Below are 70,295 nucleotides of genomic sequence, written 5' to 3' on the forward strand. Positions count from 1 at the left end.
AAGCATATAACAAGAATCAAATTTAATTAAGGATACAATAGATTGCTTGTTCTTGTTAGTCTTGTAATATTGCTCTATATGCCCAACTTGCTTGCATCTATTGCAAAACCAACCACTGCCCTTCATAAAGCTAACTTTGGGAGTGACAAAGGCTGCCTTGCCTTTCTTGGGGGTATAGCCTAATCCCTCTTTGTTGAGAGAAAATCTTTGGCTACCCAAGCACTTTAGCAAGCGGGCATCTCCACCATAGGCATTGCCTAAGGCACGAGTGAGCTCATTCACCTCCTTCTTGAGGGTCTCATTTTCTACCATTAGTGAGGCATCACAAGTGAGACCATCACTCAAAGGTGAAGTTGAAGTTGAAGTGCTACAAGAAGGGTTAGTGGGAGCAACTACAATGGCTTATAAAAAGATTTATCAATAATATCACATGTTAGTCCCACATCACAAGACACAATCACTTGCTCCCTCTTGGCTTCCTCCTTCTTGACTTGCTCAATGAGAGAGGAGTGAGCTTTTTCAAGCTTAGAGTGAGCTTTGCCAAGCTTCTCATGGGCTTCTATTAGCCTCTCATGAGTGGCATTGAGCTCATCAAAGGATTGCTCAAGAAATTTAACTTTCTTGCGTAATTCTTTGCACTCCTTTCTCTTCATCTCAATGCAAGTGTGCACTTGCTCACACATGTCCAAGAGCTCCTCCTTGGTGTACTCCTCCTCCTCCTCATCATCACTCCTACAAGCATCACTTTCACATTCATCATCATCACTCACATCATATTTTACCGTGGTAGGCTTTGTCATGAGGCATGTCGATGGAGTGTCGAAGATGGAGGGCTTGTTGTTGATGGCGATGCTTGCTAGTGCTTTCTTAATAGATTTCTTGCCATCATTACTAGAGTCATCACTATCCGAAGAGCCATCACTATCCCAAGTGACCACATATCCTCCACCCTTCTTCTTCTTTTGGAAGGTCATCCTCTTCTTCTTCTTGTGCTTCTTCTTTTCATCCTCATCATTGTCACTATTGTAGGGATAATCCGCTACAATGTGATCGGGGCTCTTGCAATTGTAGCATCTTCTCACATATTCTTTGCTTTTGGTGTGATATCTTCTCTTTCTTGCATCATACCCCTTCTTCTTCATGAATTTGCCCATCTTGCGCACAAAGAGAACCATGGCTCATCATCAATATCACTAAGATCATCATCATCACTTGATTCTTTCTTGGACTTGCCCTTGTTCTTGGATGATGAGCTAGCCTTGAATGCTACACTCTTCTTCTTCTTATCTTCATCTTCCTTCTTGTCATCCTTGTCAACCCCTTCCCTTTCTACATGGTATGTTTCTTGTGTCATGATCTCACCTAGTACTTGGTTAGGGGTAGTCTCCTTCAATCCTCCTCTTATGATAAGCAATCTCAACATCTTAAATCTTGGAGGTAAGCACATCAAGAACCGATAAGAGACATCATCATTCTTGATCTTCTCTCCCAATGCCTTCAAATCATTGACAATTACTTACAATACATGGAACATCTTCGGAATGCTCTCATCTTCCTTCATCTTGAAGCTTGTCAACTTGTCCTTGAGAATATACAACTTAGCACTCTTCACCTCTGGTGTGCCCTCATATGTTCCCTCCAATCTCTTCAACACCCCATTAGCTCTCTCACAATCCTTGATTTGCTCAAATACCTTAGAATCAATGGCATTGTATATGGTGTTGAGAGCCGTTGTATTGCATTGCTTGTTGGTCTTGTCTTGGTTGGTGAGATTTTTGGGATCAATGATAGCATAGTCATTTTTGGTCACATCCCATACTTGATCATTGATTGAACCAAGATACATCCTGATGAGGACATGACACCCATGCATATGACCATGTTTGGCGCATGGTATGGAGTTGAGTTGGACACCCTTGCTGGCCTCCTACCCCTCCATACCATGCGCTAAACATGGTCATATGCATGGGTGTCATGTCCTCATCACATCCTCATCTTTCTTTTCCAATAATCATAGCTTGTGCCATCAAAGAACGGTGGTTTACCCCTCCCCCCACATGGTTGAACACAACTTGAGCCATAATTTGACACCGAGGTTATTAAGGCTTCAATCAAACGGTGACCACAGCTCTGATACCACTAGAAAGGTCCTAATATGGTTAGAGGGGGGTGAATAGCCTATTTAAAAATCTACAAACCAACTAGAGCAATTTGATTAGTATAACAAATAGTGAAATGCAAACTTGCTCTAGCTCTACAAGGGTTACAAGCCACCTATCCAACAATTCTAGTTGCTATGATCACTAAACACAAAATTTGCTATGTCACTACTCACTAAGAGCTCTCACACTTGCTACACTAAAGAGCTCCACTAGATGAACTTAAACTACAAATCAAGCTCTCAATTCTAGCTATACTAAAGAGCTTGCTACAACTAGTTTACAAGAATATAAATGAGTGAGTAGGGCGATTATACCACCATACAGAGGAGTGAACCAATCACAAGATGAATACTAAATCAATCACTAGGAGAATACCAAAGGGCAAGAGACAACCAATTTTTCTCCTGAGGTTCACGTGCTTGCCGGCACGCTAGTCCCCGTTGTGTCGACCAACACTTAGTGGTTCGATGGCTAAGAGGTGTTGCATGAACCTCATCCACACAATTGGATACCACAAGAATCTACCCACAAGTGAGGTAACTCAATGACACGAGCAATCCACTAGAGTTACCTTTTGGCGCTCCGCCGAAGAAGGCACAAGACCCCTCACAATCACCACGATCGGAGCCAGAGACAATCATCAACCTCTACTCGATGATCCTCGCTGCTTCAAGCCATCTAGGTGGCAGCAACCACCAAGAGAAATAAGTGAATCCTGCAGCAAAACACGAATACCAAGTGCCTCTAGATGCAATCACTAAAGCAGTGCACTTAGATTCTCTCCTAATCTCACAAAGATGATGAATCAATGATGGAGATGAGTGGAAGGGCTTTGGCTAAGCTCACAAGGTTGCTATGTCAATGCAAATGGCCAAGAGAGTGAGCTTGAGCTGGCCATGGGGCTTAAATAGATATCCCCCATGAATAGAGTCGTTGGCTCTCTGTTCTCTGAAAAGTTGGGGTGACCGGACGCGCTGGTCAGATCGATCGGACATTGGACCCCAGCGTTCGGTAGCATGATGCATGCCACATGGCCCCTGCTTCAAATGCTGATCACCTGATCTCAATGGCCATCAGTACATTTATGTTGTGACCGAACGCGCTGCTTTGAAGTGACCAGACGTAGGATCCTAGCGTCTAGTCATTTCCAGTAAGGTTCCATTCATGACCGGATACGTCCGGTCATGCCCGACCGGACTCACCCAGCGTCCGGTCACTCACCGTCTCCTCTATGCACCGCCATGTTAGTGTACGTCAGCACTGACTGGACGCAGGCCCTGAGCATCTGGTCACTCTTTGCGCCAGCGTCCGGTCACAAGACCGAGACTACGTGCTCACTACTGCTACTGACCAAACATAGGACACCAGCGTTCGGTCACTACGTGACCAGCATCTGGTGCACTCTGTGAAACCCTGTCTTTTCTATACAGGGCATCGGTGGCACCATCGGACTATCCGCACTCAATGGGCGAACACTCCACCGGTGAAGTTTTAAACCCTTGCTCCCAAGTGCTAAACACAATGTGTATCTCCTTTGTGCATGTGTGTTAGCATATTTTCACAAAGATTTTCAAGGGTGTTAGCACTCCACTAGATCCTAAATGCATATGCAATGAGTTAAAGCATCTAGTGGCACTTTGATAACCGCATTTCGATACGAGTTTCACCCCTCTTAATAGTACGTCTATCGAACCTAAATGTGACACACTCGCCAAGTGTCTTGATCACCGAAACGAAAAGGCTCCTACCACTTATACCTTTGCTTTGAGCCTTTTGTTTTTCTTTCTCCTTTTCCAAGTTCAAGCACTTGATCATCACCATAGAATCACCATCATTATGTCATGATCTTCATTTGCTTCACCACTTGGAATAGTGCTACCTATCTCATAATCACTTTGATAAACTAGGTTAGCACTTAGGGTTTCATCAATTAATCAAAACCAAACTAGAGCTTTCACTCGTGGGCCTCGGACGTCTATTCAAAACGGTTGGCCTTTTTTTAGAAGCCAATAAAGGGGGAGACCTCGTTCGTCGAGGCATGAGATAAAGTGGCTGAGCGCGGTGAGGCACCCTATAACTCGTTGTACCCCCTTTATGTTCTAAATCGGGCCCATCCTCATGACAGTCGAGATCTTCTCTGGGTTGGCTTCAATGCCATGCTCGGAGACGATAAAACCTAGTAGCATACCCCTTAGGACCCCGAAAACACACTTCTCAGGGTTGAGCTTAATGTCGTTTGCTTAGAGTTTCGTGAAGGTCTGCTCTAGGTTGGCTATGATCTGGTCAGCCTATTTGGACTTGACCATGATGTCATCCATGTAGGCCTCAATGGTTCACCCTATGAGATCCCCAAAACACTTGAGCTTGCAGCGTTGGTACGTAACCCCCACATTCTTTAGGCCAAACAACATTGTGACGTAGCAGTATGATCCAAATGGGGTGATGAAAGATGTCACAAGTTGGTTAGACTCTTTCATCATGATTTGGTGGTACCCGAAGTATGCATCAAGGAAGCAAAGGGTTTCCCACCCTAAGGTCAAGTCGACTACTTGATCTATGCATGGCAAAGGAAATGGATCCTTTGGACACGCTTTGTTGAGACCCATATAGTCAACACACATTCTCCATTTCTCACTCTTTTTTCATACAAGAATAGGATTGGCTAACCACTCAGGGTGGTATACTTTCTTGATGAACCCGGCCACCAAAAGCTTTGCAATCTCCTCGCCGATGGCCCTATGTTTCTCCTTGTCAAAGCGACGTAGGCGCTGTTTTACTAGCTTGGAGCCTGACCTGATCTTCAAGGTGTGCTCAGTGACTTCTCTTGGAATGCCTGGCATGTCCAAGGGTCTCCACGCAAAGATGTCTCTATTGGCACGGAGGAAGTCGGCGAGCGCGCTTTCCTATTCAGAGGAAAGCGTGGTGCCAATGCGCACCACTTTGCCCTTGGAGCCGCTGGGGTCTATGAGGACCTCCTTGGCACCCTCTATAGGCTTGAAGGACCCGAACGACTGCTTGGGGTTGGGCGCTTCTTCGATGATCTCCTCCCTGATGGCCGCAAGCTCTTTGGAGGCGATAATTGCCATGACGTGTTCACAGCACTCGACCTTGCACTTGTAGGCGTGCTAGAAAGAGGTGTTGATGGTGATGACCCCGCATGGACCCGTCATCTTCAACTTTAGATAGGTGCAGTTGGGGATGGCCATGAACTTCACGTAGCATGGATGTCCTAGGATGGCGTGGTAGGTCCCATGGAAACCGACCATCTCAAAGGTAAGGGTCTCCATTCTATAATTGGTCGGATTTCCGAAGGTGACGGGCAGATCGATCTATCCAAGTCGTACGGCCTGCTTTCTAGGTACGATGCCATGGAAAGGCATCCTGGTCGGTTGGATGCACGATCAGTCGATTCCCATGGCGTCGAGTGTTTCAGCATATATGATGTTGAGGCCGCTGCCTCCATCCATTAGCACCTTGGTGAGCCACTTTGTGCCGATGATCGGGTCGACCACGAGCGGATATCTTCCCGGTTGTGGGACGCTTTCTGGGTGGTCAGTTCAATCAATGGTTATGGTAGACTCCGATCATTGGAGGAAGGAAGGCGCGGCCGGCTTGTCCGTATAGACCTCACGGCGCGCAAGCTTCTGGTAGCGCTTGGAGTCATAGGCCACCGACCCTTCAAAGATCATGAGGCAGCCATCTAGCACTGAAAATCCACCATCCTTCCCCTCAATGTTGTCTGCGGCCGACTTGGGCTCCTTCCTATGCTCCCCCTTATTGGAGCCTCTGGACAAGAATTGCTTCATAAGGACGTAGTCCTTGTATAGGTGCTTGATGGGGAAAGCATGGTTCGGGCATGGCCCTTCGAGTAGCTTCTCGAAGTGGTCTGAGGTACCCTCGGTGGGCTTTCACCCCCTTTACGGTCGGTAGTGGCCATGAGCGAGCCCTCGCACCGTTGCTTGTTCTTCTTCTTGTTGGGGCGGTTGGAGGCGCCATCGTTGATGTCCTCGTCCCACTTTGTCTTGCCCATGGGTCGGTAAAAAATCACCCCAACCACCTCCTTGCCCGAGGCATGGCTGGCAGTGATGTCGAGGAGCTCATTGGTGGTTCATGGGCCCTTACATCCTAGCTTGTGAACCAGGGACTCGTAGGTGGTCACAGATAGGAAAGCTCCTATGATGTCGGTGTCGGCGATGTTGGGCAGCTCGTTGCACTGTGGGGAGAAGCGTCGGATGTACCCACAAAGAGTTTTTGAAATCCCATGGGTTCCCAAGACATGCATATGTGCCCTAGAAGTTTCCCACGAAGATCTCTTTTAGGTCCGCCCAACTTTGGATTCGGTTGGGCGGAAGGTGTTCCAACCACGTTCACACCAAATCGGCCAGGAACAATGGAAGGTTGCGGATAACAAAATCATCACTATCCGCTCCACTGGCTTGGCAAGCAAGCTGATAATCCTCGAGCCATAGTCTAGGGTTTGTTTCCCTAGAGTATTTCGAGATGATGGTCGGCGGTCAGTACAGTGGTGGGAAGACGACGTTGAGGATGTGTCGGCCAAAGGCCTAAGGTCCCAGCAAGTTGGGGCTTAGGCTTTAGTCCTCATAGCTGTCGTAGCATCTACCACGACAAGGGTGGTAGCCACGGCTAGCCTCTTCCCTCTTATTGCCATGGGCAAGCTTGCGGGCATCCAGGGTGTCACGCATGTCACGGTGGAGATCGAGACGCTCATGCACCAGGGCCATGGCGCGTGGCCTACCGCCTTGCTACGCTTGGTGGACTGACACGTCCTTGTTAGGTCGCTCTGAGGGCATGCGCTAGCTGGCGTCGAGCTCACTGATGGGACAGCAAGCTCTCGGCCTGCTGTGCCACTGCACGCTCGAGTAGCGTGCGAATCTCACGATGTGCCCGATGATCCTCGGGTGTCACGGGCTCTAGAAGCCCCCGGAGTAAGGCCATTGCGGTAGTGACATTCTGGCTTGCCTAGGTGAAGTGTGGGAGTGCTTTGTCATCCTCGATGATCCTTCGGTTCACATCGTAGGCCACGGCATGCGCACGCCGACCATTTCCATGGTGCTCGATCTCTCGCTCAAGCTCTGCACGTTCTTGCTTGAGCTGGAGTCATGCTTCTTTGAGCTCTTAGTGCCGCACCCTCAGCTACTCTACCCGCAGGCGAGGTGGGGCCCCTATGTCCCCCTTGACCTCATTATCGAGGTCATCTATTAGGGTAGCCCTCCCTCATGGATGCTTTCAACGTATCCCTCGGGGGTACCTGCCATGAAATATTCTCACGAGGGGTGATGGCTCCCCCTGCTGGAGTCAAAGTTAGAGGGCAACTCTGATTCTCTTGCGAGGAGGTCGTGGAAAGATTCCATGACATATTCGATCATCTTCATAAACTCGTCGTTCGTAGGGGATGAGGGCATTTGTTGCACCATAAGGTGGCCAACGGTCTCTACGGCGTTGCGTAAACCGAACGGGAGTGCTGTTAGGGTGCTCCGGATGAGGTATTTCAGGGAGAGTGGCTCTCCTCTGGTAATCTACGTCATGACATTAGCAAACGAGAATGTGAGGCGGCGCAGGTCATCCCGGGATGGTCGAGGTCCTAGGAAGGCGCTGAGCTAGTGCTCTAGCCTTCCGTAATCGAAGCCGAAGAGTTGGTCGCTCATGGGGGTGTGGGCCTCTAGTGCGTGTAGCTGTAGCTCCTCAAGCGCCTCAGCGATCGCGTCGAGGCCGACAGAGTGGAGAGTTTGGACGGCAGCGAGAACTTGCATCAATTCTCCCTCCGTCGAAATGATGAAGTCTAGGTTCCTGAAATGCACGTGCACCCCATGACCTAGTTGACACCGTGACTAGCCATCCAAGGCATGATGTGGACATAGAGACATGCAAAAACCTCCTACCTAACGCCCCAACTATCAGTATTTTTGGACCACTGACGAGTAAATTTGTATTTGTGCGTCTAGCTCGGATGGTGTGCTCGGATGACATAAGGGTTTATAATGATTTGGGCAGAACGTCCCTATGTCCAGTTCACTGTTGCTCGTGTTAACGACACTTGGTTTGCAGTAGGGGTTACAAACAGGCGATAGAGAGAAAGGATCCCAAGTCTCTGGTGGAAGGAGTGAACAGGTGCTGAGAGCTCGATTGTCGCTTAGCTGTGTGCTCGTGTCGTGCTCTTGTGTTCTGATTCATTCGTCATTCGGTCCTCTAGTAGGGGCGCCCTACTTTCCCTTTTATAAGTGAAGAAAAAGTGTGGGTTACAGTGTAGGAAAAGGATAACAATGACAGAGAGAAGAAGGCTTCCAGGATCACCGGGTTCTTCTTCTCCTTTATACGGGTCCTACCGATTCTATAGATGTCAATAGGGACAGCTCTATGTCGTGGCCCTATTCGTCACTAGAGCCATGCGCATGCGTCATCTGTCGGTCATGGTGTTCCATTCTGCCCCGGCAGACGTCGTGGTGAACTGACGCGCCTATCAGCGTTCGTACGAGTGTTAGGCAGAACAGCACTGGACGCCTGACACTGTTTTTTATGTGAATCCTTAGGTATGTCCTGTCATAGCCACAAATTACATCGAGGCATGCCAGCCTCTTCCTTGGTGTTAGAGTTTTAACCCAGGCCCATACGGCTGGACCTAGAGTGGTTGGCGACGGTATGGGTCCCCATCAGACAAGATGGAAACCGCAGCCTTGGGATCGGGCGAGACGGAGCCCACGGCCTTGAGGTCAGGTAAGACAAAGCCCGTGGCCTTGGGGTCGGGTGAGACAAAACCCACATGTCGACGAAATATGGTTGGCAGTCTACCTAGAGGTATGCCCAAGGTAGTAGATTGTCGGCAGACAGATGCGCAAGCCTCAAACAAGATGGTGACGCAAGACAGACACGAGATTTTATCTAGGTTCGGCCGCCAAGAAGGTGTAATACCTACGTCCTGCGTCTGATTGTATTGTTGTATGTTAATGAGAGATGTTTTTAGAGGGGTCCCCTACCCGCCTTATATAGTCTGAGGACAGGGTTACAGATCTGGAAACTAATCCTAGCCAGTTACAATTGTCATATGTGGCTGGATAAGGATTCCTATTCTAACCAACCAGGATCTTGCTTGATCACCAAATCTGCCTTGACTCCTTGCGTAGGACTCTGATCAGGTTGGCCAGGCCGCGCGTCATCTTTTGGTGGACCGGACCCACTGATCCGGGCCGGCCCAAGCCTAGCCGTAAGGGTATAGGGGTTAATACCCCCATAGCTAGTCCTCGAGCACCATGTATTATGCTGCGACACGCCATTTTTACCTTCTTCGACAAGTAAGGCTTGAGTCCTTGACATCTCTGACCACCATTGTCGCCAGAGAAGTAGGTTGTCCGAAGAATGTATGGTGCTCTTAAGAAAAAAGAAAAAGATTTCCATCCTGTGAAGTGTGCCCACTTGTATTTCTAAAAAGAAATGTAAGTGAATCTTGAAGCGTAGCATCCTTGATCATCAGAGGTGTAGTGGTCGAAAAGCAAACACATTCACCGCAAGGTGAAGTGTGCCCACTTAGTCCCCGAGCCTGGCAGTAGGTGACGTAGGCACGTGGTGCCAGGGTCTAAAAAAAGAATTTCTATTGAAGTTAAGAATCCAATCGTCGTGCAGGCGATACGAGAGAGCCTTGTAGCAAGGTCTAAATAAATGTCTCTCAACTATATGTGAGTACAAATCACATGTAGCCAAGGAAAGCGATCTCCGAGCAGTGGTCGGGACAGTCCCCGAGCACATTAGTAGCCGGAGCAGTCCCCGAGCACGGCAGTGGTCGGAGCAGTCCCCGAACACGGCAGTGGTCTAGGCAGTCCCCGAGTACGGCAGTGGTCTAGGCAGTCCTCGATCACGGTAGTGGTCTGGTCCATCCTTGAGCACAAGACATGTAGCGAAAAAATGAACGCCGCTTGTATTATTATTTGGTGTATTTATTTATCTCCTTACTCTGTCAAGTCCAATCTGACACGTCTGGTCAAAAAAATAGACAGGTATAACACGTCACTCTGTCTTCTTGCTCTTTTTGGCAAACAGTCGCTTGGCACCTGTATGGAGATGCGTCAGTGTGGGCCCTCTCACATTATCAACGAAGAGGCGCGTACACTGGTAACGAAGGGGCGCGTTTATTGGCGTAGATCTCGAGGTTGTGAAAACAACCGCCTACGGCGCGTGCGCACGTCTCCCAAGAATCTCAGGCGAACGAAACGACGGAGCTCTTGGTTATTTATAATATAGAACTAGTAAGTTACTTTTTACCGATCCCCATTGTCATTCACCGCCGCAACCTTCTTCTTCCTCTTGCCGAACCCTATTCCTCCGAAAATCATCACCAATCCCCCTCCATCGCATCCACCCCTTTAGCAAGGGCAGATTAATGGCGAAGAGAGACTCCTAGAAGAAAGGCGGAGTCATGGTGAAGGAGTGGTGGAAGTCAAGGAGCAATGAGCAGACCATCGAAGATCTCGTCACCATGGGAGTGCTCCACAACAAGGCACTTGTGGGATGGCGTGCGTCGGAAGGAGAAAGCTTCCCCGATCCACAACCAGGTGAGATTGTGGTTTTCGAGGATTTCTTCAAGCGGGGTTTTGGGGTTCCAGTGCACCCTTTCCTTCAGGGACTCTGCTTGTATTACGAGATTGGGATTTGCAATCTACATCCCAACTCGATTCTTCTTGTCTCCATCTTCATCCATCTTTGCGAAGCCTATGGTGGCTTCTAGCCCCATTTCGACCTCTTTCGCCATCTGTTTTATCTGCGGAAGAAAGGGAGCGGCGGCTCGAAGATAGCCAGAGGTGTCTACTTCAATCTGCATGATGGTATGAAGGCCCAGTACTTGCACTACCCCTAGAACACCTCACTAGACGAATGGTACAAGAAGTGGTTCTACATCCGCGAAGAGCCAAATACGATCACCCTGTGCGACGTGGGGTTGATTCTAGAGAAGAAGAACAGCTGGTCGGAGAAGCCCGAGCGCTTGGAGCAGATCGCAGAACTGCTCGGGATGATCTCATGGGGAAAGCTAGACAGTCCAAGCGTGGTCGGGAACTACATCAGCCGAAGGATCCAGCCCTGCCAGAAGAGGGTACATCCTAGATACGAATACCAGGGGAGCACAGATTCAACAAGGACCAGGAAAGAGGCGCTTGACAAGATTGAAGTCAAGGCCAGGATTGGGGAGCTATTCAACTTAGCTGATCCCAATTATGCCAGGTTAAGCGACATCGAGCATGCCTTCAAGCTGGCCCAACCTCCCCCAAAGGTAAATGATACTTCCTTGTACCTGTAGAGTTATGTTGTAACAAAATTTGACTGTGTTGTCGCCTTTATGTTTCCCAGAGTAATGGTCGTGACCGGGCAGCAGTGTTCGTGTCTCCACCCCCTGGTGTGGATTGGCCGCAAGTTGCCGGCCCAACCGCCCAGACCAGTGTCAGGACCGAAGACGTCGACTGGGTGGTACTCGGGGTTGGAGAGGAGGCAATGGCCAGGGCTGCTGGCAAGCCGCCGACAGCCAACAAACGTCGCCAGGCCATCTTCCCCCTTTCAGACGATGAAACAGAGGATGTGGACATCTTCCGACTCGTCCCTCGAAAGAGGAGGAGACAAATGGAGTTGACAGAGCATGGTGACTCCTCTGTGCCAGCAGGGATCGCATCACCGACCACTGCAACACAGAGGACAAGCAGAGGAAGGGTCGAGCACCAAACCCCAGCGCCAATACTGGTCATGGAAAAAGACCCGGTGGAACCCGCCGAGCACGTGGAGCAGGCGCGGTCGAAAAGATGCTCTTTTGCCATGTCATTCCGTGCTTCCAAGCTATAAGTATCTGTAACCTTGATGTAAGCTTATAATTTGTATTGAATACTATTGTCTTATGAACTTTTCTCTGGTATATTAGGTCGGCGTCCACCGAAAATCCCAACCAGCTAGCCGGGTGTGGCATGGCTTCACCAGTACTGGCGGAAAGAACTGCTCAGCAGCCGGCTGTGGAGGAACCTGTAGAAGAAATTCCGCCAGAACCTTAGCAGACGAGCGGCCAGACGATAGTCCCCGAGCAGCTGGTCGAGAAGAGAGCCGAGCCAAGTACAAGTGCTTCGAGCACTAACCCTGCTGAGGTGGATACCTTGGCGCCAAGGGAACCAAACCAAGCCGAGGAGCAGCAGCCGGAGGTGGCACAGAGCATGCTTGCCGATGCTACGGCCCGTGGGAAAGCCATAGTGGTCGCAGAGACTATAGACTCCAGACCAGCACCGCCCCCTGAACAAGAGGCCGAAGAGGACGAAGTAGAAGAGGTCCTGGGCCATCCCCAAGACAAGCGACAACATGTATATGTGTCGCGCTAGCAGAACAACGAGTGGGTTATGCATGAGGAAATCCTAGAGGTCGAAGAGACCCTAAAAGTTGAACGAGCGGCAAAATGTCTGGTGACAGAAGTCCAGGTATGTTTGGCTTGACCACTTGACCCTGCTATGTAGTCGAACTATCTGACTTAGCTTGTTTATATGTAGGACTTGATGAAGACCGCAAAGTACCGAAAGAGGTGCTTCGACTAGATTGAGGGAATCACGGCCAACAATAGAGAACTGGCGGCCAAGGTGGAACGCTTGCACCGCCAACTTGAAGCCGCCGACCAGGAGAGGATGGAGCAAGAGGCACAGAACCAGAACCTGGTCGGCCAGCTCAGTAACAAAGAGCAGAAAAAAACAAGTAAGTTTTCATTTTATCATAGCAAGTGCATGACACGTGTTGTTGCATTGTTGGTAGTAACAGCTGTAGTCTAGGCTTAGAAGCCGAAGTAACCCGCCTCTAAGAGGAGAATAGCTGTGTGACCGCCGAGTGTGGTCGCCTGAAGGAGGACGACGAGAAACTGGCGCGCAACCAGTCTCAACTCTAGGACCGCACAACCAAGATGAAGGAGGAACTGAGAAGTAAGTATTCCAGACCACCTTTCTCATTCTGTTGCCCGCCTTATCTTGTTGTGCCGTTACATTTTGATGTCTTGTACAGTTTACAGTTTTAAAAGTCAATACCAAGAAACATCTAGAAGCTATGATGAAAGAGCGTGACGGCTGGAAGGCACGATGCCTAGAGACCACCGAGGATCGGGACACATGGAAGAACCGGTGCCAGGAAGTGGCAACTGGCATTTTGCCCGTCCTCGACCTTATCAACCCGGCGCTCACAGAGGAAGAGCCAAGGACGCCCCAGCTCGGACTGGTCGAGAGATGCAGAAAAGCATGGGGATGGTTCCAAGAGTTCGTGAAGGAGGCGGGTGAGTACACGGGTGCACATGTGCTAAGCATGGTGCGTGCCCACTACCCCTTGATCGATCTCAAGCGCTTGGAGGCTGGATACCCGAAGGAGGTAGACCCAGACAAGGCTGAGGAACTTCAGATGGCCCAGCTGGACCTGTCGTCAAAGATAATTGACGACATTAACCTATGTGGAGGCGGGACAACACCTGTACAGGGTACGCCATCGACAAGTCAGCTGGGAACACCATCAGTTGCAAGCCAACCGACGAAGCCTGCGGTCTCGACCAGCTAGGCATCGACGGGGCCATCCCCTTCAGCTCGACCAGCACAAGAGTCCTCGAGACTCGAGTAGGATATCGGAAGCAGCGAGCAGTAGGTGACGCGCGCCCCGACCAGCCAATGTAATAGGCTTAGAGCTGTAGAAGGAGGACATAGTTGTGTTATTATAAACTTGGGCCTCTTCAGGCAAGCTTGTAATAACGTAATTGTATATCATCATAAGCTTGTTTGCTTTGTATAAAATGTATTTAAGCTTGAAACTCAAGCTGGTGTAACTAAGCGAGAATATGTTAACGTTCTGTTTAGTTGTACCATTTTGCTCGACACATCATCCCGAAAAGTTTGTGCGGCCCTAGTTTGCCATGTGGTCGGAGTGTGAGGTGCGTGACTTGTGCACACGTAGATGTGGATAAGTCAAACCAAGGGGGACCTGCCGATCACCTGTAACGTAGAGAGTGGATCCCATGCACGTGTTGGGAGGAACCGGAGACAGGGCCTGCTCTGAAAACCGTAGAAGAAGTGGTGGTCGGCTTTTACTAGCTAAGTTAGAATAACCATAAAATTCGAAGTGACACATTAGAGTGGTCAGAGAAATCATAATAGCTTTATTGAAGTAAATCGAAAGTACAAGAGGAGTACATATCTCAGTAGTTAAGCATAGAAACGTCTAAGCTTGTCGATGTGCCACGAGTTTGGTATGTACGTACCGTCCAGGTGAGCTAACCTGTAAGACGTTGGTCGTGTGACTTCCTTGATCATGAAGGACCCCTCCCATGGGGTTGCGAGTTTATGGACACCAGCCTGGTTCGTCTTCCACTTTAGGACCAGGTCCCCGACCACAAAGAACCGCTCTTTAACGTTCTTGTTGTAGTACCTGCGCAAACAGCAAGGTATTTGGCCGTACGTACACAAGAATCGAGCCGCTTTTCTTCTACGCTATTCACTTCTAGCTCCCGTACTTCATTGACCTTGCCTTCATTGAAATTCTCTACCCGTGCTGATCTGAAAGCTATATCTGCTGGGAGGACTGTCTCAGCGCCGTAAACCATAAAGTATGGTGAGACGCTGGTATTACGACTAGGCTGAGTTCTGAGGCCCTAGACCACTGCTGGTAACTCTGAGCCATCTTCTGGGAGCTTTGTCATTTTCTCTATACACCCTCTTCTTCAATGCATCCAAGATCATGTCATTTGCCCGCTCGACTTGTCCATTAGCTCTAGGGTGCGCCACCGAGACGTATTTTACTACTATGCCCCTTTCATCGCAGAAGTCCCAAAAAGCGTTCCCGATGAACTGAGTACCCAGATCAGTGATGATGCTGTTGGGTATGCCGAAACGGTGGATGACTTGGTCAAGGAATGTGATAGCCTTTTCTGAGGATGCCTGTACCAAAGGCATGTATTCTATCCACTTAGAAAATTTGTCGATCAGCACAAAGACGCATGTAAATTTCCCTAGAGCCGGTTTGAAGGGCCCGATCATATCTAGTCCCCAGCATGCGAAGGGCCAAGAGGCTGGTATTGTCTGGATCTTATCTGCTGGTATGTGGATTCTCTTGGTGAAGAACTGACAACCCTCACAGTGGTGGACTAGCTTCTCTGCATCGGCTACTGCTGACGGCCAATAGAACCCTGCTCGGAAAGCCTTACCGACTAGCGTTCTTGAGGCCGCGTGGTTGCCGCAGGAGCCAGAGTGGATTTGGTCCAGGAGATGTTCGCCATCCTCCTAGGTTATACACTTCATCAAGATTTCCTCCTTTGCATTCTTGCGCCATAGCTTGCCATCGACGAGCAGGTACTGCTTACTGCGACGCATCAGACACTCATTTTCTGTCCGATCAGTGTAACCGCTGCCATCTGTTAGGTACTTGATGAAAGGTATTCTCCAGTCAGGCTCATGAGTGGTCAGAGGCGGCTTAGCGGTGCTTGACGCCGGAACCGTAGCCACCAATTGCTGGTCTGGAGGCTTGTCTGCCATGGAATCTTCCTCTTCGATGGAAGGCATGAGCAGGTCTTGGACGAATACGCCATGTGGGATTTTGGCTCGGGATGATCCTAACTTTGACAGTGCATCCGCTGCTTGATTCTTGTCCCAGACCACGTGTATGTACTCGATGCCATAGAACCTGCCTTCCAGCTTTCTGATCGATTTGCAGTATGCATCCATCTTTTCGCTGGTCGTGTCCCAGTCCTTGTTGAGTTGGTTGATGACCAGAGCAGAGTCTCCATAGACATAGAGACATTTAATGCCAAGCTCAACCGCAATGCGCAAACCATGTAGGCATGCTTCGTACTTGGCGGCATTATTAGATGCTGGGAAATAAATCCTTAGGACGTACCGGAGCTGCTCCTTGGATGGTGACACAAAAAGGACTCCTGCTCCCGCACCGTCAATGTTGAGAGAGCCGTCGAAGTACATCGTCCAATACTCATCGGATCCCGGAGAGGCAGGCGTGCTTAAGTCTGTCCACTCGACGATGAAATTGACGAGTGCCTGAGACTTGATTGTAGTACGGCTTGCAAATTCTAAGGAGAAGGGGCATAGCTCCATTGCCCATTTAACAATGCGCCCATTCGCATCCTTGTTGCTAATGATGTCTCGCAGAGGGTGCTCAGTCATGACCACCACACGGTATCCATCGAAGTAATGTTTCAACTTTCGGGATGTTATTAGTATGCTGTAGATCAACTTCTGAATCTGTGGGTACCTGGTCTTGGACTCATTAAGTACCTCACTAATGAAATAGATTGGCCGCTGTACCTTATAGACGTGGCCAGGCTCGTCTCGCTCGACCACCATGGCCGTGGAGACCACTCGATTAGTAGCCACAATGTAAAGCAAGAGTGTTTCGTCTTCTCTGGGAGCAGTGAGGACCAGAGGTGATGTAAGGTATTGTTTTAGCTATGTGAAGGCAACGTCTGCTTCCTCCGACCACTCAAACTTTTCGGATGCTTTGAGTAGTTTAAAGAACGGTAATCCTTTTTCACCTAATCTTGATATGAAACGGCTGAGGGCGGCCATGCATCCGGTAAGCTTCTGAACATCCTTCACCTTTTTGGGCGGCTTCATGTCCAAGACAGCTTTGACTTTCTCAGGGTTAGGGCGTATGCCATCGTGACTGATGACGTTGCCGAGTAGTATGCCAGAAGGAACACCAAAGATGCATTTTTTTGGGTTTAATTTCCACTGGAATGTGTTAAGGGCTGTAAAGGTGCGTTCCAGGTTGCCAACAAGGGTATGTGCTTCCTTGGTTTTGACAACTATATCATCAACGTAAGCCTCGACGAGGTCGTCTTTTATCTCGTCTTTGAGGCAGGCCTGTATAGCGCGTTGGTAGGTAGCCCCGGCGTTCTTTAGCCCAAACGACATGGTCATGTAGCAGTAGGCGCCGAAAGGCATGATAAAAGATATCTTGATCTGGTCATCCTTTTTGAGAGCGATCTGGTGATAACCAGAGTAGCAATCAAGGAAGGAAAGCAGCTCACAACCGACAGTTGAATCTACGACCTCGTCTATGCGAGGTAAGCCGAAGGGGTCCTTAGGGCAGTGTTTGTTGAGATCAGTGTAATCAACGCACATTCTCCATTCATTATTCTTTTTGCGTACAAGAACCGGGTTGGCTAACCACTCTGGATGATACACTTCTTTGATAAATCCGGCTACCAAAAGCCATGTAACTTCTACCCTAATCGCCTCCTTTTTGTCGTGAGCGAACCGTCGTAGCTTCTGCTTGATAGGTTTGGCCTTGTCGTTGACATTCAAGGAGTGCTCGATCAAGTTCCGAGGTACACCGGGCATGTCGGCAGGTTTCCATGCGAACACATCCACGTTGCTCCTCAAGAACCTGACAAGCGCGTCTTCCTATTTGGGATCCATGTTGGCCCCGATAAGGGCCGTTTTGCTGGGATCACCGTCGACCAGCTGGATCACCTTGTGCTCCTTGGACTTGATGTTCTTGCATAGAGCCTCGAGCTCTGGGATCTCCAGGTGGTCGGCTGAGGTCTTCTTGGCATCGAGCAGGGTCTCGGCCATGCGAATAGAGAGGTCGTGAGCCTCTTCTATTTTGAAACTGTCGTCTTCGTAGGTATAAGCTGCGTACATGTTGCCTCGGAGGGTTAGAACTCCTTTCTTGGTAGGCATCTTGAGCACTAGATACCTGTAATGAGGTATGGCCATGAACTTGGTGAGCGATGGTCGACCAAGAATAGCATGGTAGGTGCCGTCGAAGTCAGCGACCACGAAGTTGACGTAGTCGGTGCGAAAGTGGTCCGGGGTCCCAAACTGCACAAGTAGCATGATCTGCCCAAGAGGTGTAGAGCTCTGTCCAGGGAGAACACCCTAGAACTGTGCCTTGTACGGCTTGAGGTCTGCCTAAGCTATCTTCAGGGTAGGCAGACTGTTCTTAAACAGTATATCGATGGAGCTACCGCTGTCGATCAGTACTCTGTCGAACTGAACCTTGTTGATAGAAGGATCGAGGACCAAGGGAAAATGCCCTGGCTCAGGTATTGTGGCCCATTGGTCCTTTCTACTAAAGGAGATTTCACGGTGAGACCACGGAGGGAGCCGCGGATCAGTGAGGAGGTTGTCGGTGTTGGCCATGTTCAAGCAAGCACGGGCGAGCAGCTTGCGTTCTCGTTTGGTCTCGATGGACACTTTGCCTCCGATGACGGTGTGCACATGATCGGTTGGCTTGACGTACTTGTGACGAGGGTCTACATCGTCGTCATCGTTATCCTCGTTGCGCTGTTCCCCTACGTCGTTAGGCTTGTCGGACGTATCCAAAGCCTATTGACGCGTGTAGATAGACTTGAGAATGCGGCAATTCTCCATGGTATGGTTTGACTTAGGATGGAGCTGGCAGGGCCCTTTCAATGCTTTGGCGTAGTCGTCTTCGTAGTTACGACGTCCGCCACCCTTTTTAACGGTGTTGACCTCGCCGTCATCTTCCTGAGCACGCTTGCTCCTGTAATCGTCACGGCGATTACGTCGCTGATTACGTTGGTCGTGGTGGTCGCGGGAGTCATTGTGCTGGTTGCGGCGGTCAAAATTGTCGTTCCGACCATGGTTGCCACGATAGTCGTCGCGGTGTGGGGGGTGGTCGGAGCGTGGAACCCTTGCTGCTTCTTCAATAATTATCTTTTTAGCGTCGTTGGCGTCGGCATATTTCTTAGCGGTGGTCAGGAGCGCTGTGACCGATTTAGGTCTCTTGCGGAGGAGCTTGTCCCTTAGGGCGTCATGGAAGCGGAGGCCAGTGATGAAAGCCTCGATTGCCTCGTTGTTGGAGATTGATGGGACCTTGATGCGCATCTCCAAGAAACGCCGGACGTACTCGCGCAGTGGCTCATCTTTTCAATCTCGAATCCGTTGCAGATCGTATTTGTTGCCTCGTTGTTCACAAGTAGCAATGAAGTTGTCGATGAAGGCTTGCTTGAGCTCCTGCCAAGAGTCAAAGTAATTCGCCGGTAAGCTGACCAGCCATTGGTGACCTGCATGGCCAACAGCGACTGAGAAATAGTTAGACATGACGTGCTCGTCAGCCATGGCTAATCTGCATGCAGTTTCATAGAGCATGACCCATAATTCGGGGTTTTCCTTACCGTCGTACTTCTGAAGTTTCTCGAGCTTGAAATTTTTGGGCCATATGACTTGGCGAAGGTGCGGAGTAAACTGCTTCAGACCCGGCGGGCCATGGGCAGTGTCATATTCCATACAGCAATAACTTTTGTGGGATGCTCGATCGTTGGCTCTCTGGTTGATGCGATCGCACAAATTGCGTTCCCCGAGGTAGCGGCGGTGATCGTTATTGCCGTCACGGCGATCCCGGTTGCCATCCTGATTAACCATGCGACCGCGGCGATTATCACGGTTATCTCGGTGGTTGTCATCCTAAACATCGCGGCGGTTGTCCTCCCGACGGCGGTTGTCGTCCCAACCACCATCATGACCGCCGTTTCCACCTTGACGGTTGTCTGATGGGTCGTTGTTGCGCGAGCCATGTTGGTTGAGTGGCTGTGAGCGACTTGAGTGTTGGCGGCTGTGGCTTGACTCGACTAAAACAGACGGAGCCCGGGCTTGATTCACCATCTCTGTGGTCTGAGCCATAGCAGCCATCAGATAAGCTTGTATATCATCGCGAACTGCCTGGATTTCTAGGGTGTTGGGTAGCCGTTGCATTGTCGCCATGGCGATGGCTACGTTGGCGCTTGGGGTCCTGAAGACCTGTTTGTCCCCCACCCTATCGAAAGCATTGTTGAGGTCGCGTGGTTGGACCCTTATACGTCGTGCCTCCTCTTCTGCTGCAGCTTTGATTTGCCGGTGATTAAACCGATCAATATTGCGTGCCTCGCGTGCAATCCTTTCTTGTTCTATTTCGCCAACTGCTGGTGGTTCGTCATTGCTAACAACGTTGATCAAACCCCCTCGCCTTGGTGGGAAAGACAGGAATTGCAGGAAACCCGGGGCGTGGTCTGGGATATCCAGATCGTATTCGACGCCTTCATCGTCGTGATGCTGGAGCTCGGTGTGCACGGAGGCATTAGATGCGATGCCAGACGAGGAGCTGGAGTCACCCTCTTGGACCGTATGGACGGATCCTTCTTGATAATCCTTGATCCGGATCATGTTGACGAAGTTGCTTGGCCTCGGACAAGGTTGATGTACAAAACCCAGATCCGAGCAGCGTCGTATGTTATACGCGTAGTTGGAGGCAGCGTTGCGCAGGCCGTAGGGCTAGGCCTGGTAGTTCTCCATCGAGGCTTCGTACTCGGAGAGCCGGAGACCCGTCGCGGAGCGCCCTTTAGGAGTAGATATGACCACGAGATCTATACCAAGTTGTGCAGGACGACTGGCCCGAGCTGGTTGGGTAGATCTGTTGTGGGGTGCGGTTACCTGCTCATTAGGTTGACTTTGAATCGTACTTACCAGAGCTAGGGTTTCAGCGAGTTTGGTGCCGACCCGATCGATGTAGTCAAGCAGGTCGATGTTGTCGATCTGCTTCCCTTTGTAGCGAGGAAGCGGATGACGGGTTGTCGGCATGGCTGAAGGTGATGCGGGCGTGGTCGGAGCCAGATGTACCATGGTCGGAGCCAAATCCATCGTGGTCGGAGCCGTATCCATCGTGGTCGGAGCCGTAGCCGATGCAGGTGAGGCAGTGGTCGGCGCAGACTGAATCCACGCCTCCTCCGTGGTCATGGCGATGAAGTCGTCAGAGCCGGTGGTCTAGGTGATCTGGCCAACGGTGAACGTGAGGCCGTTCGGCGTAGTCATAGAGCCGGAGATGATGACCATCCTGTTTGTTTGGAGAGCAGTACGCACACCCCCTACCTGGCGCGCCATTGTCGACGAAATATGGTCGATAGTCTACCTAGGGGTATGCCCAAGGTAGTAGATTATCGGTAGACAGATGCGCAAGCCTCAAACAAGATAGTGACGCAAGACAGACACGAGGTTTTATCCAGGTTCGGCCACCAAGAAGGCGTAATACCTACGTCCTGCGTCTGATTGTATTGCTGTATGTCAATGAGAGATGTTTTTTAGAGGGGTCCCCTGCCCGCCTTATATAGTCCGGGGGGCAGGGTTACAGATCTGGAAACTAATCCTAGCCAGTTACAATTGCCATATGTGGCCGGATAAGGATTTCTATTCTAACCGACCAGGATCTTGCTTGATCGCCAAATCTGCCTTGACTCCTTGCGCAGGACTCCGATCAGGTTGGCCGGGCTGCGCGTCGTCTTTTGGTGGACCGGACCCACTGATCCGGGCCGGCCCAAGCCTAGCCGTAAGGGTATAGGGGTTAATACCCCCACACCGCGGCCTTAAGGTTGGGCGAGACGGAGCCCGCGGCCTTGAGGTCTAGCAAGACGGAGCCCGCGGCCTTGGGATCGGACGAGACGGAGCCCGCAGCCAAGGGGTCGGGCGAAACGGAGCCCGCGGTCTTGAGGTCGGACGAGACGGAGCCCACAGCCAAGGGGTCGGGCGAGACGGAGCCCGCGGTCTTGAGGTCGGACGATACGGAGCCCACACCCAAAACGTCGGGCGAGACCTTTTAATACGTCATATTCCATCCGGGAAAGTCAGCATAGGCGCTGGTCTCCTTGCTTTGGAAATCCCTAGTATCAATACCTGACACCGGTGGACCCTGTTCGCGCTACCAACAATTAGGTGGTTTCTCTCTCAGCGAGGAACTACCGGTTGGCATATATACTGTACTAGACAAACGGGAAAATGACTCATACGGCACGGGGTTGTTATTCAAATCACAGATAATTGCATCATCAAATAGAAAATTACATTTGACAGTGGCTCATTAATATTTTATAAACCGTGGATGGGTATTAGATCACGTAACACAGTTTTCTTCAGCAATAAGAAAAGGTTATGCTGACACAAGCCTATTGATTGTTACAAATCAAAATATACTTAATAATTTATATAGAGATAAAAAGTTAACACCGAGAAAGCCGCGGCTGAGATTAAAAGATGTACATTTGCACCCGGAAACTCGATCCAAATTATGAGTTCTCTACTAATTAATGAGCGCATACAGATCTCTGTCACCTGGTAACAAGGAGAGACCGTATGTGCAGGAGAAATCAGATTATGTCAATATATTAGCAAACATCTTCGTGATATTGCAACACATACTTTCTTCATGCCAAAATAAGTACACTTTCTAGAATGATTGGGAAAACCAAAGCTATAAAATTTTAGGGTGTGTCTACCCGACGGTCGAGTGTTTTGGGAGGCAAAAAAACTCGATCAAATTTTTTCACTATTCATCTTCTTGCTCGCCCCCGCTGTCGCCCGCTGCGGCCACCTTCTTCCCCTTTCTCCTCTCGCCGCAACAAGCTCTGGCCATGGCGTTCCTACCTTGACCTGGTCTGGCCGCCTCCATCGCCGCTAGGGCCCTAACCGCCCGGTCACCGCCCCCACAAACTGGCCGACCTACCTCGCCTCCCCCCCCCCCCCCCCCCCGGCTGACCCCTTCTATACCCGCCGGAGAAGATGAATAAGAGATGGTGCACTTCGCCTTCACCGGTATCATCGCCTTCGTTGACGGCCCAAATCCGACATCAGCACAATCGAGTGCGGAAACAGCCAGAAACACTCGAGTGAGAAACATATTTATCGAAATTTTATATATACCCTATTAAAAGTAGTACCAAGCACTTTAAAAGTAGAGAAAGTAGTAAAAGTTAACAACATCTAGCTGGTCCACAAGCTAAAATATTCTTATCTGGGACAAATTTTGAATCCAAAAAGTATAATTATTTCGGGACGTAGAGAGTAGCTTATTGGCTTAGAATTTTTTTCAACGAATTGTATCAATTTTAATACGTATTCAAATTAGACTTCATACAGAACGGGTTTTGTTCTAACTCACATAATAATATAGATGATGTTTAAGTCACATACGAATATTGTGGGAAGTAAAAGAAAAAATTCTGTCCACTTATATTATGTAAACTGTAAATCCTGGTGTTATTTAATGTATCGTGCAATCTTGTTTGGTTGGTCAGGTTTAGATTGATTTTAAATGATTCAATAGTATTCTGTGAGGAAGAATAAGGTGATCAAGGTGAAACTAAGCCGAACGGGCTATTTCAATAGCTCCACTAGGGTTATTATCTCCGAAAGTGGATTGGGTAGTTTAACCGACCAACGAGGAAGCCATACCCAAGAAAAGAACTTCCAAGCAGGCTCTGCGGCGCGCTCAGAAAAGAACTTCCAAGCTCAGAGCGGCGGCTGCGGCGCACTCCATGGTGGTTTACGTGGTTCATACGAGAAGGGAGCGGCGAGGTTGGAGAGGCGGCGACGCATCAGCCATGACGAGCAGGAATCTCGTGCGCCTCGCCAGCTGCTCCGCCGCGGCCACCGCCCCAGCCATCCCATCTTCTTCCTCCTCCGGCGGCGCCCTTTCACTGTCGCGCGCCGGAGGCCGCTCGCTGCGCGCCTCCTCGCCGCCTCCTCCGGCTTCCATCTCCTCCGCCGCGGTCTGGGAGTTCCGCACGCTGCGCAGCGACGGCGAGGACTGGGAGGAGGTCGTCGTCGCCGCGGGGGATGCCGACGCGCCTGACGCCCTCCAGGAGGCAACGGAGGAGCATGGTGTTGTGTTCGGGGTCGCGCCCACCGACGACGAGGTCCGCGCCGCCGTCGCCAGCATCAAGCAGTAAGATTCTATCTACTTTTGGTAAAAGTAAAGTTATAGCTGTTGATTTCTTAGGTTGGTGATGATCTGGTTGTATAATTACATGTTGCTTACTTAAATCTGGTGTCTGTAATTAGATTGTGAAGTTTCCCATGATTTGCAGTTTTTGCACGGACCGGCAATCCGGTATTATTTACTGCGAATTGTCATCTGCAAGTTAGCGTGCCTCAAATCACTCTATGTTTGATTCGTGTATCCTTCAAATTGCTTAGAGTGTACGCCTTGCTATCAGATGCAGTTGCATCTCCAATTTATTTATTTTTTTTTTTCTGCTAAGTGAGCAAATTTTCTTGCTTTTTTTTACTATGTTGATTGATACTTGGTCCGTCATTGCCTATGCCTAGTTAGAGCTTCTTATCCTGTTAGTGAAGTTGTCACCCTTCAGTATTGTTTAGATTCAGTCTGGCGTGGCGTTATTGATCCATCCATCTAAGCAAATTGACTCTTTCATGCAGGGTGTTTGAGAAGGCTCCTGCCGTGGACTCTGAAGCGGCTGATCTACAAGCCCTCGCATTGCCCATCTCAGGGCACCCTTCGTCTGGGATATTCGTTAATCATTTTGCTCTGGGTTCTGATGCATCTGAGGTCGGACTAGATGAATGGACTGAACCTGCTAGGCTCGTTCTTAACTCAAGTGCTCTTTTGACAAAGGAACATCGAAGTGTACTGGATGCATTCCACCTATTGCACGAAGACGCTTCTGTTCAGGTAATGTGGCTTGACTTGAGTGGTGCTATTTATATATGCATAGAGATATGAATTTTGTGCCATAAAACCTTGACACACCATCAGTGTCCGTTCATATATATTGTCTACAAAAATAACCTAGTTTTCCTGCTTTACCATGACTTCCTTTTGCTTACATGCAGAAAATGGTTATGGCCTTGTCAACTGACAAGGCTGTATGGGATGCTGTGATGAACAACGATGTGGTACAAGAATTCAGGAGATCCTTCCAGGATGGTAGGTGACTTTTTTAGATTCTGCTTTTGGCATCTTTGGAATGGCATGGGTGAGCAATGTTTTTATGTTATTAGGCAGCAGCCCTTGAATAATCCTTTTGACCTTTTGTTATGTGAAAACATATAAACAATAAAACCCACTTAGTTCTGTTGGCCTCTTGTTTTATTAGTTGGACGAATCTGCATCTGATGCTACTTATCCTGTCTTTCAGCCAAGGAAACTGATCTCAAGGGAAGCTCTACTGCCCCTCCTGGATTTATGATGTGGGTCCTGGAAAACACCCAGGCAAAAATCAGGGAATTCCTTGAGAAAATACTTGGGCTCGTGAATATGCTCTTTCAAGCCGGGGGCAAGAACTACGATTTCTCTGATGATATAGTGAAGATGTCATTCATGCTCTCGGTGTTCGTCTTCATCGTGGTAACTATAGCTCGTATACGCTGAGCACAGCAATTCGTCGACTTCACAGTTTGGTGGCTTCTTAGTTGTGTGCAGGATTACTTCTAGAATTAGTCCTTTTCAATATGGTTATCTGTGATGTTATGTCTTAGGTTTCGGGTCCAGAAGTTGCCTTATCAGTACTCTTGGTGGAAACTTTATATGTTTACTGTGTGGGATTGCCTTGAACGTTATTACATAATATGATCTGCCGTGTGCTTCATGAACATTAGTATGGTCTAAAAGCTTGGCGAGGCAAAATTCTACATGTTATCAGTGCTTGATGTAGAGCACTTTCCATCCATGTTCCATGGTACATTTGAACAGACTTGACACGGTATCATGTGTTTGTTTGAGCGACCTTTTTTTTTTTTTGAGAACGTGCGGAGCATATATTTCACTAAATAGAAAAAAGGAGTTCAATACAAAGTTGAGGTGATCATGGTACAAAACATGTCAAAAGAGTGGGAAAGCCAAGGGATCATAGAAGTCGTCGATGCCAGAAGAGTCCAAGTACGAGGTTCTTGAAAGCAGCTCGAGCCAAAGTAGACGTCTCCTCCGTGATGGCTTGTGAGAGGACAACCGACTGAAGAGCGAGCGAGGAACAACAAAAGCCCCTGTTTGTTGCGTTCCTTTCATTTTCAGAGGTTTCAAGCGATCAAGACAACTTGGGTCTACTTCAGGGCTCAGTGAGTTTGATTGGAGTTTGTGGTGTCATTCATCTGCCCAGAACCCATGGAATCCCATTGGGAAGGTGAGGTGCTTGGGCACCTCGAGTTTTGCCACAACTGCGTCCCTTTCCCCGATCTTCCTTGCGTCCAGCACCACCAGATGGCACCTGTGATCAGACACTGCATACTGCGAACAAAGCAACATCAGGGTCAGCTGACATGTTTCTCTTTCCCCATGTCGGTTCTTGAATGGATGTGCCTCCTACCTCGACAAGCAGAACATAGCCGTCATCCTCGCTACTGCCGGTCGGGACGAAGACCGGCTCACCAACGAACTTGCGCCCCGCGGCAGACCACGACCGCGCCGATCCATCAGCGACGTCTACCTTGACGACGCTGTCGAAGGGGAAGTACGGCAAGAATCTGCGTGAACCGGAGGCACCACCGGCGTAGATGAACCGGTTCCTCCGGTTGGCGAAGCCTGGGTTGATCGCCGGGAAGTCCGCCGGCCTGGTCCACTGGTCGGACAATCTCCGGACGGAGCATCCTCGGCACGCTCCTCTCTTGTCGAGGTCGATCGACACCTGCATTTGATATTTGGATTGGTCGTGGCGTACGACAACTCTGTCACTATTTTTGAAAGGTCAATTTTTTTTAAAGGTCACGACTCTGTCACTATTAAATAGGAGTATTCCACATCTGGTACAGTACCCCAAGTTAATTAAAGCGATTGCTCACCTGAACAAGACGAGGTAACCATTCCCTGCCCCTGGCTATGTTCATGAAGGACGGGTCCAGCTTCTTGTTCTGCCAATTGTAACCTGCGTCGGTAGCAGGTCAAAGAATTTCGAAGATGTACATGGTGAACAACATTGTTCAATCAACAGGATTTTGAAGATGTATGTATCCGGAATTTACCAAACATTCTGTGGAAGTTGAACCACTGGTAGGAGCAGCCGGACATGTGGAGCTGTATGTTGATGCCGCCCCGCGCGTTCCGCTCCTCGAAGGCGTTGCCGACGTGCATCGACCACATCTGCGACGGCGCCTCGATGGGCACGCTCCAGTCGCGGCCGCTGGCGTCGGCCTCGGCCTCCGGGGAGCGCGGCAGCAGGTAGACGGGTGTGGACTGCCGGCTCGGGTCCACGGCGAGGGCGGCGATCATTGGGTGAGTGCCCGTGAGCGCCAGCAGCGAACCTGCCCAAACACCGCACGCCACTCACGTGAGATACGCTGCAAATGACTCTGGCCTCAGGAGTTAAAGAAAAAAGGAGAGAAGTACTCTAATCCCCTTCCGTACCGGGAATGTCCAGCCTGATTCTGTTGCCGAGGAGGACGTAGTGGCTGTCTGTGAAGGTCCAGTCGTGGATCATCAGGTGGTCCGGCACCACGAACTCCTGCGTCTGCACCAGCTCGAAATTGGCGTCGAACTCTGCGGTGCAGTGCCGTCGTCAACGTCAGTGATCGAGCAGGTGGGGTGAACTTTGTTTGAATCTGTGATCGATTCGATTTGAGCAGGCTAAGGGGTGCATGTGCAGTGCAGGGCGGACCGTAGAAAGTGAAGTTGGAGCGCGGGAGGAGCATGTCCTCGGCGTTGCAGGCCACCATCAGCAGCCGGTTCCTCTTGGTGTCGATCTTGTAGTGCGCGAGCAGCCGCTTGGCCGGCATGCTGAAGACACCTGCGAGAGCCACACGAGTGCACAAACGTCAGGTCGGTCGGGTCGGAGTGGAGTGGACAACCGCAGGCTCTGGTGCGTGCTCCGACCGCATGCAGATGCAGAGGTGGCAGTGACGGTACAGACCACTGAGGACCGGTCGCAGCAGGCGCGCGGCCACGTCGATCCCTGCCTCCTGCAGCCACGGCCGCCGACGACGACGACGCGCAGCCTCGCTGCTGTCGTTGTCTCGTGCCGCTTCGTCGGTGGTGGTGCCACCGATGCGGCCGAGGATGTCGAACGGGCCGATGGTCTCCAGCGTCCGCGGGTCCAGCTCGTACGGCTCGCCGCCTTCCCAGAGGCAGAGCACGCGGCCGCCCCAGCGCAGCACGCTGGTGTTGGCCACGTTCTTCATCACCTTCACGTTGCCCACCCGGGTCCCGCCCTGCAGCACCGAGAAGGGGCCCCGGTGCGTGAACCGCCACGACGACGCGCCCGCGTCGTCGTGCTCCTCCCGCTTCGCCGCCGTCTCCACGTACCGCGCGGAGTAGTGCGCCGTCGCCGCGCCGCCGCCGTCGGCGCTGAAGCGGAACGAGCGGAGGTAGCCGTGGCCATCGAGCGGGTGCACGGTGGACCCGTGGTCGTCGGCGAACATCCCCGGACCTGCGAGGTAGTAGGTGCCCGCCGGGAAGTCCGGCGGGATCGCGCCCTCGGTGACGCGGAGCGCGACGGGGTCGCGGGACTCGGCGCGCTGCGACCGGAACAGGAGGTTGTAGTCCCAGAACGCCGCGGACGGCGAGTCCGGCGCTGTCGCCGCGGCGCCCGGGTTGCTGGTGACGGTGGTGGCGGCCGCCGCGCGGACGACGACGCTGCTGCGCCCGTGGCCGCGAGAGCAGCGGTGAGGCGGCGGTGCGCGGTGGCCAGGGTGGTGGTGCACGACGGCGTGCATGGCGGCAATGGTGTGTTGAGACATGTTTTGTTTGTGTTGTGCTTGTGCCGGTCTCGGTCGCGGGCACGTTGCTAGGCGTGGAGGAGTCGGAAATATAGATGCCCGGCCTTGTGCATTCTGCATCGGTGCTATCAGTGGTGTGGCCGTGGCTCAGTGCTGGTGGTTTGGCGCCTGGCCAAATTTGGCAGCACACAGTGACGAATCTTAAGGAAAGTCATCTATCTTCTCAGTTAGTTTTTGGAGCTTGGACTTGCTAAACAACGAGACCCATCATCATGCAGTTTTTTGCAATATAATAATCCCATGTTCTATTTAGAACGGGTTGGATTTCGTGATGGGGACTTTTAATCAAATTTAATCCAACTAGATGAGGTACATCCGGACGCGCTAAAATCTTGAGAGACATGATAAGTAACGTATCTATTATCTACACCTAATTAAAGATATTTATCTTTGTGCCCTATCTTTATTTATTTTCTAACAAAATATGCATACAAATACTCTTTAATCCCTCTCCGGCTGTGATAATTTAACAATCAGCCGTTGAAAGATTAGGCCTATGCCTCGTGGCATTAAGAGTCTAAATTTTTATTTGAAATTTTTAAACATATTAGTTGTTATAAACCCTTTATCCTCATGTTAAATTAAAGCTCTTTTGCTTATTGCACATTTGTTTCGAAACTCTCCTTTCAAATTTTATTAAAAAAAAAGAATAAGTCGTAGATTGCACTCTACATTGCTATAGTGGCATAAACAGTCGTATAAACTTGCACCATGGCATGTAAGAATCGTAATTTGAGTTAAAATGAGATCTAGAAGGGGCCAACAAGGTCTTCAACAGCAGGTGTTCATCACTTCAATCTTCACGTTGTCTAAGTTCAAGCCAACCTTGCATCCATTTGAACTTAACCTTGTATACTAGCAACAGATGTGAGTCCAAATTGTCATATTATAATTCAAACACCAAAAATCACTTAATAGCCTTCAGTGATACCTCTGCCCCCTCCTCGTCTCTTCCTCGCGCCCGTACTCCTCCGTCCGACTCCATCGTCCTCCGCGCCTTCCAGACCATATGACCAATCCCCCTCGAAGATCTAGGCACAATCATTCGTTTGTATCCCGTAGCAAGTGGAGAGGTGCACACTTGATTCATCGCATCTGAGTGCCATGGTCGCGACGGATGCTTGGCCGCCACTTCCTCTTCACCCTCTTCCTCTCGCGTGGTCTGCTAGGCGGGAGCATCGCCCGCCGCAGCCCGTCGGCGAGGTGGAGGGCCCGCTCGGGGTACCGGGTACGCTTCTTTGAGTACATGGAGCGACTGCACAACTATGATCGCTCAACGTTCCACCACCAGGCGCCGACACTGACTCCGACGATGGATTCGACCTCGGCCGCATGCGCCACATCAAGAACCAAATTCCTTCCCCACCAACGTGTTTCATATTTTGAGATGATTGCAATTACAACCAAGATTAAGGTCCCTGGGAGTGAGAACCACTAATAAGCTCAAATATCTAAAACAAAAAATTTACAATATCAACTTTTAGGTGTCTTGTTTGCGTCAAGGCCTCAAGGGGCAAGTGGAACTCAGACCGTGAAACATCAAAAATACTTTTTCTATGTATTATAAAAAAAATTATATGTAAAATATGAGTTAAAGTTGTAATTTGAAGACCATGTTGATGTTCAAAGCATCACTTGTCTGTGACAATGAGTATGATCTGTAGGATTTAAACCTACAACAACATTGGGTTTTGGAGATCCACCCATTCTACGGAACTAAACTAAGAGTGCTTTCTTATAAGATGAGATGAAGAAGTAAAAAGAAAACCATGATTTTTGTACTGCATACATATAGGGCCTGTTTGGCAGGGATTCACCACTGAAAAAAGTGAATCTGGATCTGGGATTCAACGTGGATCAGCTCCACCGTGGATCTTAGATCCAGCCTAGATCTACCAGGGAACTGTTTGGCTAAGGTAACAGCTCCAGATCCACGCAAGGGCATTTTCATTAGAATGACCAGAATTGCCCTTGGACTCTGGTGTTCTCTGGTCGGCCGAGGACAATGGCGAGGGCGCGCGCGGTGCCAGCAAGCGTAGCCGACGAGGGCACCCGGTCGGTGAGGGCGCGATTGGGGCTCCAGTTCGGCGTGAGCCCCTATGGGGATGGGGCACGGCTCCAGTGGTGCTGGCACCGGGTGCGGCCACGCGAAGAAGAAAGGAAAGAAAGGAAACACAACAAAGCGTTATTTGTGTAACCAGTGGCATTGGTGGGTAATTTTTCCCAACTCCACCAAACTTGAGTTGGTGGAGCACCCCCTGAGGAGCTCCACCAATTTGGTGAATCTGGCCTCTAGATCCACCATTTTGGTGGATCCAGATTTGGTGGATCTAGAGTGTTTGGGAAATTTTTGGTGGAGTTGAGCTGAAAATGGTGAATCTGGAGCTGGTGAATCTCTGCTAAACAGGCCCATAATTCCATTTGAATCGATCCATGATGGGAGTGTTTAATCAAATTTAATGGTACACCTTCAGTTGCGTAGATGAAGAAGTGGTGGTGTGAATGGCATCTCCGGGGTGCTTTTAAGCTTTTTGGAGGGTTTTGGCCAGGGAATCGGTGGCATTTTGGGTGTGGAATCCCAGGGTGGTTTGTTTGTTGTGGCATAATAATCGTGATGCTTGTGCGACTATGCGTTTTAAATAAGGGGCAAAAGTGAGGTAGCTTCCTTTCTCAATTAAAAAAGGGCTAGTCGCTGGATTAGCTAGTTGTGTCTAAAAATATCTCGAATGAGGCCGCAACAAATCTCCCTAGGAAGCGCCCGTCCCTCAGTGTCAACGACCGCGTCAGTGTTCGAGAGCCCACCGATGTGTCCACAGCCGTTGCGCATTTTCAAGACCAAATTTTGTCATTACATTAGAGGTACTCCTGCACAAGAGGCTGGCTCTAACAGGCACGTTTGATTCGGAACGAAAACCGTGATTTGCAGTTTACACGCCACACACATTCTGATTACAACCACATGGGATTGGTAAGCGAGCTTCACTCAGCTCGTTTTTCAGCCAATGGCTCGGATAAATGAACACGGCACAGGACGAAATTTAAGGTTATCATATCACTGTAACCACAGGCATTTTGTTTGAGTCTAAGTGCTCAAGCACAGCAGACAAACAAACAGCACTAAAATATGCAAGGAATACCAATCCTCACACACGGAAATGTTAGTAAAATGGACAGCATGATTGGGAATAGATTCAGCATGCACCGGAGAATGGGCGGAGTTCCCCGCTTTTCTCGAATGTGCTATGAGCCTATGAGCAGGGAGAAAGTTTCCACGAGGTGTTGCAGTAATCAAAAACCAAACGGAAGGCACTTCGTCCGTCCATTGGATGCAGGTGGAGACGTGGAGTTCACTGTGGCATGGTTGTGGTCTTGTGGAAAGCGAAGGGAAGAAATGTTGCCTGCAACGGGACGTCGGGCTCCACCATCGAAGTTTTGCCTCCAATCCTCGCGAGTAACTTGACGATGAAGTGGTGCCATATCAAGTCTGTTGTCCTATCCATTACAGTACACTGCAGTACTGCACACCTACTGCTGCTGAACCTGGACGGATGAACCAAGTCTTCAAAGACAAAATATATGGATGGAATCAAGTGTTGTAGAGAAATGAACTTCTGATGTTTTCGGAGATGAATTTGTCGTTAGAACCATTGCTTTATGTCTATAAAAAAGGCAAGTAGCAAGTGCGCCACTGAACACAGCAGCTGAACAATGAACCAAGACCTCGTGAAATATCAAGCATTATGCAATGAATACGATAGCCAATGTGCCATTTTGCTCATCAGCAAGAACACTTTTCTGAACTGTCACTCTCCATGACCTAAGTTAAGCAGGCTTTGCACACTAGAGCTACTTTCACATTTGAAGTCCCGGTTACCGATTCAATTGGTACAAGAAGTGGAAGAATCCAATGCTTAACATCAACAAAAGCTGACAAATTTAATGCTTAACATTTTTTAACGGATGCTGAACATTTCAAGACCATTTGAAAGTTAAGAAAAAAAATCTATATTCAAGTCAAACCAAAAGGATCATGGAGTAATATTACAGAACAGGAAAATTAGGTTTTAGTAAAATATGTATGATGGAACAGCAAAAGCTGAGGCAGAATTGGGTTTAACAAAGATATGCTAAAGAATTATCAGCCGCAGGCGGACAAGCCTACAGTGCTTGCAGTGCCATGCTATACAGTTAGATATACAAGCAAAAATGCCGGTCAGGTAGATTTTACATCTAGATTTCATGGTGTATAATATATGAATTTTTTTAATGAGCTCCATATTAAGATGGTACGCAGGATTTTTTTTCTCTCTTCAGTCCTACTCTTTTAAAACAAATTTTGTTCTTCTACTTAAAGACTCCCTCCGTTCCAAATTAATATAGTTTGTTTTAGCTTTGTCCTAAGTCAAAATTTTCTAACTTTAACCATATTTTGAGAAAAAAATGCATTAACATCTACAAATTAAAATAAATGCACTATCAAGATATTTCATGGATAAGTTAATGAAACTAATTTGATAATGTATGCAGTTTGTAACAATGAAAAAAAATAGAATATTGAAATGCTAGTGATTAGTTTATTTAATCATTAGGAGACCTTTTGGATAAGATCTCTTCTCTACAAAAAAAGGGACAACCTGCAGGTTTGCTAGAAGAATTCTTGTGCTGTGAGTGAGAGCATACTTTTGCATGCATGAAACTTTTTATCCCACAAATCATGGACAGTAATCAAAGTAGTATGGCACATAACTCAGCCCCATGACAAATAACGTTGCAAGACCCTGCCTCAAGGACAACTAATGTAGTGAGCAGAAAAGGCAACAGTGAAACATTTCATTTAGCAACTTCAGTCCAGTTCTGTTTATGCATATAGAACAGTTTTATTAAACATCTAGCATTACATACATAACAGGTTCATGATCAAGCATTTATAAAATGCTATAGAACATTATTGCTTCAAACACAGCATTATACTACAAAGAAATTCAGAGCTTCAAGAAAAGGTCATATTTTGCAAAACTAATCAGTTAACTAAACCTACTGGCATCACTCTCTTTCTGGTTTAGATGCATTTTCTCTCATTCAAGAGAAACGCTAAGTAGTACAAGCATCACATCTATTCACAGGATGAATAGATACAGCTGCATATGTAGTCTGCAGTTTTTTAGCCTGGCAGGCCAATCTCATGTGAAGTTTTAAAACAGATGATTCTGAACTGCAGCCAATAAATACTGCTTAGCTTAAACAGATTGTGACCTGAATTTATAAAATTTACCAAGCAAACTACACAATGTCAACATTTTCCCCAACAAGTCGCCAACAAAGTTACAAATAATAATACGTTGGCACACAAACACCCCAACCAAACTTAGGTATTCTTGTTGCAATCGTGAGTCAAGCCCACATCGCAATAAAGTACATGACAGTACGAGAAGAGAGGCACAGCAATATACACAACATCAACACCTAGAGTCATCGTGCAAAAGTTGGAGTAGTTTCATCAAATTAAGGGGGGCTTCTGGCCATCAACAGAAAATTTTCATACTGGCAAAAAAAAAAAACTTAAATTTATCCTTTTAAAAAGAAAGATACAGCAGTACCAAACAGCTAGATGATGATAGATCCCAGCAAAGTAGTATGGAGGCAGCGACCCACATCATGCTTAATCAGCAATTCAGCATCAAGAATTAGAGGTTCTTTTCACAACCAGAAAGATAAATTTTCAGACTTGAGTGGGCTAACATGAAGTATTCCCTCTGACCCCAAATACATTTTCACTAAAGTTGACTTCAATTAACAAAATCACTAGTTGCAGAAAACATATTAGTGATGCTACTGCTAACTCCTTAATTAAATGACCTCACTTGGTTTTCAATATATTTGAGATGGTGAATAAACCATTTTCCATGAAATATCCCTGATGTTGGTGGCACTTGGCAGTTAGGTACTACTGAAATAACGTCATTCAAGTTCATATGTCACAAGCAAAAAATCATGAACAGTAATCAAAGTTGGATGGCACATAACTTGGACACATTCTCAATAACGTGGAAAACCTTGCCTGAAGGAGAACTGATGTTTATGATCAAGCATTTATTATGAAATATAGCCCAATCCAACATTATTGCTTCAAACACAACTTTTAGTCTTTTATACTACAAAGATATTCAGAGGACTCAAAGCGAAAGCCTTATTTTACAAAATTAATTAGTTAACTAAACTTACTGATATCTCCCTCTTTCTGGTATAGATGCGTCTTCTCTACTCATTGAAGAGAAACACTAAACAGTACAAGCATCACATCTATGCACAGGATGAAAATAGCAAAATATGTAGTTTACAGGTTTACAAATTTTGCAGGCCAATCTCATGTGAAGTTATTCTTTTTTAAAAACAAATGATTCTGAACTGCATACAAATTGATCAAATTTACCAAACAAACTACAGAATTTCAACATCTTCCTCAACAAGTTGCCAACAAAGTTACATATAATAAATGGGCGCACAAACATGAAACATCTCAACCAAACTTAGGTAATCTTATTGCAATCTTGAGTCAAGCCTACATAGCCATAAAATACATGACAATATGAGAAAAGAGGCACAGGAAAATACCATGAAGGCACGAAGCAGCTCAGCCAGTGATCATGGTGCCCGTGCCCTCGTCTGTAAGAATCTCAAGCAGAAGGGAGTGTGGGACACGCCCATCAATGATACTTGCGGTATGTACACCTTGTGCAAGGGCGCGAACACAGCACTCAACCTTGGGTATCATTCCACCAGCTACCTTCCCGTCGGCCACCATCTGCCGCACCCCAGCAATGTCAATCTCCTTCACCAGGCTCCCAGGGTCATTACGGTCCGCCAGAATCCCAGACACATCCGTGAGCAGCAGCAGCTTCTCGGCGCCCACGGCAGCGGCAATCTCGCCAGCCGCTGTATCGGCATTGATGTTGTAGGCCTGCCCAGTCTCGTCGGCGGCCACGGTGGCGATAACCGGGATATGGCCCGCGGCGATGATGGGATGGAGGACGGTGGCGTCCACGCGCGAGACCTCGCCGACGAATCCCAGCGCCGCTGCGTTTGGGGACGGGCGCGCGGTGATGAGGCGCGCGTCCTTGCCGCAGAGGCCAACGGCGGTTCCTCCCGCGATGTTGATGAGGGAGACGAGGTTCTTGTTGACCTTCCCGACGAGCACCATCTCGACGACCTCCATGGTGAGCGCGTCCGTGACGCGGAGGCCGTCGCGGAACTGCGGCTCGACGCCGACGCGCAGCAGCCAGGAGTTAATCTCCGGACCCCCGCCATGGACGAGCACAGGGCGGAGGCCGACGCAGGAGAGGAGCACGAGGTCGCGGATCACGGAGGCCTGCAGCTCCGGGGACTTCATCGCCGCACCGCCGTACTTGACCACCACCGTCTTGCCCTTGAATCGCTGGATGAAAGGGAGCGCCTCCGAGAGCACGTCCACTCGGCTCAGCGCCGCGGTGGCAGCGGCCGCCGCCGCCGAAGGAGCTGGCGCAGCCGTGGATGTGGCAGAAATGCGGAGCCGCCTGCGACGGCAAGTAGGGGCCGCAAGGGGCCTGGCATGGTTGGAGCTGAGAGTGGAGCTCGAGGGCGGCGGGGATGGGACTGGGAGGAGCGAGTTGGAGAGGTGGGGTTTCGTGAGCATGGCTGCGTTGGCTGGGGCTGGACTCGGCGTTGGCGTTCGACGAAATGTCTAGGCCGAAAGGCTTTTCCTACTCGTTCATTTTACATTTCTCTAGTCGTGAGGGAGTATCTGCGGACAGTTTGGTTTTAAAACTTTATACATAATAATTTGTAGAAAAGTTTTCTTTTATTTTAGTTTTCTATTGAACCAAAACGTGTCACTTTAATCTTACTTTCCTAGGACCAGAGTCTGTTTGAATTCAAGCGTTAATTGCTACCTAGCTAAAAATTACTAGTCCACATGAACTCTAAATGGAAGAGCTAACATGTGAGTTAAGTTTTCATACAGGTCTTCAACTAATTTTAGCTCATCTAGTAACTATCTAACCATAGCTAATTTGGACTAATTTTTAGCCATCTATTAACTAGCCATGTGTATCAAACATGCCTTTAGTCGAGTCACAATAAAAAGAATACTTGAGACGAAAACTATTGAGTGTTTTTCCTTAAAGGAGATTAGCTTTTTCTAAAAGATTATCTCAAAGAAAACAACTCCGATATAAGTATTGTGGTTTGGGGATACCAACTAGCGAAGATAGGAAGGAATGAGTTGTCCCTCAGATCAACTTTGGCTTATCCTAAGTTAAACATTGATTAAATTTATAAAAAATATATTAATATATATGTGTTCAAATAAATACACAGGGACATACATCATGAAGAACTTAATGAACCTAATTTAAAGTTGTATAAATATTGGTGTGTTTTTCCATGAACTTGGTCGGAGTTAGAGAGATTTTGACTTAAAGACAACAAAATTGGACTATGATTTGAACGGATGAAGTAATTTCTCAACTTTTTAGGAGTGTGTTGGTTTAATTTTTGAGAGCATCTATACAAATCATTAGCTGTAAGCCTGTAACCTTATAGATAGGTTGTGCCGAGAAATTCAAGACGTCATCCTTAATCATTGTTTGTCATTGGAGAAGTGAACATTGCTCGGTTGCAAAACTCTATTACAACAATTCATATAAATCCAGAGAAGCTCCCACTCTCCCAGTACACATACTGACCGCAGCATCCTATAGATATCAATCTAACATAATGCCGCTCATAATTAGGAAAAAATATTATTTAATTACAAGGCTGTCACCTGCATAATAAAATTAAGGGGAATTTTGTCGTGGGACATCAGACAAACGTGGTATTTGCTGGTAGACACCGCCAACTCAGAAATATGCTCAGTACCATTATAAAATCGCGTTTCTTTGCCACCAAACACCGCAGCAATTAAAATATTAATTTTCACAGTTTGGGAGTGAGAAAGGGCAGTGAAAAGACCATATTGCCCCGTGGTCATCTTCCTCCTCCAGACTCCACCCGATGAGAGGTCCGTCCATGTCCTTCGATCACCGACGCTGCATCTGACGGCTGTGCGTGCCTTCGCCGCCCTAGCAGCGTAGTCCGAGGCGGACCTCGCGCAGCTCGATTCGGCACAGCACGGCAGCGTGCTTGCCCGTTTGTGCTCGGGGAGGGCGCACGAGCGCTCGCGCTTGGCTCGGCCATGGCCGGGACCTCGCGATCGCCAGAGCTGGCGGCAGTGGCGAGAACGGCGGCGGAGCTGGCTCCTCCCGCGTGGCATCGGCTGGACTCCTGCGCGAGGCCAGGGCCGGAGGACAGGCACAGCGGGCGCGGGCGGCCCTGCTGCCTCGCCGGAGCTGGGCGGGCACGGCCTCTCCGGAGCTGGGCGGCGAGCTGGCTGGGCGCCGGAGCCTGCAGCTGCGCGGCCATGGCGGCCTCTCCCGCGGCACGCGCGGCCGGGGCTAGAGCTGGCAGGCGCGGCCGCGCGGCCTGCTTGTGGTGGCCAGCTGAAGCGCCGCCGCGGGCAGGTAGCCGCAGAGTCCAAGGCCACGCCCCCGACAGAGGCCAATGGGAGCACGCAGCAGTACTCCATGTTCTTCTTCCTCCCGGACACGCGTGACGGCCTCTCGACCATGGTGGACATGGTCACCTCGTCGTCAGCGTACCTGTACGGCATATTGGCCGAGATGAAGGAGAGGCCTGTCAGCATCAAGCTGCCCAAGTTCGCAATCACCTTCAGCTGGGGTGACCTCAAGGGTGACCTCAGTCGGCTGGGCCTCTTGCTGCCGTTCTCGCTGGAGGTTGCCGACCTGAGTGGCATGTGCAAGGAGGACGATGGAGACCAAGTAGTCACCGGCGCTGCACGGGGGCCGACGTTCCTGTCCAAGGTTGCGCACACGGCGGTGGTCAAGATGGACGAGGTGGGAACCAAAGCTGCCTGCGTTCGAATAGCCGGTGAAAACTAGAGGTTGAAGACTAGGGCAGTTTAGACATTTCTTCTGCCTTCTCTCTCCTCGAAACTGAAAAATGAATAAAATAATCAACGTGGCGTCTCTCGGCCAAGAATCACAAATTTGTAATGTCCACTGGCAAATTTCGACGTTGGCGGTGTTCCCTGGCCAATTTCCTGTTTCTTTAGTGTTCCACAGCAAAATTCCCCTAAAATTAAAAAGTGGCCACACCAAAATACAGCTAGGGAATTGCATATATGATATACCACGTGGTTGCTTGGAAACATGAACTTACATTGATCTTTCCTACCTAGTGAGAGAGAGAGAGAGAGAGTCCAGGAGGAAAAGTTGGCAGTGCCTTTGCTCGAATTTTTTGTTTTTTAGTCTTTTTTTTGAATTTTTTCATAAATATACTTCTTGAGGTATGCTTTTAAAATGTGAACCCTTAGCTCAGCGTCATCGTTGGTGGCGCCGAGCTTACACGTCTCGACGCCTAGGTCTTGGGCTCGGCGTAGACGTGGCGGTGACTTGGCAGACACCTTGGCGCCGTAGATCTAGACGCCAAGGTGGTGTTTTAACCCGACGTCCAACCTTCCTGCCCGAGCCTTCTTCCTCTTCTTTCTCGTCCCTCTCGGGTTTTTTCTCACCCAACTTCGCCCTACCTCACGAATTGGCATATTGTACTTTAGAAATTTTGATTTGATCATAGATCTTCGAGAGCAAGGTATCCTCGCTTCCTCCTAGTTTTTTTCAAATCGACCCGGTATATATTAGTCGAATTTTTCAACTTAAGAATCATCATTACTTAGGGTTTTATGCAATTTTAATATTTATATTATACAACCGTAGGATGCCAAGACGTGGAAAAGCTACCAAACTAAGGTAACCTCAGCGCACGTTGTTATGATATGGGTTAATTGCTTTTGGTTCTTAGAACAAAAATGTCTAAATTGTAGTTATGGCCGGATGACCGTAAATGCCTTTGTTGGGTTCATAAACCCGGGGTCCCTAATGGACCTATTTCCCAGCAAAAGCTCAGCCCAGCAAACGATGTTGCGAACGACGCTCAACTCCTGGGTCGGCCCAGATACCTAACGACGACCCAAAAGAGTGATCTGGTCTCCGACCGGAAGGCCTGGCCAAGGAGGGACGATGTTCGCTTCTGACTCTGACCCGCCTCTCCGACCGAAAGGCCTGACCAAGGATGGGGCGACGCTCGCTTCCGACTCCAACCCGCCTCTCTGACCAGGAGGCCTAGCCAAGGAGGGGCGACGCTCGCTTCTGACTCTGAGCTGCCTCTCCGACCGAAAGTACACCGAACCTCTGCTTACAGCTCCTCTCCGACTGGCGCAGTCGGAGCTGACTGGAAAACGACCGAACGGGGATGCCCGCTTGGGTAAGGACCCAAAGAATTAGGTGGAGCAAGTAAGGCAGGGCTCTCTAGTCAACCGTAATACCGAGAACCGTACCCTACACACCTATAGGACAGTACTGACATGTCATGTCAGAAGGGTGCTCTACAACCTTCTAGATGTGTTAGAACACGAACAGTGTTATGGGCGCCGACATTTGTCCTACAGTATGGTAGGCGCCGACATTGGCCATACCAGAAGATCATGATGGAGCCAACCATATGCATCTGGGCATCAACAGTATTGTGGGCATCAACAAACCACCTTGTACCCAACGGCATAGGCAACAAGACTAGGTAGCACACACACTCTCTTTCTCTCACACTCTCTCTCTTGTAAGGCCATCCCCTTCATCTATAGAAGGGGATGCGCTCTCTCCAAAAGGAGGACGATTCTAAAAAACAACAGACGGATCACTCTGATTCTCTCTACTTGGCTCTAGAACTCTAAAGCCAAACAAAGCATACGTTTGAACTCTTAGCGCACGTCGGAGCTCCTGTCACTCTTGGCCCTTCGGTCTAGAGTCCGACCGAACCTCTAATACCCCCATCTTACTTCCTCTCGTTTGTAACCCCACAACAAACTTCGAGCACCTGGGCTCTGGAATAAAGTCACCGACCGACTCAAACTGGACATAGGGCACGTTGCCTGAACCAGTATAAACCCTGTGTCATCGAGTGCTAGGCCACTTCCAATCACAACGTACGACAAAACTAAAAATATTTACGTGTTGGTCACTTTTCACATCGACAGTTGGCGCCGTCCATGGGGAAGACATCGTATGTTCACGCCTTTGGTCATCAGATGGCCCACCTTTCTGCCATCTTCGGCATGGCGGGCTCAAGCAATACGACTTGCTTTGGCTCGCTGGAGTTTCCCGCGCTCCCACCTGTTGGGATGTGGGTTCCTCCCATCTTCGAGCCATCTCAGTCCTTCCTCTTCGGAAGTGTGGACTTCGTCGCCAATCGGCTTGGCATGCTTCACCTCCATGAGGAGGCACTTGTCCTAGCGCCCGTCGGAGGAGGAGCGTCCTCCATCGGCTCCGGGACACCCGACGACTTCAATGACGAGGCGCCTGGGCTTCGCTCCGAGCCTACACTAGCCTCAGACCCCACTATGAGTAACATACATACTGTTCTTTACGCGCTTTTTTATTTTTTCTGCTGACTCTCCGAAGGGACCTTGTTGTCCCTATCACGACTGCTATGTGACCGGTTCCCCTACGGCCTCGCATCCCCCGCGGACCCGTACGCATAGGGGCTCCAAAGGATGCTGGCACCGCCCTCTCTCACATCCGAATTCATGGGGACGGAGAGCTATGCTCCTACCTCTTTCCACGACCTCATGGATGATGAGGTTGAGAGCGATGGCTCCAGCATCGGTGATGTCATGGCACCTAGCCACCCTCTGTCCTAGGAGTGCGCTGTGGTAGACGCTCCGGGACAGCCGCCGGTGGTAGCGGAGTCTCTATAGACCCACACCCCTCTAGACCCTCATGCGGAGGCGCTCGCGTGTGCATAGGAGAACATCGAGGAGCTACGACAAAGGTGGCAGAACCAACCACTGCTTGCACCAACGCGCTCAGCGCAGCACAGTGCGCCACGTGTGCGTAAACCGGCGAGCGACGCCCGGGGTCACGTCCGCCAGGTTCAGTGCAACATCATCGATGGGGGGAATGATCTCCCATAGTTTGCTCGGGCTGGCCAGCACATCACCGCGGCGGCGATGCTTTTGTGTGGCCTTCCTGAGCCTGTCGACCCATAGGAGCAGGTGGTCCATCGGAACCTTTGGGCGCTGGAGGAGACCACCGCCGTTCAACATGCAGAGAGGTCCACGTCGTGCCACCGACTTGCGGCCTCTTTCCCTACCGAGGAATGGGGGCGCGCCAATCAAACTGCTCCATTTGCTCACCATTGCGGCCGCCGGGGGTGGAACCGGAGGGCATAGCTACGCCACGGCCTAACCCGATGCTCGCTCCACACCGGCCACCTATGCGTGAACGCCTCGGCCTGAACCAAGATGCTCATAGCGTCATCAGCAACCGACGTCAGGCCTGGCATGATGATGACATCCATCGGGCGACAGTGAGAGCAGGCGATATGGGCCCCGGTCGGACCATCGAGGGGAGCGGTGAAACACGCCCTAGGCATGGTCGCCGACCCAACGACCGGAGTCCTAGCTCGGATGGCCTGAGACCATGGGCCTTTGGTCGACGCATCCAGAGAGCGCCATTCCCATAGTGCTTCCGACCGCCTACCAACATCGCCAAATATACTGAGGAGATGAATCCCGGTATATGGCTCAAAGACTTCTGACTCGCCTACCGAGCCGAAGGAGCAGATGATGACCAATTCATCATTCAGTACTTCCCCATCTATGTGGGGGAACATATTCGAGCGTGACTCGAATTCCTCCCACATGATAGCATCCCTGACTGGGCGGACCACAAGAGGATCTTTGTTGAGAATTCCAGGGATGTATGTCTGCCCTGGGAATGCCTAGGACCTCAAGGGCTACCAACAGGAGCCCAATGAGTCCCTACATGTGTCGGTGTTTCGAGTAAACACCAACTAGTAAATTTGTATTTGTTACGCGTTAGGCCTGGATGGTGTGCTAAAAGACATGATGTTTATACTGGTTCGGGTAGAATGTCCCTACGTCCAGTCTGCTGCTGCTGCTCGTGTTATTAACACTAAAAGGTTCATAGTAGAGGTACAAATGGTCGAGAGAGGGACAGGTCCCAAGTCTCTGATGAAAAGGTCGAACAAGTACTGAGAGCTCGGTTGCTGCTCAGTTGTGTGTAATATGGTACGTGGTGTGTCGAATTGATCCGTCCCCTTAGTGGGGTTCCCCACCTTATCTTTTATAGATCAAGGGAGAGCAGGGGTTACAGATGAGAGAAAGAAGAAAAACCAGAGGCCAAGAAGGTCTTTCGAAGGTGTCGGGTCTTCCTTTTCCTTTGAGCCAGCCCCGCTGACATGGCAGACGGTGCTAGGGATAGCACGTTCGCTAATCTTCATAGGGCCATGCTCTGGCTTCATTCAGCAAGTGGTCACATCCCATCCTGCCCCGGCAAATGGCGCGACACACCAAGGTGCCGAGCCGTGACCCTACGGGGAGCAGACGGGGTGGTGACCATATGTCTGTTACTGTAGGTGATGTGAGTTCCCTCCTGGATCATAGTGGTTGTCATATACTTATGTCAGGATCCGCATCCGAGGGTTGATGGTGACGCCCATAACACTGTAAGACAAAAGTGGATGCCTACAACACTGTTCGGGCTCTGTCAAGCCTGGAAGGGCTTAAAGTGCCCGTCTGGTCATATCCTAATGTTATTTTCCTACAGGCATGCAGGGTATGGTCTTTGGTATTGTGGTTGACTTGAGTGTCCTGCCTTATCTACGCATGTAATTATGGCGAGGCGGAGTCCACCCCCGGACGTCGAGCGAGGTGGAGCCTAGCCCCTGGACATTGGGCGAGGCGGAGCCAGCCCTCAGTCGTTAGGCATGGTGAAGTCTACCTCCAGACGTCGGGCAAGGCAGAACTAGCCCCCGGATGTCGGGCGGGGTGGAGTCTGCCTACGGACATCGAGCAAGGCAGAGCCTGCTCCTAGACGTCAGGTGAGGCGGAGCCAGCCCTCAAGGATTGGGCGAGGTAGAGCCAACCCTCGGTTGTTGGGCAAGTAGTGTAGTTGCGTTCTTGTCTGTTCGGAAGCATCAATGTTTGATGGTTATTAGCTCCTCCTCTTTGGGTACCCTAGTATTAGGTCCCCGACAGTAGCCCCTGAGCGCACCTGACGGGTGTAGCCCCCGAGCCCCCGGGTGATTTGACTTGCTAGAGGGTGCGCGCGAGCGCACCCAACGGGTGTAGCCCCTGAGCCCCGGGTGATTCGGATAGAATCACCCGAGGGGTGATTTGACTTGCCAGAGGGTGCGCATGAGCGCACCTATTGGGTGTAGCCCCTGAGCCCCCGGGTGATTTGGATAGAATCGCTCGAGGGGTATTTTGATTCTCCAGAGGGTGCACGCGAGCGCTCCCGTCGAGTGTAGCCCCTAGGTGATTTGGATAGAATCGTCTAGGGGGTAATTCGGACCCTTCGTGGGTATGGCTGTGAGATTTGGTGTTTTGATAACTAGATAGTTTAAAGGGAACCCTAGTATCCTATTCGCGGGGATTCATCCAGGGTCAGCCCCATTGAGACTCGGTCGTGGATCAAGACTCCCTTGAGGCTCATGCACCTGAGTTTTGGCTGCTCGTGGGCCCATCTTTCATTGGGACGGCCGTCGAAACCATTGGGCCAACCCTCGAACTCATGGGCCTAGGTAGGTCAGAGAAACGCTTTTTGACCCGTATCCCTTCTGTAGGAAAAGAGTCATGATCTGCCCGGGAAGGCGAAACGTCCGGCGTGACTTTGGTAGGAAAGGATAGGGATTAGGGGCGCATATCCCGCATGGTGACATGGTGGTGAATCATGGCAGACATAGAGGTCTAGGTGGACAGTTGCCTTCCTCGCATCCGTCACCCCTATAAAACCAAAGGGTTCGCCCCCAGGGTTTCATACTTTGCCTCCTTGCCTTTGCATCTACAACTTTCGCCGCCAATCGCCTAAGCCTCCCACACCCGCATTGCAGCCGTCATCAAGCTTGCATCCACCCACCCTAATCATCTAATGGAACCGTGGTGTAGATCCGATGTCACCCTCCAGTGCCTGGAGGGCCTCGTTCACCGTGGCCTTCTTTGCGCGTGGACCGCCACCGAGGAGTGGCGGCTGCCCAGCAATGAGGACATGCCGTCACCACTCGAAGGCTACATTGTGTCCTTTGCTTCCTTCCACAAGCAGGGATTCGCCACTCCCGCCCACAAGTTCCTTCGAGGGTTGCTGAATTACTACAATGTGGAGCTACAACACCTCACTCCTAATGGGATCCAACACATTGCGGTGTTCATCGCCCTGTGTGAGAGGTTCTTGGGGATTAGTCCCCACTTTGACCTATGGTGGCATTTCTTTGCCGTCACCCTCCTGAAGAAGCGGGAGAAGAAGCATGAGATGAGCATGATGCGCCGGCATTCAGCTCCGCAACAACTAGGTAAATGAATACCTATCAATGTGTCTATCGACCTCCAACAAGGGGTGGCATTCGTATCAGTTCTACATCAAGGATGACGTAGACGCCCCCTTGCCAGTGTTCACCAGGTGCCTCATCGAAGAGGTCCCGGAATCATGGAGGAAGTGGGGGTCCCGAATAAAGACAAGAAGAAAATCTAGGACCATCTCGCCACCATCTAAATTCTAAAGGAGAGGGCGTGAAGGGGTCAGGGATCATCGGCGCCTATCATACGTGGAGGGTGGCACCGCTGATGAGTCACGCGCTTCCCCTATACCTGATGGTGCTTGGAGTGTCACTCAATGGGATGGCTCTCGCCGATGTAGCGCTCTCCCCCTCTGAAGTGGCGCGGCGCATCAAGGAGGTGATGGAGCCCCCGCGGAATGACACCGGTGCTATCCTTAACTTCATGTATCCGGTGCCGGGGCATCCCCCAATGTGGCCGAAACCAGGGTACATTGACTTCATAAGTTCTCTTTCCCCGTGCCTCCTTTTTAATCGAACTCTCGCCCCCTTGATTCTGATATTGAGATAGCGGGATCAGTCGAAGAGACTCGTCTTTATGGATCGCTCGGCCCCGCTACCGAAGGACCCACTTAGGGCGGCAGCGAATCACACCATGGCCTAGTGGTAGAAGAAGACAAAGGAGGTCAAGAGGAAAAAGAAACAGCAGGCACGAGAGCGAGGAGAGGAGACAGACAGTGATGACGATGATGATGACGACGACGACGACGATGAGGAAGATGACGAGGTAGTCGCAGACACCAAGTGGGGTGACCTGGGAAGTGAGGACGTGCTGACAGGTACCCACTCATCAATGCAGGGAACCTTCCCGTTCCACGCAAGGGAAGATGCGGCCATGAGGCCGGAGGAGGCGGGCCAGACCATCGGCCCATCCTTAGAACCATTAGGGGTGGGCGGATCTGCCGCCACTCCCAAGGTGCCAGCGAGGGGGGGGGGGAGTGGCCCCATCGCCGTGCCTCAGGAATTAGTGGGGACGGGTGGATCTGCCACCTCTCCTGAGGTGCTAGTGGGAGCGGGTGGACCCGTTGCCATGCCCCAAGAGCCGGCGGGGGTAGGCGGATCCACCGCTACGCCTGAGGTGTCGAGAGAGGAGAGTGGCTCCACCGCTATGCCCCCAGATATGAGGGAGGTGAGCCCCTCGGCCTAGGAGCAGGGGATAGGCTCAAAACGGTCTCACCCCGACAAGGTGGAGCAGGGAACTGGGGGTTCATCCCCCAAATGTCTCCACCACCCAACAATGCTAACATAAGTTACTGACTCCTCTGTTACCTCTATTTTTCTCTATTTTTCATAGTGACTCATGCCTTTTGTTTCTTCTGTAGCGTCGGGAGACGGGTCATATGGGGCACTTCTTTAGCACTGGCATCTAAGAAAACTGTCGGCCTTCAGGCAAGGCGGGGGCCACCGCCTGACGTCGCTCCCATTTTGGGCGAGAACAGAGCCGATGTCACAGCCTCGTTAGCTGGTCTAGCACCACCCACGGTGGTGCCCATGCCCTCGGTGGGTCAAGTGGTTGATGAGTCCGAGGGTGCGCCTTCAATGGTTGCTGCACAACCAGCGACAGAAGTGATTTTGTTGCCGACGCCGTAGCGGGCGGAGCTGTCGGCCGCACCCGTTGCGTCGACCACACCGGGTGTGGCATAGCCAGACGAGGTCCAACCAATGGAGGTGGAGGTAATGGTAGCTATGATGGATGGGTCATAGCCAGAGGCTGTGGTGGTGGCGCCTAAGGCAATGGCGCGTCCTATGATACCGGTGGCCCTAGAGATGACGTCCACTGTGGGCAGGACGGAGGGGGTCATGGCCAAGGGACCCTCGGACACCATGGCGGTTGCTAAGGAGATAGGCAAGGAGTTGTCCCTGGTCCTAACATCGGAGGGCCATGACCCACCCGTGCGGGATGAGCCCCTGCTCTGGTGGGTGAGTCCATAGGACCCATCGTACTAAACTCTTCACCCTCGATGATGTCATCTAGGGCATGGCGTGGAAGTCTCAACAAGGGGATCACGGCCACGCTGGAAGCTCTAAACTAGGCCAGGGGCACCCTTCGAGATGTCATCATCCCCACCGGCCAGGTATTTGCTTGGTCCTGCCTTTCGATCTCTTCTTTCTTCATCTATTTTTGTTTTTTGACCTTCGTCTTTTTTTAGTCTCTTATTGCTCGCAGCTAGGAGAAATCCTGGTTCCTTCATAAACACAAGGAGGATTGGGACCACCTCATCGATGAGGCATGGCTGCATAGAGACGTGATCGCCCAACTCCAACAGAGGGTGGCTGAGTTGACTCCCCTTGCCGTGGAGGCGGACAATCTTCGATGGCGGGACGCCGAGGCTCGTCGGGATGTGGAGGACGTCGATAAGTCTTTTGATGAACTATTGGAGAGGGCATGGTGGGATCTGGAGGAGGCTGCTAGAGTGCAAAAGGAGTGGGATGAGCTACTCTAGCGGGATGCCGAGACCCGCCAGCGGATCATCGATCTCCTGGCCAAGGCTGAGAAGGAGCGGGATCTTAGGCTTGGAGGCGAGGAGAGGTTCGTAGCCTTAGAGTAGACGGCGAAACTAGATGCCGAGGAGGTCGCTTGGCTATGCACGGAGCGAGACGAGCTACGCCATGCTATGGAGAGGATCCACTTGAAGCACGGTGCGGCCCACAGGGAGCATGACTAGGCTGTCCAAGAGCACGACGAGGCACAATAGAGGATTAGCTCCCTCCTAGCTAAGCTGGAGACCATGAAAGCCCATAAGCTGGAGGCCGAGGGTGCCGCTGTCGGACTGGCCATGGATCTTGCCGAGGCAAGGAGTCTTCTTTAGGCAGAGAGCGACGAGCTCGATGTCTTGAAGGTTGCCCTTGGCATAATCTGCGATGACCTACAGGTGGTGTAGGCGGAGGGGACCAGCTCGCTTGCAGCCTGTGCCATAGATATCACGGCGTGGGTGCGCCAACTAGAGAAGGAAGCTCTTCGCTTAGGGATCACCCAAGCCTTCGCCATTGCCTGCTCGCATTATGATGACAACATCGACTTGGAGGCGATGAGCCTTGGTTTCACGCCTGGCTATGAACCCTCTGAGCTAGATGAAATAGAAGTGGCGGTGACTCCTCTTGCTGAAACCCTGGCGAGCAAAGTTGAAGATATGGGTCTCCCCCGGAGGGGGTAGTTAGTCGAATGAGTCTGATGGACATTTATCTGTAATCTATGGACAGGTGTCGGCACTTTTGTATTTTGAAAATAGATTCGCAACTTCGTTTTGTTAAACAAATTCATAGTTTCATTTTGTTTGATTGAACTTGCTTTCTTCTTTTTTTGCATTCGAGAGAAAAGGTTTATGCAATCCGAACCCTTCCGATTGTTAAGATCATAGGGCCCAAGGTTTATAAGAGGAAAACTTCGATTGTGCTGGTGAGCAAAGTTGTCATAGCCATCAGGGCATGGGTTTTTTGCAGTTTGACCAGGCATGCATGGTTATTTGTTCCCACAAACCTTGCCACTAGCCTTTATGTGAGGAAGAGGTCCGATGCAGTGACTGTTTCGAAAAAGGGGGTTTTATACCTTTACTAGCCCCTGAGTGGGATCCGACACCTTGCGGTTGCTGGGGTTGAGTGTCACTGGAGACCGAAGAGAGGATAGCGAAACTGCTCTTGTATTCACACATACCCCTTCCTTAGGATTTTAGCTATCATTCTGTGACCATGCGTTTGTCACTCCTTGCAAGTCCAACATTCCCCAAGCCTCCACGCGTGGTGGGGATTCGGTCAAGGGTCGGCTTGTTTTTGTGACTGTCGCCCCATCTGTGGTTTTCGCAACCGGAGGGGTTGAGGCGACGTCACTTGCCTCGATGGCTCGAGTGACGCACTTGATGAGCTCGCTAACGGGGATGTTCAAATGAAATCCGGTCCTGTCACTTATGACAGGGTCAGCAAAGCCCTCGGGTGGCATTCCATTGCTCCTTAACCAGCCTTCCAACAGATTCCCCCTCAATGGGGATTCTATGGGCTCGGCTAAAGGTTGGATCAAACAAGAAGGTTGAGATGACCCTATCCGCCTCTATGTGGGTCGGGTGAAGACCATTGAGGCTCATCTGTGTTTTCTCCCCTGGCTCTTGTTCGACGTGAGGTGGCCTTGGGCCCTTTGCGGGCCAGCCTTCGAACCTCGGTCTCTCGATCTAGCATCGGGTGGCTCAAGCCCCCAAGCCCCTTGGAATCTAATAAGGGTCGGCCGTGTTTCACATGTCACCCTGTCCTCAGTTTCTGCAATCAGAGGGGCTGAGCTAATGACACTTGCCTCGACGACTCGAGTGTTGCGCTTAATGAGCTCGCTAATAGGCACGTTCGAGTGGAATATAGGTCAGTCATCCGCTGGCAGGGTCGATAGAGCCCTCATGTGACATTCCATGACTTCGTAACCCTCCTCTCAATAGATGCCCGAGCCATCTGATAAGTTCGGGTGGCCCATTGGCCTCTCCCCGATGAAGATTCTATGGGTTTGGCTTGGGGTTAGAATCAAACAGAAAAGGTCAAGATGTCCCTGTCTGCTTCTAAGTGGGTTCGGGCAAGGCCACTGGGGCTCATCTCGGTTTTTCTCCCCTGGCTCTATTTGACAGGAGGCGGACTCGAGCCCTTCATGGTCCGGCCTTCAAACCTTGGTCAGTTGCTGCTCATGTCGAATGAGGCGACTACCGCTTCCTGATGCGACGTGAAGCATTGAGATGCGGCAATTGCATATGCAACGCTTGAATATATGGAGTGAATGTATGATATAATCGAAACAAAAGCAAGGGTCGGTGATGTTACCTTGGTGGCATGAGTGACCGGAAGCTCTTACCGGACATGTCCATGCGGGTTTTGGGTCCGACGTTTGCGACGGGGCTAATGTAACCTACACGAGTATTATAGTTTTTCATTTCTATCTCTCGACAGCGATCCGAGTCGTTCGATCAACTTGGGCGACCTGATAGCTTCTCCTTGAGGGAGATTCTATAGGTAGACCCCTCTGAACCCTTCTCGAGAAGGGGGATGCTAAAGCTTGGGGTACGGGGACAAGGAATTTGATCACGCTTGTGAACAAAAACGATGTAGCCGCTGGGGCGTAGGGTCTAGCGATTCGACCAGTTTTACTCAAAGTTCACACCCGCACACCGTGCCTCTAGTTTTTAAATGTAAGGCAGGGTCTAGCGAAGAGAATGTCTAAACGAGTGGACACTCTCACCAGCCCTCGAGCGATGTCTGCGCCCCTGCCGTTGCTGGGGTCAGAGGCTCGGTAGTGAAATTGATACATAAAGTAAGTAAATAAGGATGCTTATCTTTCGGTGGCCCTTTGGTTTCTCAACCCCATCGCTTGGCATTCGCCTAGGCCATCTGATTGACCCAGGAGGCCCATTGGTCTCCCCTTGATGGAGGTTCCGTTGTTGGGCCCTTCTAGGTCCTGCCTAGGAAAGTGGAGAGCCGCCTGCATGCGGCTAAGGCTTGTTTCTCATGCCCAGCGTGCCATAGTGGTGGGCCATGCCTAGGCCACATCCCATTTGACCAGGCGCCATCTCATCGAGCAGGGCACGTCCTGTTGGTCAAGATGCGTCTCATCGAATTCCCATCCGCATCAAATAGGGGAAGGGAGAGAGTTTTTTGCCCCAACCCTTCGCCTTTCTCCAAATGTTGTGTCTCCTTCTTAAATAGGGGAATGGAGAGGGTTCTCATCCCATTCCTCTGCCTATTCCAAAGCTACTACCTCTCCTCCTTCCTTTTCGCCGAATGCATTCGTGCGTCGCGATGGTTTCTAAGTGAGAGAGGGTAATGCGAGGGAGAGGAGAACTCATAGATCCGCTCATGAATCTGGAGCACGATGTCGAGCTAGAGGTCATCCAACGTAAATGAGATGGTGCTGGCTGCCTTCGCCGAGAAGGGACTGCTTCCGCCGAAGGAGGAGGCACTCTAGAAGGTGCTGCACGTCGTCGGCTTTGTCACCGTCTATGAGGCCTTCATCAGGATGGAGCCGTACGGAGACTTCTTCCAGCGAATCTTCTCCGGGCAAGCCTTGTCGATGGGGAAGCCGCCCAGGACTACACCGATGGGGGGTTTTGCCCTTGCAGCCGCTCAGGTCAGCCAGTTCATGAAGTTTGATGAGATGTCAGAGACATCCATTAGCCATGGTGGCCATACTTCGGCGGGCAGCACCCCCGTCTAGGTGCCATTGTCAGGGTTGTGGCTGATCACGATGGCATAGTCCCTGGATGCCCTATCGAAGACACCATGGTCAGCGATGTGGTGCTCGACATTGCAGACGATGGCGCCCTTAGGGATCCTATGAAGCAGTAGGACATTGGCGATGGAGAGCGTGGCATGGCGGTCGTAGTAGTATTTAGAGTAGAAGTGGTCTACAAATGTAACCATTAAGTTGTGGGGGAGCCCCCGTGTGAACAGTTTTTTGTATTCATGAATACATCTATCCCTTTTTGTGATGAAATCACTTTGTAAGCGATGAATTTGTGCAAAAATGAACAAGTTCTCAAATTTCATTACGGCAAATAGCTTTTCAGCTCTTCTCCCTCTTTTTGTAAAAGTGGTTCAGTGTCTTCTGACCCTTCCCGTAGTTAAGGTCGTAAAAAGCTCAGAGTGTGGGCGAGCCAATTCTGATCACACTGATGAACAAGGAGACCATAGCCGCTGAGGCGTGGGTTTCCTACAGTCCTACCAGTTATACTCGGAGCTTGTTCCTGAAATCCTAGCCCTTAGGACTTACCATGAGAAAAAGGGAAAACACAGAGAATGTTTGTAAGATAAACATACTCATACTAGCCCCCGAGTGAGGTCCAACCCCTCGCACTTGTAGGGGTTAGATTTCATAAAAGATTAGGGATTTTGATGACAAAACTGATAAGAGAAAGTATGCGTTTATTTAGGGGTAAAAATGATGTAGATACTCGATGTTCCAGGCATTAGTGAAGACATCGCCATCGATGGTTTTCAACTTGTAGGCGCCTGGCCAGAGTACTTTTGTGATGACGTATGGCCCCTCCTAGGGTGGGGAGAGCTTGTGGCGGTCCTTGTTGCTCTGGATAAGGCGAAGGACTAGGTCCCCGACGTTGAAGGCTCATCCCCACACCCATTGGCTATGGTACCATCGCAACACCTATTGGTACTTGGCTGAGTAGAGGAGGGCGACATCATGTGCTTTGTCCAGCTAGTCCATGGCGTCCTCGTGGGATGCCTTAGCTCCCTGTTCATCATACACCCTGATCCTTGGTGCTCTATAGTCAAGGTCGGTTAGGAGGATGGCCTCGGAACCATAGACCATGAAGAAGAGTGTGTAGCTGGTGGCTCGACTGGGGGATGTTCTCAGGCTCCAGAGTACTAAAGGAAGCTTAGAGACCCAGCGTGTGCCAAATTTGTTCAACCGATTGAAGATCCTAGGTTTGAGGCCTTGTAGGAGCATACCGTTTGTGCGCTCGACCTGCCTGTTGGTTTGGGGGTGCGCGATGGCGGTCCAATCGACCTAGATGTGGCATTCATCATAGAATCGAAGGAACTTCTTGCCAGTGAACTGTGTGTCATTGTCCGTGATAATGGAGTTCGGTACTCCAAAGCGATGGATGATGTCTAGGAAGAACAACACGGCTTGCTCAGACTTGATCATGGAGATTGGCCAAGCTTCTATCTATTTTGTGAACTTATCTATGGTGACAAGCAAGTGGGTGTATCCTCCAGGCGCCTTCTTGAGAGGTCCCACCAGTTCGAGCCCCTAGACCATGAAGGGCCACATGATAGGGATCATCTAGAGTGCCTAGGCCAGGAGGTGAGTTTGCCGAGCGTAGTACTGACACCCTTCGTAGGTGCGCATGATCTGCTCGGCGTCGGCTACTGTAGTGGGCCAGTAGAAGCCTTGTCAGAATGCATTTCTAACCAAGGTTCTAGGCGTGGCATGGTGACCGTAGACCCCACTGTGGATATCACTCAGCAAGTGCTTCCCCTGCTCGATGGGGATGCAGCGCTACAGGATCCCAGTGTGGCTTCGTTTGTAGAGTTCGCCCTCCATAAGAACGAAGGATTTGGCATGGCGTGCGAGCCGTTGAGCCTCCACCTTGTCCGTTGGCAGCGTGTCATGGAGTAGGTAGTTGAGATAGAGCGTTCTCCAGTCGACCAGAGGGTCAGGCTCTGTTACTAGATCTTGTTCAAGCTCTATGACCTCGGGGCCAAATGGATCCGTCGGCTAGTTAGCCCCTGGGGCCAGATTGGGCGGACCATCGTTGGCCTTTTCCAACCCTTCGTAGCACACTGAGGGCTTGTGTTGGTCGCTGGTGAAGACTCCTATTAGCACCGGCTCTCATCCTGATGCTGCCTTCGCAAGCACGTTGGCCGCCTCATTGAGGCACCTCAGGATGTGATTGAGTTCGAGGCCGTCGAATTTGTCCTCCATTCGTTAGACTTCTCAGTAGTATGCAACCATCTTGGCATCGTGACAACTTGACTCCTTCATGACTTGGTCAATGACTAGCTGGGAGTTTCCCCGAACGTCGAGGCATCGGATGCCCAACTCAATGGCAATGCGTAGGCCATTGATGAGTGCTTCATACTCAGCCACATTATTGGATGAGGGGAAATAGAGACAAACCATGTACCTCATGCGTACCCCGAGGGGTGATATGAAAACCAGCCCTACGCCCCTCTTTATCAACAACCGATTGAAGTACATCGTCCAGTACTCTTGGTCGACTATCGCTGGTGGCATTTGGACCTCGGTCCACTCTGCGACGAAGTCAGCCAACTCCTAGAACTTAATCGTTGTTCGGGAGGCATACGTAATGCCCTGATCCATCAACTCAAGTGCCAATTTTGCGGTTCTTCCCATGGCGTCCTGGCTTTGGATGACCTCGGCAAGGGGGAATGACATCACGACTGTCATCGGGTGTGACTCGAAGTAGTGGCGTAGCTTCCTTTTGGTGATGAGGCCGACGTACAAGAGCTTCTAGATTTGGGAGTAGTGGGTCTTAGAGTCAGATAATACCTCATTGATGAAGTACATAGGGCGTTGCACCTTGAGGGCATGCCCCTCTTCTTCTCGCTCCGCTACCAGGGTGGTGCTGACCACTTGCGCGGTGGCCGCTATGTATAGCAGAAGGGATTCTCCATCGGTTGGAGGAGCCAAGATTGGGGCCTTTGTCAGAAGCAGTTTGACCATGTCAAGTGCCTCCTGGGCCTTGGATGTCCATTCTAAGTGGTCAGCTTTCTTTAGGAGTCGATAAAGGGGGAGACTTTGTTTGCCGAGGCGTGAGATGAATCGGCTGAGTGCGGCGAGGCACCCTATGACTCATTGAACCCCATTTATGTTTTGAATTGGGCCCATCCTTATGATGGCTGAGATTTTCTCTAGGTTAGCTTTGATGCCACGCTCGAAGACGATGAAGCCGAGCAGCATGCCCCTTGGGACCCCAAAAATACACTTCTTGAGATTGAGTTTGATGCCATTCACTCTGAGTTTTGCAAAGGTTTGCTCAAGATCAGCAACGAGGTGGTTAGCCTATTTGGACTTGACCACGATGTCGTCAACGTAGGCCTCTGCCCGATGTGGTCCCCGAAGCATTTGAGCATGCAGCGCTGGTATGTAGCCCCAGCATTCTTCAGACCGAACGGCATTGAGATGTAGTAGAATGATCCGAAGGGGGTGATGAAAGATGTCATGAGCTAGTCAGACTCTTTCATCATGATTTGATGGTACTCGAAGTATGCATTAAGGAAGCAGAGGGTTTCGCACCTTGAGGTAGAGTCAACTATTTGGTCTATGCGCGGCAAAGGAAATGGATCCTTTGAGCATGCCTTGTTGAGACCCGTATAGTCAACACACATCCTCCATTTCCCGCTCTTCTTTCATACAAGGATGGGGTTGGCTAACCACTCTGGGTGGTATACTTCTTTGATGAATCTGGTCGCTGAGAGCTTTGCTATCTCATCGCCGATGGCCTAACATTTCTCCTCATCGAAGCGGCACAGGCGTTGTTTCACCAGCTTGGAGCCTAGTCGGATCTTCAAGGTATGCTCGACGACTTCCCTTGGGATGCCTGGCATGTCTGAGGGTTTGCACACAAAGATGTCTTTGTTAGCACGGAGGAAGCCAATGAGCGCGCCTTCTTATTCGGAGGAAAGCATGGTACCAACGCGCACCATTTTACCCTCGGTGCTCTCGGGGTCTATGAGGACTTCTTTAGAGCCCTCTATAGGCTTGAACGACCTAGTTGACTTCTTGGCATCGGGTGCTTCTTCGGTGGCCTCCTCCTTGAGGGCGGCGAGCTCCTCGGAGGCGACGATTGCTGCGACGTGACCACAGCACTCAACCTCGCACTCATAGGCACGCTGGAAGGAGGTGCCAACAGTAATGACCCTATAGGGGCCCGATATTTTTAGCTTGAGGTATGTATAGTTGGGGATGGCCATGAACTTCTTGTAACATGGATGTCCTAGGATGCCGTGGAAGGTTTCAGGGAACCCAACCACCTCGAAGGTGAGGGTTTCCGTCCTATAATTGAACTAATCCCCGAAGGTGATGGACAGATCAATATGCCCTAGTGGCATGGCCTGCTTTCTAGGCATGATGCTATGGAAAGGTGCTCGGGTCGGGTGGAGGCATGTCTGGTCGATGCCCATTTCATCGAGCATCTTGGCATACATGATGTTGAGGCCGCTGCCTCCATCCATCAGTATTTTGGTGAGCCGCTTTGGCTGATGGTTGGGTCGACCATGAGCGGATATCTCCTTGGATGTGGGACACTCTCTAGGTGGTCGGTCTGATCGAAGGTTATGGTGGACTCGGACCACTGGAGTAAGGAAGGTGTGGCTGGTTCGGTCGTATAGACCTCACAGCGCGCAACCTTCTGACAACATTTGAAGTCGTAGGCCGCCAATCCTCCAAAGATCATGAGGTAGTCGTTTGGCGTTGGAAAGCCGTCATCCTTCTCCTTGGCATCGTCCATGGTGGGGGCAGGATCCTTTCCGTGCTCCCCTTTGTTGGAGCCTCCGGACAAGAACCACCGCATGAGGCTGTAGTCCTTGTACAGATGCTTAACCGGGAAGGCATGGTTCGGGCATGGCCCCTCAAGTAAATTTTTGAAGTGGTTCGGAGTGCCCTCCGTGGGCTTCCGACCACCCTTGCGGTCAGTCGTAGCTATGAGCGGGTCCTCACGCCATTGCTTCTTGTTCTTCCTTTTGGTGGAACGATTGGAAGTGCCTTCACCGGCACCCTTGTCCCGCCTTGCCTTACCATCGAGATGATCGAAGATTGCTCTGACTGCCTCTTCTCCTAAGGTGTGGCTGGTGGCGATGTCTAGGAGTTCCTTGGTGGTTCATGGGCCCTTGTGTCCCAGCTTATGAACCAAAGACTCACAGGTAGTCCTGGACAGGAAAGCCCCTATAACGTCGATGTCGGCAATGTTAGGTAGCTCATTGCACCATCGGGAGAAGCGCTGGATGTACCCATGGAGGTTTTCACTGGCCTTCTATCAACAGTTTTTGAGGTCCCATAGGTTCCTAGGGCACTTGTATGTGCTCTAGAAGTTCCCCACAAAGATCTCCTTCAGGTCCACCCAACTCTGGATTCTGTTGGACGACAAGTGTTCCAACCATGCTTGTGCCGAATTGGCCAAGAATAGTGGAAGGTTGCGGATAGTGAAGTCATCATTATCTGCACCACCACCTTGGCAGGCAAGCCGATAGTCTTCGAGCCATAGTCCAAGGTTTGTTTCCCAGAGTACTTTGGGATGTTGGTCGATGGTTGGTACCTTGGCGGGAAGGCAACATTGAGGATGTGCTGGGTGAAGGCCTGAGGACCCGGCAGACCGAGGCTCGGACTTTGGTCCTCGCCGCTGTCGTAGAGTCTGCCACGACAAGGATGATAGCCGCGACTGGCTTCCTCTCTTGGATCGCCATGGGTATGCCTGCTAGCATCGAGAGTGCTATGTGTGTCATGGTTACTGTAACACCCTAGGTGTTTGGCTTCCACATTTGCACTTGCATTTCATAAACATGAGCATCATTCACCCATTCATGAGCTTAGATTTTTTGGAACATGCTTTTGAAACATTGCAACATATGTTTATATTCCATGTGTGTTTGTTTTATGAAATGGATAGTGTGCAACACTCAAGTGCAACATGTGCAACTCACTCTTGAAAGATGTCACATACTTTAGTGAAACATGGTTTGTTAGTACTATGCAAAAAAAACTCATGAACCATATGAAACATGGCTTTGAAACAAAAGTAGCAATTCACTTGTTTTTCCTTGTTTCAATGTATGTGATGCTTGATTTTGGTGTGATCAATGTGTGGTGTGGTTAATTATCACCTAAAACACCTTAACTACACTTAGGGTACATAGTGGAACATTGTTCATGAAGGTTACTTCACCTAATTAAGCCCCTAAGTCATGTTGAGTTTAGTTTGACCTAGGGAACCAACTTGTTTGACCTTTTATGAACTGCATGTTAGAAGCTTTGCATGGCTGAGCAACCTAAAGCAAAGTTGTAGCAAATTATATATAGAACAAACTTTGTTTAGAGGTCAAGTCATGAAAATGTGTAGAACATGCTCAAAATGGGATCACAACACGAAATTTACCCCTGATTTCAGAGAGAAAAATTTTCTAAGTGTTAACTCTGAAAAACAGTTTCATGTACTCAACTTGTCAGGCCTGTAGCTCCCAACCCAAGCCAAACTATCTCAAGCTCCAATTGGAAAAGTCGAAGATCTCACTTGGTACCACAACTTTGTCAACTACACCTTAACCTGGATCATCACGGATTAGGAGATGATCCTTTGGTTTATGTCACGGGCCATGGCGCATGTGCGCCCACCGTCTCCGTGGCATTCGATCTCTCGATCGAGCTTAGTGCATTCCTGCACAAGCTAGAGTCATGCTTCCTCGATCTCCCACTGTCAGGCTTTCAGCTACTCCACCCCCATGCGAGGTGGGGCCGCTGTCTCCCCTTCGGTTTCGTCACCAAGGTTGCTCGTCGGGGTAGCCTCCTCCGTGGGGACGCTTTCGACGTGTCCATCAGGGGTACCCGTCATAAAGCATTCTCAAGAGGGGTGATGGCTCCCCCTACTGGAGTCAGAGCCAGAGGATGACCCTGGCTCCTCTATGAGGAGGTTGTGGAGAGATTCTGTGACATGTTCAATCACCCCCCATGAACTCGTTGTTCACAGGCGATAGGACCATGCATCGTGCCAAAAGCTGGCTAACGGTCGTCGCAACGTTGTGGAGACCGAACGAAAGCGCTATCAGGGGGCTCTGTATGTGGTGTCCCAGAGAGAGGGATCCTCCTCTGATGAGCCATGCCATGTCATTGGCATCGGAAAGGGTGAGGTGGCGCTGGTCCTCCTTGGATTGATGGGGTCCTAGGGAGACACCGAGCTAGCACTCAAGCCTCTCATAGTTCAGGCCGATTGAGGGGAGAGATTGGATGGCGGCATGAGCCAATGCTAACTCTCCTCCCACCATCATGATGAAGTCCAAGTCACCAAAGCGCACATGTGCACCCGGGACCCAGCTAATTCCGTGGCTAGCCATCCATGGCCCAATGTTAATGTTGGAACACACAAAGGTCCCCTACCTGGCGCACCAACTGTCGGTGTTTTGAGTAAACACCAACTAGTAAATTTGTATTTGTTGAGCGTTAGGCCCGGATGGTGTGCTAAAAGACACAAGGTTTATACTGGTTTGGGCATAATGTCCCTACGTCCAGTCTGCTACTGCTGCTTATGTTATTAAAACTGAAAGGTTCATAGTAGGGGATACAAATGGTCGAGAGAGGGACAGGTCCCAAGTCTTTGATAGAAAGATTGAACGAGTACTAAGAGCTCGGTTGCTGCTCAGCTATGTATATTGTGGTGCATGGTGTGTCGAATTGATTTGTCCCCTTAGTGGGGTTCCCTGCCTTCCCTTTTATAGATCAAGGGGGAGCAGGGGTTATAGATGGGAGAAAGAAGAAAAACCAGAGGCCAAGAAGGGGGTGCCGGGTCTTCCTTTTCCTCTGAGCCATCCCCACTGACATGGCAGACGGTGCCAGGGATAGCACATTCGCTGATCTCGATAGGGTCGTGCTCTGGCTTTGTTTAGCAAGTGGTCACATCCCATCCTACCTCGGCAGACGGCGTGACGCACCAGGGTGCCAAGCTGTGACCCTACGGGGAGCAGACAGGGTGGTGACCATATGTCCATTACTGTAGGTGATGTGAGTTCCCTCCTAGATCATAGTGGTTGTCGTATGTTTATGTCAGGATCTGCATCCGAGGGCTGAGGCGGCGCCCACAACACTGTAAGACAAAAGTCAGCGCCTACAACACTGTTCGGGCTCTGTCATGCCTGGAAGGGCTTAAAGCGCCCATCTGGTCATATCCTGATGGTATTTTCCTGTAGGCGCGCAGAGTATGGTCCTCGGTATTATGGCTGACTTGAGTGTCCCACATTATCTGCGCATGTAATTATGGCGAGGCAGGGTCTGCCCCTAGACGTCGGGCAAGGTGGAGCCTAGCCCCTAGACGTCGGGCGAGGCGGAGCCAGCCCTCGAACATCGGGTGAAGCGGAGCCTACTCCTAGACGTTGGGCGTGGTGGAGCTAGTCCTCAGTCGTTAGGCGAGGTAGAGTCTGCCCCTAGACTTTGGGCAAGGCGGAACTAGCCACTGGACGTCTAGCGGGGTGGAGTCTGCCCACAAACATCAGGCGAGGTGGAGCCAGCCCTCGGACGTCGGGCAAGGCAAAGCCTACCCTCGGATGTTGAGCGAGGTGAAGCCTACTCCCAGACATCAGGCGAGGTGGAGCCAACCCTCGGTTGTTGGGCAAGTAGTGTAGTTGTGTTCTTGTCTGTTCAAAAGCATCAATGTTTGAAGGTTATTAGCTCCTCCTCTTTGGGTACCTCGGTATTAGGTCCCCGACAACGTGATTACATCCGTAGGTTCTTGAAATGATTCAACTCCCTTCCTGATGTTGTTGACGCAGACATCATTAGCGCATTCCTCTCCGGGACAACCTACGAGTCCCTGATCCACAAGGTTGGCTATCTAAAGCCCTGAACCACGTGCGACCTGCTCGACATTGCCACGAACCATGCCTCCGGCGAGGAGGCGGTCAGAGCTATCTTCAATGGAGGCCAAGACAAGGGCAAGGCCAAGCACGAGGACTAAGATGAGGGCCCCTCCATGCAGAGGGGCAAAAAGAACAAGAAGGATCAGCGCCGGCCAGCCAACTCCACGTTGGTCATCGTAGCTGATCGTGTGGGAAAGCAGCCCTAATAGGGCCTACCCCACCACTTCGACAAGATCATGAAGAGCCCATGCACCAACCACGCCTACCCCATCAGGCACCTCTACAAGGACTGTGAACTCATCAAGCGCTTTCTACGACCGGTCAGTGGGTCGAAAGAGGGAAAGGGCAAGGAGGCAGCAGCCAAGCAAGGAGGCACGGTGGGCTTGGATGGGGATGACTTTCCCGATCCTGAGGAATGGCTCATGATCTTCAAGGGATCTGATGCCATCTACTCCAAGCGCCTACACAAAGTGCGCTACAGAGAAGCATGCATCAATGAAACGGACATCCCCTCCTTCCTTAGCTAGTCAGGATCTCTGATCACTTTTGACCAGAGGGACCATCCTTCCCACGTCGCTAGATTAGGTCGCTAGCCACTCATTGTCGACCCCATTGTCCGCAAGAATTGCCTCACCAAGGTGTTGATGGACAAAGGCAGCGGCCTCAACATCCTCTACATCGACACCCTCAACGCCATGCGCATCCCCTGATCGAAGCTCTGCCCAGTGAGCTCTCCCTTCCATGGTGTGATCCTAGGAATGTAGGCGTACCCACTTGGGCAGATTGATCTGCCTATCACGTTTGGTGACCAAGCCAACTTCTGCTTGGAGGTCCATACCTTCGAGGTGGTGGACTTCCCGGGGTCCTACCATGCCGTCTTGGGGCAGCCATGCTATGCCAAGTTCATGGCGATCCCCAACTACACCTACCTCAAGCTGAAGATGCTAGGACTAAACGATGCCATCACCATGGGTAGCACTTTTTCGCACACCTACACGTGCGACCGCGAGCATTTTGAGCTCACCACTGCCGTCATCAACTCAGCGGAGCTCCCTTAGCTCAGAGAATCATTGACTTCAGTAGTTCTAGACTGCAACAAGCCCACTTGAGGAAACTAAGGTGGTGTGAATCGACCCCACCAACCCAACCAAGATAGTGCGGATCAGGACCCAGCTCCTAGCCAAATAGGAATGCTAGCTCACCGACTTTCTATGCACCAATCCTGATGTCTTCGCATGGAAACCTTCTAACATGCCGGGCATACCACAGGAGGTTACCGAGCATGCATTACGCCTCGTCCTAGGCTCGAAGACTGCTAAGCAACCCTACGTTGCTTTGACGACGAGAGGCGCAGGGCCATAGGCGAGGAGGTCACCAAACTCCTAGCAGCCGGAATCATCAAGGAGGTATACCACTCTGACTGGCTTGCCAATCTAGTTTTTGTCAAAAAGAAGACCAGGAAATGGAGATTGTGCATTGATTATACTGGCCTCAACAAGGTGTACCCAAAGGATCATTTTCCTTTGCCATGCATAGACCAGATAGTCAACTCTACCTCGGGATGCGAGATCCTCTCCTTCCTAGATGCCTACTCAGGCTATCACTAGATCATGATGAAAGAGTTCGACCAGCTCGCAACCTCGTTCATCACCCTATATGGTTCGTACTGCTATGTAACCATGCCTTTCAGTTTGAAGAACGCTGGCACCACCTATCAACGATGCATGCAGCAATGCTTCACTAATCAAATTCGAGTGGCCGAAACCAACAATCGCCGTCTATGTTGATGACATAGTGGTCAAAACGGCTCAAGCTTACGACCTGATCGTAAATTTGGCCACAACGTTCGCGAACCTCTGAAGGTTCAACATCAAATTGAATCCCAAAAATGTGTTTTGGGGTTCCAAAGGGGAAGCTGCTTGGATACATCGTGTTCGAACACGATATCAAGGCCAACCCCAAAAAAATCATGGCCATCTCCAACATGGGCCCTATATGCAATGTGAAGGGCATATAAAGGCTCACTGGCTGCTTGGCTGCCTTGAGCCGGTTCATCTCCCGGCTAGGCGAGCGGGGGATGCCTCTCTACAAGCTTCTCAAAAAGATGGATGCTTTTGTCTAGACTATGGAAGTACAACACGATTTGGAGTGCCTCAAAGCATCGCTAACATTGGCCCCAATCCTTGTTGCTCCCGAACAGGGAGAACCCCTCCTCCTCTACGTCGCGGCAAGCAACCATGTCGTGAGGGCCACCCTAGTCGTCGAGAGGGAGGAACTAGGACACCACCTTAAGGTTCAAGAACCTATGTACTTCGTTAGAGAGGTACTCACCGATGCCAAGGTTCGGTACCCCTAGGTGTAGAAACTTCTATACACCATGTTGATGGCAACCCAGAAGCTCCTACACTACTTCACCGACCATGAAGTCTCGGTCATCACTTCATACCCGCTGGGAGACATCGTCCACAACCATGACACAATGGGACGGATCTACAAGTGGGCACTCAAACTAATGGGCCATGACATTAGGTATATCCCCTGTATCGCTATTAAGTCTCAGGCTCTCGTAGATTTTGTCGCCGAATGGATGGAGGTCCAACTACCGACTCCGAACATCACCCACGAGTACTGGATGATGTACTTCGACAGGTCCGTAATGGCACCTAGCTCGGTGGATGAAGTGGTCTGATCTCCCTAGATGGGAGCAGGCTCTGCTACATGATCCACTCTACTTTTTAGCCTCAAACAACATCGTGGAATACGAGGCCCTCATCAATAGACTGCGCATCACCATTGAGCTCGGCACAATGCGGCTCTGCGTCCGCGGCGACTTGGAGTTGGTCATCGACCAAGTCATGAGGAGTCCTCTTACAAAAGCCCTCTCATGGCAGCATACTGCCAGGAGGTGCACAAGCTTGAGGACAAATTCTAGGGGATCGAGCTACACCATGTCCCCTGAAAGGACAACGATGTCGTCGATTTTCTCGCAAAATTGGCTGCCAGATGGGTTCCATCTCAGGACAGAGTCTTCATCAATGACCTTCATGAACCATCTACCCGCATCCTAGAAGGTCCAATCTAGACACACCTCGATGCTGACCTGGCGCTTAGGGGCTCCGACCCCAGTGCCTCTGTGATGACATCGCCCACCGACATCGCGGTGTTGGCACTCGATCAAGCCAACTAGCGAGCGCCGCTACTCGCCTACCTCCTTGAGGAGGTTCTCCCACCTAAAAGGATTGAAGCATGATGGATCGCTCGACGCGCCAAGACATTCATCATGTTCGGTAACAAACTTTACAAACGAAGTCCATCAAGAGTACTCCTAAAGTGCATCCCTACTGACCAAGGCAAGCAGCTCCTCCTCAAGGTCCATGCCGGAATCTATGGATATCACACGACCCCAAGGTCGCTGGTCGAAAAGCCTTTTGCCAAGGTTTTTACTGGCCCACCTGCTATGAGATGAAGAGGAGGTCGTCCGTAGGTGTGAGGGATGCTAGTTCTACGCTCGGCAAACGCACTTGCCGACATAGGAGCTTCAAACCATCCTCATCACCTGGCCATTCGTGGTCTATGGCCTCGACATGGTAGGACCCCTCAAAAAGGGCCTAGGCGACTTCACTCACCTACTCGTAGTGGTCGACAAATTCACCAAGTGGATAGAGGCTAAGCCCATCACCAACATTTGCTCGGAAGAGGCGATCCAATTCTTCCTCAACATCATCTACCGGTCCGGTGTTCCTAACTATATCATCATTGACCATGGAACTAACTTCACCAAGAAGAAGTTCCTAGACTTCAGTGATGGATACGGCATCAAGATTGACTAGGCCTTGGTCAGACATCTGTGTACTACCGATCAGGTCGAGCGAGCCAATGGCATGGTCCTCTAAGGACTCAAGCCACGCATCTTTGACTGACTCAACAAGTACACCAGATGATGGGTTGTAGAGGTCCTAGTGATCCTCTAGAGCCTAAGAATTAACTCTGGGCATAATTAACCGAAGACCGAAGACCGAACCGAAAAGACCGAGACCGACACCGAAAAGGCCGAGACCGAAAAGTTCGGTCATGAGTTCGGTCCTGGCTCCCAACTAACTGAAGTAACCGATAGAAGTTCGGTCATATGTGTCGGTTAACCAAAGTGATCGAACTAACCGTAGTTCTATAGACTTCATTCGTAATGTACTGATGAAAGCCCATTGAATTGAGGCCCAGTCCAATGTGATTTGTGAGAACTGAGAAAGTTGTGTGCTAGAACTTGTCATAATAATGTGTGGTTTGTTTTATATATTGTCTTGTTATTTTTTGCCTTCAAATAGCAAGCATGCTGTTAAAAATTGCTATAGATTCTGCTATTGTTTGTGGCTGCTACTCAGGTCCGATTAGTTCGGTCGTGACCGAGACCGAACCGAACTAACCGAGACTAAACTTCCTCGGTCTTTGTTTTTTGCAAAGACCGATCGGTCCCAGGTTTCTGATGACCGAACTGACCGAATGACCGAGGAACCGAACCGATCGGTTCGGTCTGACCGAATGCCCAGGGTGACTAAGAATGACCCCAAACTGATCCACAGGGTTCACACCCCTCTTCCTAGCCTACGGAGCTAAAGCAGTGCTGCCCTTCGACCTCGACCATGGTGCCCCAAGAGTGAAGGCTTTCGACCATGACCGGGCCATGGAGGCTCAGTAAGATGTAGTCGACCTACTCAAGGAGGCCCGCAAGATGACTGTCATCCGCTTTGCTCACTACCAGCAAACTCTCCATAGGTACCATGAAAGAAAAATCAAAGAGAGGATACTCGAGGTTGGAGACCTTGTGCTTCAAAGGACCCAATCGACCAAGGAGAAACACAAACTCTCTCCACCATAGGAAGGACACTATACAGTGACTGAGGTGATCTGACCGGATGCCTACCGACTGAAGGACGACAACGGCAACGTTCTCACCAACACTTGGAACATTGAACAGTTACGTCGTTTCTTCCCCTAAAATTTGGTCTTACCATTTTCTTTCATTCAACATTCGCTCCTACAAAGCACCCAGGCCCGAACACTTTCGGCCTGAGTCGCTCAGGGGCTCCACGAGGGTGTGATACCACCTCTCTTTTTTTACTATCATATGGTAAATACCTTTTTACCCAAACGAAAGGGTAGTCCGTTCCTTTAATTACCTTATGTAAGTTTGCTTTAAACATTCCAACTGATCACACCCCACCACGACCTATGGTTATGAGCAGCTGAGCCTTGCAGGCCATGCCTGGGTTCTTAAGGTTGCAGCCTATGGTACAAATGGGCAGGTGCAAAAAAGAAAGAATAAAAAATAAAGTTATGCTAGGGTAAAAATAAGGAATGGATGGGACAAGATTCCCCTTACGAAGTGATTCCATCACAAAACAAAGTTGATGTATTCATGGATATAAAAATGTTTACATAGGGGGCTCCCCCACGAACTTATCCCTTACATATATTGACTATTTTTTCTACTCTAAATACTACTGCGATTGCCTGGTGACATCGGCTATTGGCTCAACCGACGAAGATAAGGATTGCTCGGCCTCCGACGGGATGACGTTTGGCTCGGTCGGAGGCGGGACGACGTACGCTTCAAACCTAGGCTCCATTCCATCCACAAGTTGGACGACGTCTTTTGGACGTGCACCTTCAGCTATGATCGCGCAGCGAGCATCCATCACCCACTGCGTAGATACTTGCTCAGCCACCATCTGTGTGCTTGGCAACAAGCTCTCCCTGAGCGCATGGATGGCGTCCAGGCTCTAGCCGTTGGCGTACCCGCTGTAGATGGCAATGAAGTCTAGGTCTGGGTGGTGCATCGCCACCGAAGTCAGCACCCCCGGCATCCCATAGAACATCCCATCGAAGATAAGCATCCAAACTTCATCTAGGTCCTCTGCCAATCAGATAGGGGCGTGCTGGTGCTCAGCGCCAACCCGAACACCTTTGAGACGACGACCTAGGTGACATTGCGGATCTGGTCAAGCTCCCCCTCGAGAGCACATCACTCTTCAAAGGACTTGGCCAGCACATTCGCATTCTGACCAATCATCGCCTTGGCTGTCTCCAGGTCTTGCTCCAGCGACCCAACCCTTCCGCCTAGTTCTAGAAGAAGGATGATAGGCTCAGAAGCAAGGGAAAGGAAAAGCCAAGACATCAACCAAAAGTAGAACAGGTACATATCAAGGTGGGTGTTCTCAAGGATGGAGAGTCCTTCCTCATGCTGAGTCATATGCTCGTGCAGCTGAGCATTCGACTCCTCTATCCCAAGCACCTGGCCCTGGAGCGCGAGCACTTCCTAATCGACCTTCGACCAGGCCTTCTGCTCTGACTCCAGAGCCTCTAGGGACTCTTGGAGCGCCACCTCGGTCTCTGCTAGGGACTTCTGGAGCACCGCCTTGGTCTCCACTTGGTGGACCTTTGCCACGTAAAGTCCTCGCTCAGCGGCAGTCGCCCGCTCCACCGCAAGCAGTTTCGCCGCCCATGCTTCCATCACCTCAGCCGCCTAGTCTTGTGACTCATGGTAGGCAGACTCTAGCTGGTGCTCGAGCTCGCTGACCCACCATGACACTGTGGCCTCCCGCTCCATTCGAGCATGCTCTTCCTAGAGGAAACAGGACTTGCAGCTCGACATCTCCTCTAGACCCTACAAAATGAGAAGCAAGCATGCTGAGGCAACCAGCAAAAGACCACAGAGTCAAGGACGAAATCAGAAAACTTACCTCTATGATGCAGGGTAGGTCAACCGTAACCGCCTGATGGACGACCTTGACTTGCTCCAAAGCCTCCTCTAGCCTTGCCCTGGTTTGGGCGAGATCGGACTCCATCGCGAGTCCTCTCCCCCTAGGTATGTCCTAGAGCTGCACCTCCTCCTCATCCTAAAGTATGAACCACACCTTCCTTGGGTCACTAGGGCAGGGCCACACCAGCTCATGGATCGCCCCCGACCCGCTAGAAGGACCAGCCGATGAACAGACCACCGCCAGCTCCTATGATGGTAGGATGGCCAGTGGCTCCACCCTGGTGCCTACCTCACTGGGGTAGGGGATCTCCACCTCCTCGACCCCATGGCCCACTGGTGAAAGCTCTGCCTCCGGCTGGGCCACGTCTCCTCCTGACCCCGATAGCTCCGACCAGGAGGGTGAGCCGTACATCCCTCCATCGGAGGAGGCAGGGAGCCCAGTCTCCCTCCTCTCTTCCACCATGACTATTGGGGGGATCGCAAGGGTCACCACCAGGATTGCCGCCAACACCATCACCGCCGTTGCCGCTGTACTTGTGACCGAACGAGAGGGCGCAACCCCCGAAGGGGAAGGTCACATCGCCGCCACCCTGCTCTCCCCACCGCTCATCGTGAGGCGCTGCAAGCTGGGTCTCCACTCCTCCCACACAGGAGGTAGGGAGATGCTTAGTCCCATCAGTATTTGCCCATTGTCAAAAAGTATAGGTCGATCGCGCTAAAAACTCAAACTATGAGATCGAAAAGAAACAAAGAATGCATACCGGGACGTAAGCGGTAGGGCTCTGAAGCCTCGACCCACTGGCAATAGGCCCACTAGACAAGGGCCGCTCATAGGTCGTGAGCCACACCCCTCACCTCGACCGGGGGGGAGTTGACCCGACCGGCTCCCGATCAGCCCACGAGTCACCACGACCGCCGGCTTGAGGCACGCCCACTGGAGCAGCTAGCGGGGTGTCCCCCTGTTGTGGGTCACATGCATGTGCTGACCCCAAAGACATAGGAGTGCGAGCCCACTCCTCCAACCGCTCGGCCTACCCCACCACACCCAGAGCAGGTGGGGGCAAGGCCAGCGATGCCTCCAAAGGGTGCGGCGACCGCGTCTGCTTCGCCTTCCGCTCACCGATGGCGTTTGAGCTCACGGTGCACTTCCTTGGTGCAGGAACATCGCCATGCCTCTTTGCCTCCTGCCCACCGCCAGTGAACACACCCATAGGCTCACGACGCTCCATCGAAGTCATGACAACACTCTGGCTACCCTCATTCTCGGAAGAGCTCGTATTACCACCCACCTCCGTGGGGTCCTCCAACTCGAGCTCTGCCTCCATGTCACTCCGATTCTCGCTGGCCTGTACCCATTAGGTGATCTCCATCTCCTTCTCGTGCTTCCTCCAAGCCTTCTCAGCTCCCTTCTTCTTCTTCACAATCACCGCCTCCTTCAGGGCAGCTTGCCAAGCCACGCCCTCCATTCCCTTTGAAAGATGCGATCAGGATTTATAACTGATGAGTCCCTATGAAACAAACGACTTGAAGTCAAATAATAGGAGAGCAAGATCAAAAGGAACATGGAATATGGAGAGGAGAATGTATCAGATTGGGAAGCTTCATGGCGTAGAGAGGTCCAGGCTTTCCTTCAAGGGTCTCCTAGGCCTGTTGTTGTAGCACCCGATCGAGTTGGCTCTAGACTTCGTGCTTCGCTAACTCCACCAGTGACGCATGGTCGGGGTCTGTTGGGCCAGAGTACAACCACATCGGCCACGTCCTTTCCACCAGCGGGGTGACCCAATGGTGGAAGAAGGTGTGGAACACCCATAGCCCATCGAGGCTATGCTATAATAGCTTCTAGAGCTCCGCCTCAATGATCCCCAGCTTATTCTACTAGCTAGAGGGGCCCCATGACTAGCTCTCCCGCCTCTCCGGCCTTCTACCGGTGAATGGCGAGAATGGCGCCTTCGCCGGGCTCTAGATGTAGAACCACTCCCCATGCCACCCTCGATTGGAGTCACAGGGCGTGTATGTGGGATAGGAGCCCAACAAACTCAGCTTCTTCTATAGGGCAAAACCCTCAACCGGCGCAGTCCTAGGTGGCTTCCCCTCCGACAAGGCTCAACCGGTGAAGATCCACTAAAAGAAGTCCACGTGCGGCTCCATCCCGATGAAGGCCTCATAGACGGTCATGAAGCCGGTGATGTGCAGCACCCTAGTCGAATTGAGGAGTTGTAGCTCTAGGCCCCACTCATTGAGGAGCCCGCACATGAACCAGTGCGCGAGATATCCTAGCCCACGCACATGAAAGGCGAGGAAGGAGACAACCTCATCGGCCCATGGTCGTGGAAAAGCCTCCCCCGTAGGAGCCCTCTAGTGCGCCACCTCCTTCAGTAGAAGCAGTCCCTTCTTGGTGAAGGCGGTTGGCACCATCTCATCCACATTGGATGGCCTCTAGCTCAACATCTCGCTTTGGACTCGAAAATAGATCTATGAGTTCTCGTCTCCCTCGCTCTGCCCTTTTTCTCCTAGGAACCGCCGCGGCACACGAACGCTCTTGGCGAGAAGGAAGAAGGAGGAGAGGCAACAGTTGGGAATAGGTGAAGGAATGGGATGAAAACCCTCTCCCTTCCCTTATTTAAGGAGGAGACACAGCAGTTGGGGAAATGCGAAGGGTTGGGGCAAAAAAACCTCCCCTTCCCCTATTCAATGCAAATGGGAACATGATGGGACGCATCCTAACCAATGGGATGCGCCCTGCCTGATGAGACGGCGCCTAGTTAGATGGGACATGGCCTGGGCATGACCCACCACTACCACACGCTGAGCGTGGGAAACAAGGCGCAACCGCATGTAGGCGGCCCTCCGCCTTCCCAGGCAGGACCTAGAAGGGCCCAACAACGGGATCTCCGCCAAGGAGAGACCAATAGGTTTCCTGAGTTGATCAAACGGCTTAGGTGAATACCGAGAGATAGGTGAGGAGCAGAGGGATGCCCCATGTGGGCCATGCTGACTCCGTCATGAATGATGAACATGGATCCCATTCGGACATATCCGATAAAAACTCCTCAAGCCTGTCACTCGAGTCATCAAGGTAACTCTACCAATCCCTCTTACTTTATTTTTTTGATGTATGATCATTCATTCATCCATTCTCATACACGCATTCACACATTCATTCATACAATCATTCATTCATCCCATACATCCAAAGCATCGCATATGCAGCTAATGCATCACAACGCTTTGAGTTGCATCACGAAATGGAAGTTGCCTCATTCAACATGAGCAATGACCGACCAGGGTTCGAAGGCTAGCCCACAAAGGGCTCAAGGCCGC

General features: G+C 50.7%; 5 protein-coding genes across 6 annotated transcripts; 2 read left to right on the forward strand and 3 right to left on the reverse strand.

Moving 5' to 3' along the window:
• Positions 1–23,371: 23,371 nt before the first annotated feature.
• LOC136494466 (uncharacterized) lies at positions 23,372–25,569 on the forward strand. The gene is made up of 4 exons (XM_066490624.1): positions 23,372–23,879; positions 24,374–24,626; positions 24,788–24,881; positions 25,093–25,569. Exons 1-4 carry the CDS (start codon positions 23,470–23,472, stop codon positions 25,323–25,325), a joined length of 990 nt encoding a protein of 329 aa, XP_066346721.1. The 5' UTR covers positions 23,372–23,469; the 3' UTR covers positions 25,326–25,569.
• A 125-nt stretch (positions 25,570–25,694) lies between these two features.
• LOC136494337 (carotenoid cleavage dioxygenase 7, chloroplastic-like) lies at positions 25,695–28,629 on the reverse strand. The gene is made up of 7 exons (XM_066490501.1): positions 27,793–28,629; positions 27,541–27,669; positions 27,291–27,422; positions 26,909–27,187; positions 26,729–26,811; positions 26,257–26,574; positions 25,695–26,177 (listed from the first exon to the last, which is right to left on the reverse strand). Exons 1-7 carry the CDS (start codon positions 28,616–28,618, stop codon positions 26,034–26,036), a joined length of 1,911 nt encoding a protein of 636 aa, XP_066346598.1. The 5' UTR covers positions 28,619–28,629; the 3' UTR covers positions 25,695–26,033.
• Positions 28,630–31,695: 3,066 nt separating this feature from the next.
• LOC136493398 (uncharacterized) lies at positions 31,696–36,361 on the reverse strand. Of its 2 annotated transcripts, none has more exons than XM_066489479.1 (2): positions 35,270–36,361; positions 31,696–32,197 (listed from the first exon to the last, which is right to left on the reverse strand). In XM_066489479.1, exon 1 carries the CDS (start codon positions 36,324–36,326, stop codon positions 35,289–35,291), a length of 1,038 nt encoding a protein of 345 aa, XP_066345576.1. In that variant the 5' UTR covers positions 36,327–36,361; the 3' UTR covers positions 31,696–32,197; positions 35,270–35,288. The 2 variants fall into 2 exon arrangements, with proteins under 2 accessions (XP_066345576.1, XP_066345577.1); XM_066489480.1 differs by lacking the exon at positions 31,696–32,197 and adding an exon at positions 34,097–34,198.
• A 1,937-nt stretch (positions 36,362–38,298) lies between these two features.
• LOC136492191 (putative serpin-Z5) lies at positions 38,299–38,631 on the forward strand. Its single transcript, XM_066488294.1, has one exon. The coding sequence runs from the start codon at positions 38,299–38,301 to the stop codon at positions 38,629–38,631; it is 333 nt and encodes a 110-aa protein (XP_066344391.1).
• A 16,639-nt stretch (positions 38,632–55,270) lies between these two features.
• Positions 55,271–56,109, reverse strand: LOC136492192 (uncharacterized). Its single transcript, XM_066488295.1, has 2 exons — positions 56,008–56,109; positions 55,271–55,666 (listed from the first exon to the last, which is right to left on the reverse strand). The coding sequence occupies exons 1-2, from the start codon at positions 56,107–56,109 to the stop codon at positions 55,271–55,273; spliced, it is 498 nt and encodes a 165-aa protein (XP_066344392.1).
• Between the last annotated feature and the right edge of the window lie 14,186 nt (positions 56,110–70,295).

This window comes from Miscanthus floridulus, chromosome 11, assembly GCF_019320115.1.
Source record: "Miscanthus floridulus cultivar M001 chromosome 11, ASM1932011v1, whole genome shotgun sequence".
Classification (NCBI taxonomy): Eukaryota; Viridiplantae; Streptophyta; class Magnoliopsida; order Poales; family Poaceae; genus Miscanthus; species Miscanthus floridulus.

Coding starts and splice junctions, on each gene's coding strand:
- LOC136492191 (XM_066488294.1), top strand. CDS start 38,299: ATGGTGGACATGGTCACCTCGTCGTCAGCGTACCTGTACGGCATATTG.
- LOC136494337 (XM_066490501.1), bottom strand. CDS start 28,618: ATGTCTCAACACACCATTGCCGCCATGCACGCCGTCGTGCACCACCAC. Junction 27,670..27,792: donor GCTGCGACCGGTCCTCAGTG/GTCTGTACCGTC, acceptor TGGCTCTCGCAG/GTGTCTTCAGCATGCCGGCC. Junction 27,188..27,290: donor AATCAGGCTGGACATTCCCG/GTACGGAAGGGG, acceptor GTGTTTGGGCAG/GTTCGCTGCTGGCGCTCACG.
- LOC136492192 (XM_066488295.1), bottom strand. CDS start 56,109: ATGGACGATGCCAAGGAGAAGGATGACGGCTTTCCAACGCCAAACGAC. Junction 55,667..56,007: donor ACTTCAAATGTTGTCAGAAG/GTTGCGCGCTGT, acceptor TTCGGGGATTAG/TTCAATTATAGGACGGAAAC.
- LOC136493398 (XM_066489479.1), bottom strand. CDS start 36,326: ATGCTCACGAAACCCCACCTCTCCAACTCGCTCCTCCCAGTCCCATCC.
- LOC136494466 (XM_066490624.1), top strand. CDS start 23,470: ATGGTGGTTTACGTGGTTCATACGAGAAGGGAGCGGCGAGGTTGGAGA. Junction 23,880..24,373: donor GCCGTCGCCAGCATCAAGCA/GTAAGATTCTAT, acceptor TCTTTCATGCAG/GGTGTTTGAGAAGGCTCCTG. Junction 24,882..25,092: donor CAGGAGATCCTTCCAGGATG/GTAGGTGACTTT, acceptor CCTGTCTTTCAG/CCAAGGAAACTGATCTCAAG.